Here is a 72089-nt window from a genome sequence, read left to right on the forward strand (position 1 = left end):
CTTATCTGAAAGGTGGTCTGAAATTAACTTCTGATAGAGGCTTGTGCAGCTCTTGCACTGTTTTCAAGGTCTACAACAGCAGAATTCTACAGGAGAGGAACTGAGAAAGCAATTGTTTATGGCAGCCTGAGCCTCAGAAGGAAGAGATCAGATTCTGCACAGACCCAGATAACTTGGAAATCTGTAAACCACCAAGCCAGTGTTCTTTATTAAAATCTGGACTGTCCATTAGGAAATGTGGAATGAGTTTCTATAGAAATACCTATCCTTCAGTTTATTGCTAGTAAGTGAATTGTGTATTTGAAAAGCTCTTGTAGGATAGATATGGCAGAGATGTGTGTGGTTATTTTATTGCAAAGAATATAATGAAACTGTAAAACAAGATATAAAGAAAGATAACACATGATCAAAGTTGCAGGAGCATGAAAGTCTTCAGTCTTCAACTGGAAGAGATAACTGACTATGAAAGGAATAAAGAAAATGCTGTGAGAGCAAGTGTTCCTCATAACAAACAGCATAAAGTGAGGTAAAAAAAAAAAAAAAAAAAAAAAAACACAAAAAAAACAAAAAAAAACAAACAAACAAAAAAAAAAACAAAACAAAACAAAAAAAAAAAAAAAAAAAAAAAAAAAACACAGAAAATAAGCACAAGAAAGATCTTTTTGTGACTTACATTGTAACATCCATTGTCCTTCAAAATTACAGGGACCAGGGGTAGTTTTTTTCTTGGGAATATAATTCTGGCAAAACCTTATTTCCCTCTTCAGCTAAGGACAGACTCCTCACAGATATTCCTATTTTCCTTGATATGAAAAAGCAATGCCTGTTTGAAGCAAGCAGGAGTCTGTGGTGAAACTTCTCATATTTTGTGTTTCAACAAGTGTTCAATTTATGCATAAGGTAAGGTTAAGTACTTCTGAGGAAATCTATGTGAACACTGTAAGTTTCTGTTAAAGGTAAGATGTTTATACCCTCCAGCATTGTTATGAAGACACCAAGACACATTTTTTTAAAAATTTTCCCAAAATACCACAGTTTTGTTGAGATGGAATGTAATTTGATTGTTTGTTTGTTTGCCTGCTACGAATTATTTTCAGTGCCAGAACTAGCACAACTGAAAAGGTAAAATCTTTAATCTGTAATTCAGATGATCTGCCTGTTAAAGATTATGATCTCTTTGATTATAAGCATCACAAACTCCAGGGTTCATTTAACTACCCATGGATTTCTTCAATGTAGAGACATCTGACTATATTACTCTGAGTTTCTCTTTCGACTTGCTGAGGGGTTAGTCAATAAACTCAACAGAATTGAGGTCTGAGAAGTTTATCTCACCCTAAAGTAAAAACATTTGTCCAAATTAATCACATTAAACTCTACTGACTATTGATTAGACTACATTGACCACAGTGGACGCCTAAACAGATGGCTCAGTTGTATATATATATTTTAAAAACAACAAACATGAATCCCACCCTCAAACTCCCTGTTCCAGTCAACCGTCACAGAGCGAAATTTCCAATAGTTTTGTTTAATAGCAGAAATGGATTGTTTATTGATATGTATTTCAAGTACTTTGCATAGCTCAGCCTCAAGACAAGTTAGAGCTTAGCATCATATAAATTATATTATCAAATTCTGACCAAGAATAGCCAAACCTTGCATAAAGCTAGTTCTCATTCTTCATTATATACTTGCATACTCTTTCTTTTATGACCTATTGAAATAGAAAACATGACATGATTTAGCAATGAAACTCTAAATGACCAGTAGAAGAAAACCCCAACAAACAAACAAAACCCCCTTAGGAATATATATATATATATATAGACACACTTTGGTAGAAAACAACAAAACAAAACAAAACAAAACAAAAAATATTTTTATATATATATATATACGTATATATATATACATTTATATATATATACGTATATATATATATATATATATAAAGGGATAGTTCTGATGTCTTTCTGAAAAAAAAATAAAAAGTGAAAAAAAATGGGAACCAATACCTGCACCTGTGTGAACTACTACTACTGAGTGAAAAGTGCCCATTGTATTTTCACTCACAGGTATCGTACTGCCTTTACATAACATACGGCTTAGCAAAGTCTTGTGTGAAACATGGAATGTGGAAAGTAATAAAGGTTAAAAAAAAGCCACTACTTTTATTAGTATTCATGACCAATCTCTCTTTCTGTGCAGTATGTTCTCTACTCAAAGACATTCCACTTCCTCTGTCTCTAATTTTCACAGATTTTCACAGTCTTTATCTGTCCATCTGTAATGCATTTCTGCTCCATTAAGTTATTATAATATACAACCATAAAGATAATGCAACTGTAAATCATTGCATTAACATTCTAGTCATCAACACATAAACTCAGACTGAACAAAAGATAGAAGCTATTTTACCTGGGAATGTGTCATTTCAGAAGCAGAATATCCTCTTTCAAAATGGTTGAAAAACACATGGAATGGCAATTAATACTGCTCAGAAATACTATCCCAACAGGTTTTGCTTTTATATTTTTTCACATTTATCTCAACACTCAATCTGGAAGAAAAAAAATACAGTAGGATAGGGTAGGGTAGGGTAAGGTAGGGTAGGGTAGACTAGACTAGACTAGAATAGACTAGACTAGACTAGACCATAATAGACTAGACTCGAATAGACTAGACTAGACTAGACTAGACTAGACTAGACTAGACTAGAATAGAATAGGTGTAGTGGGAAGAAACCTAACACAGTTGTCTAGTCTAAGTACCTGACCAGTTCAGGTTGCCCAAAAGTTAAAGCATGTTATCAAGGGCATTGTCCAAATGCTGCTTAAACACTGATGGGCATGAGTCATCAACCACCTCTTTAGTAAGCCAGTCCCAGTGTTTGACCTGACCGCTCAGTAAAGAATTGTTTCCTACTATCAATCTGAACCTTTCCTGATACAGCTTTGAGAAATTCTAACGCACGATTAGGATAAACATTTTTGAAAGTCTATTTAAAACCTAGCTCCAGCAATTATCAGCTTAGAAATGTCTTGAAAAAGAAATCACCTCTAAATTACTTTTTTCAAAAAAACATTTTGCATGGTCCTAATCGAACAAGTCATGCATGCTTTGTTATTTTATCTAAATATATGGAAGCATTGTTATCTTAGAAGAATTTGGGTGTGAGTTCTATAGGAAATTTTGAGCAGAAGTTCATAGAGGTATTTTCAAATGACAAAAATCAACTCCAAATGTTAACAGCAGAAATGCTACACATGCTGAAACAAGAACCAAAACATCTTGCTTTTTTTGAGAGTACACCTTGCAAATGCAAAAATTAAAGTTTTGGATTTTTTGGCTCATTAAGGCTTGGACCATATGATCCCTGAGGTTTCTTGAAAAAGTTTCTTGTAAAAGACATGGTCTGAACCGTAGTCAAGTGATGAATATATAGCATGGTACCTCCAAACACCAAACAGGGTTGGTCAGTGTCCACCTTTTTGCAAAGGAAGCATGCAAAAACCAAGCTAATGCTTTAATAACCCCCACTTCATTCTCTTTTTGACAGCTTTCAGGTCACTATAGTTACAAACCATTTATTTAATTTATTAGAGAGACCAGAAGGCTTAGCAAACAGAACATTCTTTCTTTTCCACGGAACATTAGGATAAGAACAATCAAGGCAGCATTTATATCATCTTCTCTTTATATGAGTGAATGATCAATCACATCATTGTCTCTTTGAGACAGAAAAGTGTTAATAACGTCTTTGCTACAGCAGGGGAAAAAGATGTACAAATAAGTGATGTAATTGGTCAGCAGAAAAGCCATACACTGCTTACAAAATTCTTGGATCCTATTTCCCATAGGGATCAGCAAGAGTGGTGCTCACTGCCTTTAATTCAAACCTTTGGGTGATGGCCAAAAAAACCCACCAATCTTCTTATGAAAAAGACAACTGGCACAGCATCAATGAAGACTTAATGCAGTATAAAACTGCAATGTAATGATAAATGAGAAATGTTAATTATATCAGTGCCTTAATTCTAAGCTGCTTTAATCATGTACTTTTATTTTATGTAGATAACACACTAATTTACATCATTAACCACCCGCCAGAGAGCTAAAAAACCAAATCCTTCCAACAGCACCAGGGTTCTTACCAGCTGGCAGGAGATGTGACTGAGAGTAAATCTTCCATTACACAAGAATAAAATATGTCGATAACACTTCAAAACAGGCAAGCAAACAAAAAAATCTGAGACCTTTCTAGCATCAAATTCACAACAAAGAAACTTCTCTTATATTTTTTTTTTTTCTTTTCCTTTTTCTCAGGTGAATAAAAAGTCACCTTATTCACAAATCGATATACACCCAAATATATGTGGAAGACTGGAGTGACTTATATCCAGAAGTTCTAAGGCAGGTTGGACACTTTCATGTGACAAAACCTAATAAGAGGTCTAATATTGAAACATCTACACACAATGCTGCAGGTTTCATTTAATCTGCTTATTCTCACATAAAATCCTGTAATGAAATCACAGGTGGGTGGTGAGAACATGTTTCCCTCAAGGAGTGATCATTCAGTGACTGTCCATCTCAACAGGCATAGTAGAAAAGCAAGGACATTTGTTTCTAAGCTGATTCATTTTAAACAAGAGCAAAACTGTGTTGTTGTTACAGCTTTATTTATAAACAATTCAGTTTCAACATGTTATACTGAGCATTGTGCAGGGAAATCAGAAATATCTAATGTGCTTGTATGTATGTCAAGAGACCTTAAATTGAAGTCAGTGCAACCAGCATCGTTCATCCCATGAACTCGATCTGCTTACTCATAGTCTTTTTCTTAAATCAGCAGTTTTGAGTCATAGCAGATAACAGTCATCCTTATTGAACCTTAAAGCTATCTGTTAAATATCTGCCTCCTCCAATTAATATTTCTCCCTATTCTTATGTCAGTTCCTTTAAAACATCTGGCACAATCTGTGGTGTTGGCTGACCAGATATTGACATCTTTAGGAGGATCTTATTAACACTAGAAGTCTCTGAACTACTTTGATTCTGGAAAGAGGCAAAGAATTTTTAAACAAAAATATTTTAACCTTTTTTTCTAAGACTTTAGTCCAGAAAAAAAGGAAAAAAGACTACTCAAGGAAACATTGAGGCAGTGTTGGTAACTGCCACAGGTAGTGTTCTCTGGCACCTCAGGCACCTCAACATGAAGTTATTAGTTTATTTTTGTAAGTGTCAGAGTACAACTGTGTTTGAAGGGGCAGTTTAAAGAGGATGAGGATGTCTTGTTTCCAGAATTCTGACTATACTACTGATGAATCCGCATGAACCTCTGTATTTCTCTGCTCAAGCTGAAATTGCACAGAGTTTTCACTGCAGGTTTGCATTGCAGAATTAATATGCAGTGTCAATAATAAGAAGAATAGGTTTGTTGTAACAGGAAGGTCAAGAAAGTAACGTCAAAATGTCGTGTCCCGTCTTTTGCTATCACACAGTAGCTGCTCTTAAACCAAAGTTTAGCTTTGAGCTAAAACAGGAATTTCATTTTTCCTTTTTTCTTTATCTACTTTTATTTTCCAACGTTTCTTTCTTTTACATTTCATTATTCAGCTACAGATACATACAGTCAGTACTTCATTATTTCGGGACAACAGTCACTCTCTAATTGTTTCATGTCTGATGAGCATTTCAGTGATGGATGACCTGCTTCACTCTACAGAATTTTGCAGCTGCAGAATATATTCAGGTTTAAGAAAAAGTACTCCACAGTCTAATACACACCATCTATTAGGAACCCAAGGCTTTTGCTTTATCTTTCTGTTCTTGTTTATTTTTTATATACTTTACAAAGGCGGTGATCAGAGATGAATTCTTCTGTCATCTACTTTTCAGCAAAAGTGTAACTCCTCAGCCATTTTTTGATATATGATGGTTTATGGAAAAAACAATGTCAACAGTATTCACCTACTTGATTCTAGAAAAGACCAGATTCAAATCTTGTAAAGGTCTGAATTAGTGCTTTTCTTCTCCAGAGCTAGATTTTCCAGGTGAATAAAATGTAGAGTTAAAAAATCCTGGGATTAAAAATAATAATAATAAAAAATAATAATAATAATAAAAAAGAAAATTTCTTAATATTTTTACTAGATTTGTTGATTTGAAAATGTAGATAAATACTTGGATGGTCCAGCAAAAACTGATAGAGTAACATTGTTCCAACAAAAAGCTACCAATGGCTGTTAGCCAAATGTCAGTCCTTGTGGGTTCATGAAAATCTATATTATTTTTAGAGGACTTAACACATTTTCCTGTCCATGTTTTGTTTTCATCTTACTCTAGAATCTTGTCTGATTTTTCTTTACTCTGCACTTTTGTTTGTATCTAAGCTATACCATTTTGGGAGCTTAAATGCAGAAGTGGCTGATTACTGCCAAATTTGTATAAATTATGAAGATTCATCATCTTCTAAAATAAATATGTTTTCAGAATAAATACCACTTTGGTACGCACACTGAAGTTACATTCCTTTTTCTTTTACCCTTGATGTTTCCTGTTAATTTTGAGGCAGTATGCAAACAATAGACCAAAGCCTATTTTTTACCTTCACTTTCAAGGTCTTTTATGGAAAAAACAATGTCAACAGTATTCACCTACTTGATTCTAGGAAAGACCAGATTCAAATCTTGTAAAGGTCTGACTTAGTGCTTTTCTTCTCCAGAGCTTTGTTAATCTTTACTTCATAAAGTTTACTCTTGTGTTTAAGAACCTGTTTCAAACATATCCCCAGAAAAAAAAGAAATAAACACTGATTTCTAAAATTCCTGATTTATTTTCTTTCAGGTCTTTCCAAACAATCACTCCAGCTACAGTTCCAAGTAGTAGCATTGGATAGAAAGTCATTAAGGACAAATAATATGTGTTTTACAAAAGAACTCGTGTTATGGATTTTTTTTTCCTACAACCCTGACACAACCCAGACTGAGCTTTCAGACTGTGTGTTATTGTTTGTCATGACAATTATTATTGTTTTGCTGGTGTTATCACAGTAGGATAAAATAATAGTAATTTTCTGAACATGGTTATGACAGGGAAATATATTGCTTTATACAGCGCTGAAAACAGGCTTGATGGTCCTTTCAGAGGCCAATGCTTATTAATATAAGAACTGGTATCTATTAAGTTACAATTTGTGATTGATCACAACCATTTAATCAGCCTGTTTAGAGGCTAAAATAAAGACAGATGATCAGACATCCCCTTAAGGACCTAAAGCCCTGGTAACCAGTTGTGGTATCCAGTTTCACTTCCTTACTCTCCTAAATTACTCAAACTAGTGCATTTTCCAGCATCCTACCACCACACTTTCCCACCTGGGCATCTGCCAGACTTTAGGAAATACTATCTCTCCTACCTTCAAGTAAGTAAGTGGTTTTATTTCAGTAGAAATTAGGGAGCAGGAAGAGATGATTCACATCCAGCGTTTGTGTCTGCTGGCTGCATAGAGGAAACTGGAGGCACCCTTGTACCCAGATACACAGAAGGAGACCCATTGATCTGGTTTATAGCCTTTTAAATCTCATTTCAACTGCTATTTATTTATTTATTTATTTATTTTACTCTTACTCTGGTCGCTTCCACCATTTGCACTGTAGCACAAAGATTAAAGCTACCACGAAGCACAATATGACGTTAATTTTAGTACAGGCCGGTACAACTATCCTTCAAAGAGCAAAATCCTATAAAAACTTTGACACACACTGGAAGTTAGCGAAATACACACTAATTCTAATTTACATTCATTAATCAACATGGTTTTACAGAAGTTACACAAAATGCATCAGATTCCCTAAAAAAGAGAAAAAATAATATGATGGAGTTTTTAGTGAAAGAAAACTATGAAAGAATAATTATGAGGAAGAGAAGAAAAAAGCTATTTTAAAGCATCTTGAACACTCTCACCCTGCTTTTTTTTTTTTTAATATACAAAATAACTTGTCCAAAAAAAGCAAGGCATCATGGTTTTCTGACTGCATGAAGTTTAAGAAGGGAACAGGGCTAGAAATGAATTGTTTACTTTACACAGTTTACTGCATAATAACAAAAAATTACCTATCTCATTAGCTATAGTTGCTGGACAACTTATAATTGACAAATAATTCAAGTATAGAAGAAGAAATTTTTAAAAAATCAAAATGGGTTAACAAAAAACAGTTCTAAAAACAAGGTCTTTCCTATATACAACAATCAAGCTTATTTTGTGCTAAAGTGATTAAAATAATAAACAAGAAATGATCCTGCAGTGGGCTAGTACAATCAGAAATGTGTCAGCAATCTGAGATTCCAAGATAGTCCTGACGGAATAAATATATAATCAATATAAGAGAAGCTTTTTAATTTTTGACATGTTTTTTAAATGTCACATTGGTGAGTGCATGACAGTTTTATCTTGGCAGCCTAGTCTCCATCCTATTTATTATTCACATGTAGTTTACAAGACAGTATTTTTTTTTTAATTTCTAGAAACTCAGACACCAATTAATGACTCACTAGTATGTTTCTAAAGCACTCATTCAAAACAATTAGTTCTCATATTTATCGCAATTTTATAATATAATGTGAAAAGCTGATTGTGTTGGAATTAGGAGGTTCAGAGATTAGGAGTGTAAACTGTAAAATATTTACTAGCAATAAGAAAGCTGATTGCTTTGGTAAATAGAAGTGAAGTTGCAAAAAATAGTCAAATTTGCTTAACCTCAAACCTTCAAGCCTTATTTTCCTGTATTTTCCATATGTCTGTGACAAACGAACGAAGGACATCTGAAAATTATGGAAATGAAAGTTCATATAATTAACTTTATCTTCAGTAGTATTCCTAAACAATGGTACCAGGCAGTACAATTATTTGAAAGATAAAATAAAACTGTTATTATTACAATTATACCTTACACATTGTTGCATAATAGACTCTAAATCTGTGAAGAACTCAGCATGTGGCTTAGTTTACAAACCTGGGAGTCTAATACACTTCAGGATATTTTTCATTGTCATAGTAACATAAAAGGAGGTTGAAATTGGCAAGAATAGCTCTGAGCATTGCTGCAGGTGAAAATGCAAACGTCAAGTTAACATTTAGGTCAAAGAACAGAGTCCAGGGCTAAGCAACTTCCCAGAAGCGAATGCCATTTAGTTTTAAATGCCTAATATCTCCTAAATCCTGTTGTAGAGTCTGAAATTATTTTTTTTCAGTTCCAATTACTGAGTTCTGTTGGCAATTTTGCAAGCAAAAGTATTCAATGAAAAGAGCTTCAATTTGCAGGTATTTCTGTTACACAGAAGAATTCATTTGATTTACATAAGCCATTTTTTAAGTCGAGGTACCTAAATATACACTTTAAATTGCAGATGTGGACTCAGATACCTCCTACCAAGTACTAGACATTGACCTATGTAGAATATGCTCTCATGGTAGGAACTCTCTGCAAGGGTGCAGAAGAACAAGGATTTCCAGAGACAGACTTTATGCTACAATGTGATTTTATCTCTGCAGTTTCTGCTTTTATACATTGATAATATTGACTACAGTCCAAAAATGGGTGTTCAGGACAACATTTACACTAAGGTGTGATGAATTTGGTCCTTTATGTGTAAAACGAAACAAATAGAATATGGAGTCTCATAACTACATACTATTTAAAGCCTGAGTATCAACCACTTAATATGACAGCACCAATATCACTTTCACGCTCCTACCAGGATCAGAAGGAACAGAGTTTCAAACAACCTACAAAAAATCTATTTTTCTCTGATTTAATATTTTTTAAATTACTCTTCATCAAAATAGGTCCTTTCACCAGCTTCATAACACTTCAATAAAAAATAAGTGATCTAGGCTGCTTCATCCATGATCAGAATTTCTTAAGAATGTAGCTGGGAGGAAGGATTTTAAAATAGATTTTTATCTGTTGCCAGACATAGTTACAAGATAAATCCATCTCTTACCAATATACTGTTGGAAGAGATAGAAAAACTGTTCTCCCTTGGCTTCAAAATATGAGACTTTACCCCTCCAGTTGAGACAAAACTGGCTCAATGACAGGGTCAAAAAACCCTTTCTTTTCTACATCTGCACCAAACCAGCACCTGAGTCCTAAATTCTGAATCCTAAAACTTCCTTCAGGTAGTTAGTCCAGGTATTACAGCATTCTCACATTCATTACCTCACACATAAAAAATAACAAAAAGTTCCCTCTTTTCTACATATGGTAAAAAGGCGTCTTCTGTTTTCCTAGGAAACTCAGATCTCAGTGTTTTCTTGCTTTAGGATTAAAGGATGATTAAGCTGCCACAAGTGGAGATACCAAGATTTCTTTATCATAAATATAATAAGTTTAACAAAATATTCATGTGGACAAAGCTTTATTCATGCGTTTATTTAGAGAAAGAGTACAAGGAGGTGATGAAACATGCATAAAACCACACCGTTTAGAAGCCAAATAAATATCTATGAAGAATCTTGCTCTGTATTTTAAACGAAAGAAACAAAACAACAAGAAAACTTAGGTAGGTGTAATTTAATTACCTGAACTAGAATTTAGCCATGACAGCAGGGCTAACACCCCTACTGATTCCTTATTTCTACAATCAGTTACTTTAATAACCTTGTATTTGCATATTTCTTAAATGAAATCTGAGGCAGAACAGTTAGAGGTGAATGTTGTTGCTGCCAACATAATACACTGTACCAATATTATGTTTGCTGCTTGTGTGTGCTTTTGATTGCTGTGCAGTCTTACAGTGGAGTTTGGAAATTAATTTCTAAGACACAGAAACAGTGGTTGGTATTTATCAAGTTTAGATTTATATCTTCTAGTTAACCCAGGTGGAAAATTGGGTGAAACGCGAGACTTTATTGAGCAACCAGATGCTGCATCTCTGCTGAGCTGTCCTAGGTTAATAAATTACACAAAAAAACCCTATTTTGTTAGCAAATGGCATAATCTTTTAACAAATCACAAAGTAAGCAATTGATCATTTTTTTTTTTTTTTTTTAATTTTAGTAAGAATAGGAATAATTTGGGACCTGTATATTTTAACAGTTTATTCTAGCCAGACAAAAATACCAAACTTTGAAATATGTGTTGCTCTACATCAATTGCAAAGTAGAAATAAGTTTAATTCCTAAATTGTTGCCTTCTTAAGTCATGTCTTCTGTTGGTCAGAGGTAGTCAAGATGAAAGTTACATTGATCCTGGGTCTCCTGTAGATTGTTCTGTCAGGTTAACTTTAATACTGAAACATGACGTCAGAGGAATAATAATCTTTTGGACCTAATGCTATTATGGTATTTTTTTTCTCCATCAAAAATGGTGTTGTAGTAAAAGATGATCTTCTAAAAGACATGTAGAAAACATAAGACTTCATTTTTTTACAAAAAAAAAATGAGAGTAGAAGAGTTTCAACGATTTTAAACAGTCTGAGATAATTTTATTGGGAAGTTGTGGGTTTTTTTTTTCAGTTTAGAGTGTGATTGTCTCCAGCATTCTATTCACTAAAGTGTCTGTCTGTATACAAAATCAAGCAGAAGTTAAATGAAAAGTTAATTTAAACTTCAAATGGTATAGTTTAAGTAGCACTGATGCTCCTGGGTGCAGGGGAATGCCCTATTATTACCTTGCAAATGACTACATGAATACTCAGTATTTCTTCCAGGCTTGTTTTCCATGATAACTATTTTAAAAGCAATCAAATCGATTTTCTTTTTTGTTGTTATTTTTCATTGATGGTTGTTGGTTTTTTTCATCAATGTCAAATATCATGACTTTTCGGAAAAATATTTGCTTCAGATTTTTGACTACTTCCATGGACATCCCATCAGGTAATGAATTTCAGTTTGTTCCCCAGTTAGTCGTTGTTGTCACTAATAACCTGTATTAAAATGAATAGTTGAGGAATGTATTAGCAGCTTGAAGCAAATAGGTAACATCTATTTAAAGACTATGATGATGATGTTGGGTCTCTATCACAATGATACGTAGTTACAGATGAGATGAAATCTAAAATGAATTCCTATTGAAAATTTTTTAAAAAAATTACTTTGGGAATAAACAGGAGGAAGATTAATAGTGAAGAACTTAAGATTTTCTTCTCCATGATTTTGAAAGGAGAGGCTACAGTGCACAGACTAACTGCCTGATTTGCGAATCATTAAAAATGAAATTGGATCTTTGCAATTTCATAAATCTATTATTAGTATTAATAAAGCCAATCAATTAAAATACAGTTTCCTCACCAGGATCTGATTGCAGTGGTATCAGACAAGCCAAAATTAGAGCTCAGGCGGCTCTTTAAATCCTAGGCCCAGAACAAAGCTGGGTTTTATTAAGCCTGAACAATAATTACCTATAGAGTACATTGGTAGGAAGAATACTGTCATAAGAAAACTCTGTGGTAAAGAGCACTAATATATATCACAGTTATGTGAACAGGAGGATGAAGGATTGATCACGTATGAACATTTTAAAATCTCCATCCTATGAGTCTCAGACAGCTGTATTGTATAAAAACAGAGGGTTGACAACATCGAAGTGCAATATCACTGAATAGTATCATAATCTGTAGACAACAAAAGGCTGTCACATTTCCAAAGGAGAAGAATTCAGTAATACAGATCTTTTATCCTTCTTGAATAACAATTTATTCTACAAGCATTTCAACTGGCAGGGTTGGATATACACCAAAAAGTGATAATCAAAGTGTGGAAAATGATCAGCATGTTACTCACAAGGAATCCTATCAAATTATATTTATGAAGAACATTTCTTCCAGAAGAATTAATGGAAATGCATTACTGTCAATCTGAGCAAGCACTGCATGATCTAAAATAGGAAGAATTTATGTTAATTTTTTCATAGTTAAACCACTGAGTAACCAAAATAAATGTCCACCTCACTAAAAATCTGCCTTTAATCTTTGTTGTTGCCCCAGTGACTAATTCTTCAATGGTTGGTAGCTATATATCTTCACTTAGAGTATATCCTCTTGTGTTTAATTCAAAGAGGGTATTACACAAATGCATCATGCTAGTATTTGAAAATTACAGCACTGTCCATCAGGAAACAAATAAGATTTCCTCACTCTCTGAGCAAGCACAAATAAAAGACAATCTCAGAACTGCATGGCAGTGCATGAGGACTGCACCCTACACAGCGAGGATTCTGCTGAAATTACATTTTAAATTATTTTAACTCTTTAAGAGATACTGTGTCTCAATCCTCACACCAAAAGATCTCTTTTGTGTATAAATTCATATTTTGATTTCTGCTTAAGTAATGTACCCATGTGGTAACTACTGTACATAATGAAGAGGATTATGTGATAGCCAGTTTTAAAGAAAGTGAAAATCTTTTCTCATTGTCCAGAGTATGGTGACATTAACTATTAATGCTGTTCAACTCATCCATATTTAGCCACCTTCCTTCAAATTGTACCTAAGCCCAGTTTTACCATGAGTGACCACACTTTTACATTTCCATTCACCATCAGTAGTGGTATATAATATTGCCATTAGAAGATATCTACAAAGGTATTAGTTTAAGAACCATCTAACTAACTTTGAAGGCTCTCAACCCCCATTCAAAGATTCATGGAAATTATAGAGAAAACTTGGATACGAATGAATGTCTCTCATTCTAAATCCCAGTATAAATTCCCCAACGATCTCAGTTTGGTTACTCATAATGGTCAGGGATGTTATAATCAACTGAATACCACAGTGATATAATTTCCAGGCATTTGAAACTGGGGAAACATCATAAACTAAATGCTGAGAAAGCCATTTGAGAAGCCCTTTACAGAGAGTGGAAAATTTGGGATTGAGTAAACTGGGTAAATAAGGTATCTATGCTGTTCTTCCAAGAATCCCAACTTTGATACCCTCAGCAGGCTACATAATGAGAAATAGGACCTACAGCACACATGTGCCTTTTTAGCCAAAAAATGGGTCCCATGTGTGATAATCTGGAATATTTTAAGGGATAAAAACGTAACAGTCAATTAACTGTGCCCCCTTTTAATATGGGCAATGAATGCTGGGGAGTAATTTATAATACGTTGAAATAATTGTTAGTGGGTGGTCAAAATAGTATCAGTCTAAACTTGGCTTTACCAAGTAGCTTGACAGCTCAGCAGTAGAACTATATTGCAAGTGCTTGAAATAAGACTATATGAAACCTTTTTTACAGGTAGTAACTCAACAATCTACCCCCTTGGTATTAACCTTAAAAAGGGAAAATAATTTAAACCAGGAAAGACCTCTGCTAAGTCTTTTCTTAGTTAAAGATACTCAGTCAGGTTTTATTTGTTTCTTTCAAACAGACAATGATGCAGTGAGTGGACAGTGAGTTTGATTGAGAACTGGCTGGATGGAAGAGCTCAGAGGGTTGTGATCAATGGTGCAGAATCTAGGTGGAGGCCTGTAGTTAGTTATTGTTATTAGTAAGTATTACTTGCATATATACAGTTGTAGCAGATGCTTTTTTATTTGATGATGTAGAATTTGAGGAAACATAAGTAATTTTAGAATTGAATCTTAAAATATGTTAATTAAGGAAAGAAGCTACTGGAGAATGGAACAGCCTGAAGTCTGTAACAGATACTTTTCTTATAGTGATAAAAGCAATTAACACACAGATGAAGAGTCATTGCCGTGAAAAACTCACAAGCCAAGGTCCTAGGAACAGAAAAGAGGGGACTGCAAGGAGTCCCTTGCTCAGCTTTCACAATGATCAATGTCAGGAATGAGAACACAACTTTTACCTCTTCACTCAGTCCGTTCTGCAAGTTGGGATGGGATTCAACATATGGAGCCTTAGTTATGGAGGCTTCTTCTACAGTCAGTGGAGAGAGATGGGCCCTGGAACAGAGTAATTTATCCAACCTGAATTTGACAGCTTCCCTGATGGAATAAATCTCTCTTTGCAAATGCTTCCATAGCTTCCCACAACTTATATAAGCCACTTACAAGTCTAGTGTTAAAACAAAATATTTCAGTGCAATAATATTATTCTAAAATGGGGTGCTTATATGTCTTTTCATTTTTGTGAGTTACATAACAAATCTCCAAATACACAAGAGGAATATTGGAAAACATAGGATCCATGCTAGCTAGGAATTTTGCCTTGTCTTGCTGTCATTAAAAAGAAACCCAGCATGCTGAGTATTTCAACAATCACATGAAAAAGACACTCAAGGACCAAAGGGTGATTATGCCTAAGATAATGATGTGGAGGATGAGGGCATTAGCTAAATTCACATTCATGCTTTAATAATTGCTTAGATTATCCAGTTCACAAGTGACTTGGAGTTAATAACAGCCAGGTCAGCTGATTAATAGTAGTGCTTTGAATTTTACCATTGTTGTTCATTGCCAATCCATTTTTATTCAAAGCAGCATCACCCAAGTGACATTGCTCCTCTATTCTTTACAGTCATTTCTAAAATTTTATGCTGATTACTAAATATTACAAAAGAAAGAAACTATTTACAAAGGCATTAATAAAAAAAAAGAGTTTCTTCAAAAACTCAAAACTTAAAAAATGAGAAGTCAAGATATCTATAGAGAGGAGAGACAGACACTGAAAAATCTAGGAGGATTTTGTAGTTTGGGGCTTTTTTTGTTTTTCAAATACATATGTTTGCAATATGCAATGTCCCAAATGCTGTATGTATTTTTATTCATTCAATTCCGTCTCTTTTCCCTGTTCCTTCCTAGCTGCACAGAAAGACAATGGGTTTTCCAGCAACATTTACTTTCCAGCTAATTTCTTAAAGAAATGCTGTGCCCATGGACAAAGAAAGAACCTGTGATCCCCACATGCACCAGAGCTTCAGGTCCTTCAGTGCATGTGGGTGGAATTGAATGCCAAAATACACAGGACAGGGAGTTATACCAGTTCCCCGGGCTCTACCAGTAGACCTTTAAAACTGACTAAAAGATTTCAGTTCTCCATTCCAGGTGGAATGGTCATTGGATTGTATTCTATATAATAAAAATAAAATCAGTATTAATAAAAATTAACAAAAAAAATCCTACCCTTTTTTAATACTTCTTTTAGAGAAAAGTGGGAAATGAAAGAGAAATATAGGGATTTTTGCACTGGAAACATGTCATTGAACTGCTTCATTAATTTCTAGAAAAGATCCCAGTGCTATAGTGATGATGTGATGTGAAGTATAGAAGGTAATCAGAACAAGAATATAGGGTTTTGCTAGTCCTGTGAGCTGGAGTACATTGGGTATTCTCTGTGTGTGGACTATCCAGCATAATAACAAGAAAATATTTTATACATTATAAAGGTGGAAACAATATATTTTTAAAAATATGAAATAATTTGCATAACTTTTCCTACTCCTGACTTTCTGATTATAGAGGCTTTTTAATAGAATAATTTACTTTGAAACAGTTATTCAAATGCTACAAATTGATGTATAAATTGACTTTTGTCAGGAAGGTATAATTACATGGCAGCAAATCTTGTATAATTATATTATTCAATCCAGTTCAGCACATAGTTTTACAACAAATGTAATGTGAGCACAATCAGAACTACATCTTCCATTCTCTGTTCTAAACTAATTATAACATTTTTTTTAGATTTTATTAACAGCATAATATAGTAATGCTGCTAGATGACAATTCATACAAGCAAAAGACTAATACAGCAGGAAAGTAAGAATTATGGGAAGGGACAAATCTATGAATGAATAAAACTTTGCAAAATAATAAATTAAAAAAGAAAAAAAAGATAATGGAACAAATGGTAGTTACATCTGTATTTCATAACTGTATGCTGGATTTTTCATGAGGATTAATAAGGCTGTCATTTCCTCCTGGGACTGGGCACAGAATGAGTGTGTGTGGGGGGGGTGAACTCTACTTGTGTGCCAGGTTACGAGGTTGGAGTACCATCCTGCATTCTGTCTTTCCTGGTTGGTGTAAAGATCCTTTTCTTCTGTTCTTCCTGTGCAATGCGAATTCAAAGAGAAAACATGCCAGTGATCCATGGATATGTATAGCAATGGACCAAGTGAAAATAGTGGCGGGAAGGAGAGTAGGGGAGAAGAGAAAAAAAAAGAAGTGGAGAAAAGTAAAACCTTTTCACCTTGTCTGATGTGGCCCATGTTCTCCTTCCTCTTGAGAACCACCTGCCTCCCTAGGAAAAGTGGTAAAGAAGAACCTGTGCCTTTTAGAGGTCTCTGTCACCATCATCACAGTGCCTACATCTATTTTCTCCATCTGCCCACTGTTACTAGAAAAGTAAAGGTGTGACACTCAAAGTCCTTGCCCAGCACAGGGATTGTTGGACTGACCCCTCACCAGGAATGGAGACATTTCCACATCTCTGGTAGGGATCTTATCCGGTGGGATATGCGAGATGGCTGGATGGTGCCACTGAGTGTCTCCTGAGCACTTAAGAACACACGGAGTGCTATGAACTGTAGAAGTAAAGATTTGTGTAGTCTAGTCAGATGCGCAAGGTATTTTGTGTGTAATCTTTCAAATTTCCAGGAATTCTGAATTGAATTTACTTACAATTGAAACTTTAAAATATTATGGCTTGGTGATTTCCATAATACACTAGGTATATAAAAAGATTCTTTTCCATTCTTTTGGAAGTAACTCATATGTCTGAGTATCTAATAACAACAAATACCAAAGAAAAAGTTGTTTTCTTCAGAATTACAGCCAATATAGAAAATGACAGAAGTCCAAGAAAACAACAGCTGAATTTCTTCATGATCCTTTCCTGTCTCTACATTTCTCATGAAAGGAGAGGGGCCTTATTGTACAAACCCTCATTCCAAATTAGCTGCTTGTAATGGATCTGTTTGTTATGGTTTGGTTATTAAGAACGGAAGAGTCACACAAAAGCATACACGCAATATTGTGTCTTTCTGTGTAAGATGAAACTGTAGTATACTGAAAACAAGGAGCCTAAAGAGTGATTTCCCATTCAGCTTTCCCCACAGTGCCAGTGCTTCTTTCTTCCTTGCAATTCTTTAAGACGGATATGACTATAATTCACAATTTTTAATTGGATGAACAATTAGAAGTTTGAGCATTCATCTTTATTTATCTGAACTTTGCAAAACTGTCCTGGGATTTGCTAGAGAACTGGATGTCTTGGGAAATCTCCTATCATCACTTGGGCATGCATATTAGCAATTCATGGATGTCTCCTGAGGGCTTTTTTTTGAGGGTCTGATGCTTGGATTTATTCATATTTGGAAAAGGAATCATTTTAAAGCTAGTCTAAAATTAATGGGAATTAGAAACAAAATGGAAAAAAGAGGATAATAGGCCAGCATGAGGCTTTAATTAATCTTTGTCTTACCCTGGGATGTGGAAAATGTCAATTTGTGCTAGTTCCATGAAAGATTAAGACCAGTAATATGTACAGCCCATTTAGCTTTGAAATAAACCATAAAGAAAATAAAAATGAGAACTTTTGATTCAATGTGACACTGAGGGAAAGAGAATTAAATGACTATTAAATGGAGCTGCCTCAATTACCACCACTGGAGGTGACCCTAACAAAATACAGCTGGTTTTACTAGACACCATTTATATCCTCAAGCCACAGTCATAGCAACATGTGCCAAAACAAGAATTCAAACAAATGTCTGGAAATCTTCTGTGGACTGCTGTGCAGTCCAGAACATCCCATTTGTTCCACTGAAGCATCAAAAGGAGAGGAGAAGAAGTCAAATTAATTAACTGAGAAGATTCTGGCTTTGTGTTGTTCATACTCCATACTTTGTACCCCTGAGTATAGGTCCAGCTGTAAACAGGATGAGAAGGAAACTGGGAATTGATGTATGAGTCTATAGCTTGTGAGGACCTACCCTGTTTCACTGAAAATAAGACAGGGTCTTACATTAATTTTTGATCCAAACCTTATTACTTTTTTACATGGTTATCCTCCTGGACACTATTTAAACTGACTTTTTAAATGAACTGTAACTTGCACTTATTTTTGGAAAAGGGCTTATGTTTCAAGCATCCTCAAAAATCCTGAAAAATCATGCTAGGGCTTATTTTTGGGGTAGGTCTTATTTTCAAGGATATAGGGTAGCAGTAATTTGAGTTCCGAGAGTGAGCATGGTGTTGTAGGGAAATAGGAAATTAGGATTTTAGGCCTATATCAGTGTTATAAGCTGTGCTGCTAAGGCTGAAAGTCTCAGCTTGTCCCCTGTATAGCCCTTACCCAGAACCATGAGTGTGGTTACCTTATGCTTGCTTTGTACCCTTAGTTGAGACATTGATAAATGCTATTCTTAGGGTTGCTGATTTCTGTGCTAGACTGATGAACTATGGATAACAAATGAGACAGGTGGAACTTCAAAAGAAGCTAGCCCTGCGACCCGATGACCTTTCGTTCGGTACTTGCCAAGAAGGAAGAAGTGGAACCCGCAGACCACTGGGACGGAAGGAACCTGAGGATATCGACAGTGATAGATATCGACGATGATAGACAGTGATAAATTTTGCTTAGTTGCATAATACCTGTTAGAACCCTATATAATGACTAGTTATACTGCTGTATGATTGTCACTCTCTGAGGAGGTGACCCAACGCTGCTGTTCCTGCGAATCTTCTACAATAAATACTGCTCAGAGTAATCCACAAGATTTCGAGTCTCTATCCAGTGCCTACCTACTACCTTTTTCACATGGAGCTACCTTTGTAGCACTATATGTGACGTTAGTCCAGAAAAATATTTGTGTTCCTCTCAGCCAAATTTTCCCTGTTCCTTTGTTTAGAAAAAAAATAGAAAAAAGTGGTTTAGAGAAAATTGATAATCTCTAAAGAATTAGAAGATTTGTTGAAGGTATTAAGACATTACACAGAAACTTTACCACTATTAATAAATTAAAAAAAAAATGATATGGGGAAAAGAAACCTGAAAGAGGGTTTCAGTCATCAGCACGTGGATTTAATCTATCCATGGTCCTTCAGTCTCTAGCCTAAGCATTCTTTTTGAATCCTCTACCAATTCTAAGTACTGTAACCTTTCAGTTTTTCATTAAGTTACTTCCATTCCTTTCTTCAGGAACTTGGGCCTTAAATGTTCCCCTTTCTTCATGAAACAGGCAACAGAGGGAAAACTCTTTCTAAAGCTACGTGACAACTCCATCTCTCAGCTGCTAGCCTTCCAAACGAATTATATAGAAGTGGGTCTCATGCATGTCAGACCATCCCATACCAGATCTCAACTGCCAGCAGACTCACTATTTCACCCAAAAGACATCAGACTACAAGACAATGCAGGAGAAACATTTTGGAAAGAAATAACAGAAAACTTTAGAGGGTTGTTTTAGGTATCATGACATATTCTGCTTTGGAAGAATGAAATTTGAAAAGTTCCTTCCTCTCTCCCTTCTGTCTGTTTGCTCAGCATCTTCCACCCTTCCAAGATTATTTTAGATTAACTCTAAGGTAAAGTTCTGGCTGCAGAAATGACAGTGACAAAAGCTATAGAAAACTCAATAGTATTTTATTGTTAGTTTCTTTAGACATTTTACTATACCTTCTTTTTTTTTTTTTCCTTAGATGTGGAAGGTGAAATCCACTCTTTATGGATTATTCAAATAGTCAGAAGGTCTTAGGCAGCTTTTGTATACATTTTCCCTTTAACACCTTCAGTAATGACAACTTTTTTTCTCAAAATATCATCTTAATTCATTAATGAAGTAATCAGAAATGCCAAATAACAAAGAGAGTGAAAGGGAAATTTAGTCAAAAGTATAGAAGTACAGTATAGAAGACTGATTAGAAATATGAAAAATATCAGAAGAAAACGGAATGTGGGCTATTAGAAGAACAAATATATTAGAAATTCAGTAAGAAGGGGAAAAATTGAGCAATGGCATGGAATTATCACTAAATAAGGATGACAAAAACATTACAGGGATGTGCAGAAAGCAGTAGATCATTTCACACTTATCTGATAGGCTTGCTCTGTGGAAACTCAGGAGTAATTAGAGCTAATTAGAATAAGAACTGTATTCTTTCTGATTTCTTGCAGAATCTGAAAGAACCTGTTTGACTACAGAGTACAAACTTCTGGTCAAGGTGACAGAGTAGAAATCCATCAGAATGATAAAGCAGCAAGGTACCAACTCTTCCTCAGAATGTTCCTCAGCAGCAAACCAGAGGAGTCTGGGAGAGTGCTCAGAGAAAGTATCATATGGGGGTGGCTTTACACTATATAATGTACTAAGTCCAACTCACCTGCACCTATATGTTGTTATTTATTTTGGCACTAAAAAAAAATACTGTAGTGCCCTAGTAAAAGCAAAATAAGTGGAGTTTTCCTATAGGTCCAGTAACTGGCGCTTTCTTCTTTATAATCTCTTGTATATAGTATAAAATTGTTTATTATGTATCTGATAAATTTTTACGGTATTTTAATAAAGGATTAATCTGATTTTGTTAAGTTGTTCCTCTGTGCACGTACATTTTGAAATTATATAGTCATGTATAATTTGTGTTTTCTTTTTTCCTTTTTTCTTTTTTTTTCAGTCTACCCATCAATTCAATAAATATTTAGGAACAATAATGCCTCCACATCTGTTTAGCTCCGTTGGGCTGTGCCACTTTAACAGAAACATTGCAAATTGGTAATAGGCTCTTATAAATCATGACTGCACTTGAGAAGATGGAACACTGAAGACATTTAAGGTCAGAAAAAAAAAATGTCTGTTCTTCCTCATTCTTAATAAATATGTCTCCACAGAAGAGAGAAGATAAAAAAACAAAATAAAATAAAAAAGATTCTACTTTTTGTCCTAAAAGGCCTTGGAATCATAATAATTTGAACTTTATTTTTAAATATACATACTTAGGTCATAGTGTGATACCTGTAAGAATTCAGCTGATATTTTAATCTCATATAAAGTTGTTGACATCAGTAGAGACATTTAAATAGTTACTACTTAGCATGAGCAAGAAAAATCTGGTACAAAGATGTGACTTATATAATGCAAAACAAAGCATTTCATTTGAAATTTGGGATATACAGGTGGGTAGGAATTCAGGAAAGGGTTTTATTGTTCTTAGTGAGGCTTTAGGGCAAAAATTTCCATCTCATTTCTGCCTGTGACTCCACTTTCAGTAAAATAAAAAACATCCTAATTTATTTCAAGCTTGGGAGCCATTTCCTAAATGGTCCAACATTTAATAATCTCTAATGCATTAACATAAGTGTCTTGATCCCATACTACACTTTGACTCCACACAAAAGCCACTCCACAAACATAGCACTGCATCTTCAATTCCATTTTTGAAGATGAAAGCTTAACTGAAGATTTTTAAATACTTGTCCTGCTGTTGTCTAAGGAGCTGAGACTGTTCAGCCTGGAGAAGAGAAGGCTCAGGTGGATCTTATCCCTGTATACAAATACGTGATGAGAAGGAATGAAAAAGGAGCCAGACTCTTCCCAGTAGTGCCCACTGAGAGGACAAGAAGAAATGGGCACAAACTGAAACACATTAAATTCCATCTGAACACAAAATAACCACTTCTGAACTGTAAACATGCTCAAACACTTGAAGAGGTTGTACAGAAAGATGATACAGTCTCTGCACTTGGACGTTTTCAAAACCTGACCTTACATGGTCCTGAACAACCTGTTGTAACTCATCTGCTAGATGAGGTCACCTTCTAGATGAGGTAGACCAGATCATCTCAAGAGGTCCTGTCCAAACTTTTGTGGTTTCACTCCAGCCAGCAGCTCAGCACCACAGAGCCATCCACTCACTACCCTACAGTAGGGTGGGGAAGAGAACTGGCAGAGTAAAAACTCATGGCTTGAAGTAAAGGCAGTTTAGTAGGTAAAGTAAAAGCTGTGTGCACAGCCAAAGCAAAATAAGGAATCCACCCACTATTTCTTATTGGCACGTAGGTGTTTAACCATTTTCAGGGCAGCAGAGCTTTATCATATCTAACAGTTACTTAGGAAGACAAATGCTGTAACTCCAGACAGGTCTCCCTCCTCTCAGTTTTAATTGCTGAGCACCAAGTCATGGGATACACGATGTTCCTTTCATCAGTTGGGTCAGCTGTCACAGCTGTGTCCTCACCCAACCTCCTGCACATCCCCAATCTATTCACTGGGAGGGCAGAGTGAGATACAGAGCTATGCAAACACTGCTCAGCAAAAGCTAGATCATTTCTGTGTTTTTAGTATTGTTTTGTTCACAAATCCAAAATATAACACCACATAAGCTGCTATTAAAAATATTAACTCTGTCTCAGTCAAAACCAGTACACAACCTCGATGATTCTGTGATTACCATAATGTATAGCCTCCCCTCTCTACTTACAGTGAGGTTTTCTTTGTACTGTACATTACAAAAGCATGTAAGGCAGTCTTTACTGGGTGAATTCTTACTCTGTATTAACACTGGCAAAAGACTGCTGTCAGTTAAGCTAAGCAGATGAACGTGTCTGACAACAAACTTCACAACAATTTTCCTAGGCACAGTCACATTTTAAAAATCAGGAAAATTTTCTAGGGTAAAAATAAACAACATAAATAAGAGTATGTACATTCATCATTTTTTAATTTCTGTGACTGCAGAGCTCAGTTTTCACATAGGTATGCCTAAATTTGCACACATATTCAACCATCTACATAATCTGAAAGAGATTTCATTACAGAAAATGCGCTGCAGGAGAGGCAGATTTGAGAAAAGGATAACCCAGTTTTTCTCCATACTTTCTCCAATTATTAATACTCCTTCACTAAAGGAAAGATACCAAAAGCCACCACGTTGAACAATGTGTGAACTCCTTTTCAACAGCTGAAGAGGGGGAACAGGTCAGCTGTGTGAGTGAATAAGACCCTTATTGATTTTAATTGAATCCTATTGGTTTGTATAGAAGGTAATTAGTTTGAATTGACTTTTATTGATTTGTACTTAATTGGACTCAATTAAAATCCAGTGATTTGCATTGAACAAACTAAATTGCACTGACTAATTGAACTGAACTGAAACTCATTGAAGTAAAGAGCGTTCAGTGAAATGAGCAAAATGTTAGCTATTGCTTTTAGTAAGACTCCCATGCTGCTGATGAGCGCCTACTGAAATGTGAGTAAATCCAGAAAAATATTATTAAAGATCATCCCTGAAAAAGAAAGAGTTGTTTGCATGACTTGTGATTATCTTCAGCTGTTGATTTATTTCATTTATTTTTTTTTCTCCTGCCTTTGAACAGTGTTGTAACAGAGCCTGAGGACAGTAAGTGATTCAATCTCTGATAAATCCATCTTGCAGATGTAACCCACTTCACACGAGTCATTAGGAAGGAGTCTAAACCAAAGAGGGATATTATTAAAGCATCCAGAGAAGACCTGCAGACCCCTGTCTTGCTTTCTCCGTTTTACGGATGGTTCACTATACAATACACATTGTACCATCAGTGCCTTGCAGCGCAGAACATGGAAGCTTAATGGAGCCTTGGAAGCCCTGTCTAGAAGACAGGTTATCAGATGCCACTGGAGCATGATGAATCCTATAAGCAATTTGATGGGGTTGTTAAATTCACAGAATATATCTTTAATTAGGATCACCAACACAGAGTGAGAGTAGGATCCTCCACCAGAAATCAGTGATTTCTTTCCTTAGTGATATTTCAGATTATATAATGGTGTCAGTCAAAGGTATTCAGGCTGTGGTTGCAGGTCTGGATTTAGCCCATGTCACGCAGGCACCAAGAGGTTCGTTTAAGGGACAACAGGGTTCAAAACAACTTTTATTAAACCGGTGAGAAACAGGATTTTAGCACTCCAAAAGTGACTTAAATACAGGTTCGGATATCAGTTGAAGAAAATTATTAAGGGGCAGAAACTAATACAACAGGCGGTCCACAGAGTGCATGCACATGGCTTCACCCAAAACAATGCCGGAACCGTCTGTGAGTCCAGGAGGAGTACACACTTGCCTGAACACGGTGCAGGATTATTTTAAAGAGATACACATACTCGTAGTGAGTACAGAAAGGTAGTACACTTGCGATTGTGTGAGGGTAAATTTATAGTACACTCGCAATCCTGCAAGGGTCAATTTGCTTACATGTGCAAAAGTGCACGGAATATTACACGTGCTTATGTGGAAGCACGGGAGGAAAATACACCTGCGATTATGCGAGGATTAATTTTACACATGCTCATATTGAGCATGTAAAGTTACACGTGCATATGTACACTGAAAGTATAAATACACTCGCAATCCTGCGAGAAGTTTTACTCACACCCGTGGCGGCAAGGCAAGCGCAGTCTCCATCCCGGGCGGGGCTCTTGGCGGCAGCATCTTGCTCGTGCTCCGAGAGACCCGTGACAATGGACGAAGTCTCGACAAGAGTCCCGTTTTTATACTGGCTGATCAGCTCTGACTGTAGGCATTCCAGAAGCTTCTCTGCACCCCCACACTGGCTGTGGGTGTCCCTGAAGCCTCCAAACATCCCCCACACTGGCCGCAGGTGCCCAGCGGCTCAGTGGCACCTCGGCACTCCCTTCTCCTAATGGCTCTGGCCAGGGTGCTCTGGGGCCAAACAAAAGAAGCTGTTAGCCTCAAGTAGCAGAGAAAGGGAGATGTGTCTACTCCTTCCATACTGAAGGAGGGAGGGGGAGAGAGGGGGGTTTGCATCCTGCCACAGCCCAAAATATGGTCGTCTTCAGCTTTCAAAGGATTCTGAATGCATACTATGCTGCTCAGTACACAAATGCAGGAGCCATTGCTGTTTTAGAGAGCTGGCTGTCTCAGGAAGGAGCCTCAAAACAGATATTCAGATTGTGAAAACCCAGTAATACTGTGTTTTAGGCTGGAAATCACAAGCTACAGTAGCAGTGGTAGTCTTCACTACACTCCTCAACCTGTTAGGGGAACAGAAAATCCAGCAGCTAAAAGGCCATTGTTCTCTAATATATTAAAAGAGAAACATGGAATATTGGAACAAAAGGAACTTTCTGGGCCACTAAGTCCAGTGCTCTGCTGTCACAGACATGTACCGTATGATCCCTTTCATAAATCTAATCACTTCAGTATAAAAATCTAGCTTTTTCACCCATATTACGTTTATAAGAACATTTTTTAATTCTAATTTCTTCCATGGGAATCAACTTCTAACTTTCAGTATCTGTCTATTCATAGACACTTTACAACAGCTTCGTAAAGACATTGTCCTTTAACAGTACTTGTCTCTCACTAATGTTTACTCCCCTGACATATTTATAGATCACACAATTGTACTCCTTGACAGTCTTTGTTTCATTATTCTAAATAACCCAAGCTCTTTCAATACCCTCTCATGAGGTATATTTTTCATTCCCTGTGTACAATCACTTGTCTCAACACCTATTTTAGCCTGATTTGATTTTTTTGTTTTATTTTGTTTTCTCTTACACATGAATAATCAGACCTGTGTAACACAGGTACACAGGCTGTTAAAAGAAACAAACAAATTTGTTGTGATTCTGGCAGACAGTAATGATACATAAGAAGTTAATTGGCCCAAAGGGAGCTAGAAGTTGTTGTCTGATGATGATGGGAATCTCTGTTGCAAGAGTCCTTGCATCACCTGTATCTAGAAAGGTATCCCAAACAATTGCTTTGTTTAGTTCCTACAATCCAGATGGCCAGACCACCATGATCACCCCAACTTAACTGTTGATACACCTTAAATACTTGCAAAACATGTATTGAATATCTTAACTACATACAAAACACTGTATACATGACCTGTTCAGCAAGAAAACATTTTTTTGTCTGTTTTTTTGTTTATTTAGAACCGTATTATGTATGCACAACACTCCTGCAGCAGGAATGACCTATGCAAGTCTTTAGTATTCTTCAGGAAGTTTACTCAGCCCACCTAGGTGTACAAACTGAACCTGATGAAGCACGAGTTGACTCAGGTGGAATTTGTAGAACTGTTTGAAATTCCCACCTGAAAACTTCCTGTAACAATTGCTCCAGTACTTAATTGTGAAGGCTTTTATATATTTTATATATATTTTTATGTATATTTTTATATTGTCTCAAGGCAGTCTGTTATCCCATCTGTGCAGATGCCTGGACAGGAACCTGTTGCACCACATTGACGATTAAGGCTATAAGTGCACTGGGTGTGCGCACAGGCACAGCTCTGATACACAACTAGTCCAATGCTATAACTAAAGAAGAAACCGGATTTTCATACTTACCATTCAGTTATTACTTAAGTCCCATAATTTCTGCCAGAGCTGTACAAAATATTCCAATACACGGTTTACTGGAAAATGACTTAGACTTTGGTTTTTCTACAGGAATCTTATCCTCTGATAAAAACAAACCAAACCAAACAAACAAACAAATCACAATTATTCACATTAACCTGTTCAAATTCATCCTTTGATGAGCTAAAAATTATTTTTTTTTCTCAATTTCAATCATATATAAATAATGAATTATATAGAATGAATGTTAGTATTGGAATCTGTGTTTTGTCATAAAACATACAGTTACAAAACTTATTTCTGTCCCTTGTATTCTTACATTTCTTAAAAAGATACTGATTTTTTCATAATAGATCATTTTTTAAAAGTGAAAGTATGAAAAGTCTTGTTCCAAGTGACTTATTTGAAAATGTAGAGTAATACAGAGCATATATTTATAGAGCCTGTGACATTGGATCAAAGCAATGACTGTCTGTGCTGAACTTTGTAAGGCCACCAAACTCTGAGACTATTTCAGGAATGGAAAAAATGCACAATAATTTCATAGCCAATAATCTAAAGATTTTTTGACCTAAGAATCATAAACATCTATTGATACCATAACATCAATAAGAAAAAAATAGACTTAAAGGTATTTTTTGTTGTTTTCCAAAGTGTTTTCCTCACAGTTCTTGAGTGTCTCTTAACTCTGTATGCTTATCTATCACTGAATGGATTTCTAAATGTATTTGGGTTTTCACTTTATCCCAACGCACCTTACCCCATAAAGCAGACTTAAGTACCTAATATATAAAGGATTCATAATCGTAATTTCTTTAGTATGTGTTAATAATGCATGTGCTGATCCAGGGGTCTATTAATTAGAGACTACATGTATGAGAGTAAATAAGAGTTATCACAAAGTTACAGACCTCTTGAACAGTCTCCTGGAATTGAAGAACCACTTACTAGGTATTCACAAACTATTTATGAGCATATACTTGATATAACACAAACATATTTCTAGCACATTTTTTTTTAGATTTGCTTTAGTGACCATTACTTTGTCAATGATGAATCATTTCAAACATCATCTATTTCTGCTATATTATGGTAATGATTCTTTCTCCAGCTTTTAGGATCATCTTGTGCATCACTACCATTTATCTTCAGTATTAGAATCTATGTGGTTACCAGTGTCTTTTATTGCATTGATGCAATTGCACAGAGATTTAATCATCACTAGAAAAGTGCTTTTCTTGAGTCAATTTTTCATTTAAATTAAACATTGTGAGTTTCCTTCTAATTTATTAATTTAATGGTTAGCTTTTAGCTATGGTTTAAAATTACATATTATTATTATAATTGTTATTATTATTATTAATAATTTGGCATGCAGCTTCCTCTGCTACCCTGATTTTCTTTTATTTGCTTGAAAGGGAGTGTGAGTGGGAAAAGAAATCTTTACATTAAGGCAGTTTTAGTTCACAAATGCAACAGAGGACTCATTTTCATCCAGAGTTATTCCTGTGTCTGGGAGTCACATCTAAATTTCTGGAGTGCTGATTCTCTGTGTTGAAAGACAGCAATTGCAGGCACCTGACCACACACATTAGAGACTGCTGTGCCTTAGAATGCCAGATGAAAGCTTGTGATTTCAAACACACAAAAGCTTTTGATGTAGGCACACTTGAGAAAAGCACAGAAGTTTTGGCAGCAGAGTATTGTTTATGCTGTTTAGGCTTGTATATAAGAGCGTAATTCCAAAACAAACTAAAACCACAAGAACCCAACCCATCTCCTGAAACTTCATTGCCTGGCTATTTGATGATAGGATAGGAAAGTAAAGTCTTTCTAAACCACACAAAAAAGAACTGGGAGGAAAGAGTTTGCCTTCTGGAAGGTGATGTCTTGTTGTTCACGTTCCAGAAAATCCAAACAAGGTAGGAAAAGATGGTGCTGCAAAATCACTTTTGTGCTTAGCAAGCACTATGGAAAACAATCAGGAGCATTTTTGTCAGTGTTGACCCTTTTCAGCCCATCACCAAAGCCCACTGCAGTGAGCTGTTGTGGGTAGAAGGAATATTCCAGATTAACTATGGAGTCTTCAGTGCAGCCAGAGTGTTGTGAACATACCTTTTTTCTGTCTCAGTCACAAGAACTTCGTAAGACTGGAGTACACTTCAGCTGTTGAACCAAAACTCTACACAATAATAAATGCCCACCATTCCTTTAGAAAAAAGTTATCAGGCATCTCAACAGATAGAGCCCATTGAACCCTAATGCAAAGTCCTTTGAAAACAATACTGTTCTACATTTGGGTGGATTTCTGTTCAGGCCTAACGTTATTCTCTGCAAACACAGATGCCTGTTGCTAAAGATATTGCTACCTGTTCTGTTGTGCACTTAGACTTTCTGGAAATCTAGCAAAAAAGTTTGGTTTCAATGTATCCCACAGCTCTTCTCGTCTTCCATCCCTCTTCCAGACTTTTCCTACCTTTCTGACCTATGACTTTAATTTCTTTTTCTATAAATATATAAAGATTCTGACATGTTTTTTTCCATGATTATAGAGTTGTGAAAAAAACAGACTAAAAATGCTTATCTTGCTCATCCACCATATTTCAGCATAAATTTCTGTCTCTTCTTTCTGATGCACTCTGACCTCTCTGTTTCCTAGAAGATTCCCCCGACAAGCAACTTTCACCTCACCTCCTTTGCTGTCTCTTCATAGCTTCCTTTATCTAAAAGTTTTTAGGATCTTACATCCTCCTAAGACATCCCTTATATGCCTTATGCCCTTTGCCCCTCTCCGTCCTTGAAAAATCCTTCCTCTTCCACCAAAGAGTATTGAAGTAGAAAACAGGAGAAACCTGAAGCAGTTGTTCTGCCTCTTCTTCACTCCCCTGAGGTGCAGGAGACTGAAAGAAAGGAGATAAAAAGAGAGGTATGCACCTTAGAAGGAGCAGCCTGGAAGGCCAGAGGTCCTGTTTTGAGCTTTCAGATGGGGAGAAAAGAATGGAAGAATGAAGGTGGGCAACAGCTTTTACTGCCTCCTTACGGGGAAGAGAATAGAAAGCACCTGTCATCATGGCTCATCAGTCCTGCTTTAGCTCTTTGAATGCCACTACAATGCAAATAAATAGAAGCTGTTATACATTCTAACTTACACAGATCAAGAGGAATGATCTTTCATAGCACGTACATGCTAGTCCCTGGAGCACTTAATACATTTAATTTCAGAATATACTCAGGCACAATTATCTTTTATGTGAAAGAAAAATTTCTAAGCTATGTCTATATTATCAATTATTAAACTCAGACAATTAGAAACACATTTAGAAGATCCTGCGTGCGTCCATTTCAGAGTCCCTGTATACCTGCTTCTACCTGGGGAGAAAAAAAAGATTTGAATTGGAAAATCCATTAAAAGGACAACATGCCTTTAGCATTTTCTTAACCTCTAATTGCAATGTCATCCACTATAACCTCTCAATATAAATTTTTAAAGGGTATTTCCTTCCCTTTCTTATGACATTCCAGGATGCTTGGGAGAGGAAAGATTTCTGTATGTCTCTTCAAAAGAAAACCATAATAGTTTGAAATTGAATAATGGGAAATTTGAGCTACATAAAAAAAAAGTCTAAAAGATTAGATTTAGCGTATTTGTTATGTTCTTGTGTGGGCGGGTGTTCCTTACTTTGGCTAATAGATTAAAAAAATAGTAAGAAACTACCTCTGATTATGAAACCTATTGGCCCATGGAAAAGTCTATGGCTTCTCAAAGGAAGGAACAGAAACCTGGGACATCTTTAACTAGCAAAGGAAAAAAAGAGAAGAGAAAATATATTGCACAGAGAAGCTTTTCAGGTTAGACAGACTGCTGAGATTCTAAGAATAGTTCCCTGTTGTTGTGTTTGAATGGTGAGGAATCAGAGAAGGCCAAAAATGAGTGAAGCTAAAGAAAATGAAATAGTGACAAGGACAAGAAATTCTACACAATCTTACATCTAAATCACCTAGGATAACAGGCTAACCACCGCTTTCTAGATGCTTTTTGTCTTGAAAACTTTTATTTTCCTAAGATCCTCAGTGCAACCAAAGGAAACCTAAAATCACTAAGAACCTAGAAAAATAAGAGTTCTCCTATATTAATGCAACAGGTAAGAACAGTTGTAGTAACCATAGGAAAGACAAGGAGATGCCAATGCTAAGAGGAGATGGCAATCCTTTCTTCTAGAGAACTTTCCAGGTTCTTTGAAGGGAAGTTCCAACAAGGTGTAAATAGTACCCCGATTTTCAGCCCTTTTGTTACTTTTATACTTTGCTCCAAATGCTTTGTTCCTGTAAACAGGTAATAGATAATACTTTATTTGGAAGGTAATACTTCGTTTCTGCACCAATGCAAGCACGCTATCACAATTTTCTAAAAGGAAACTGCTGTAGGGTCCAATTACCCCTGCTGCACCTGCTGAAGTGGCCGTCTCTTACACAGCATCAGAACAACTAAAGAAAACCAGTCATAAAAGGTAAAAGCTGAGGACTGGATGCACATCACGGTACCTCCACTAAGACCTTGAGAAAGGCAGAAAGGGCAACTAGTTAGTAAGTGAGACTATAGGCATGCATGTTTAATTTTTTTTTATATACACATAGTATGAAAGTTAAAGTGATGGAAAAAGAAGAAATGGATTCAGAAAATATAGTAGCAAGTTTCTAGTGCCCCCTTCTGCTATTGATGCTCCTATTTTATAAAGCATAATTAACCCCATTGTGTATCTGAATTTGTTTTCATGGCAGATCTGAATGCAATTTGGCTGGATTGTAATACAGTACATTTTGTCTGTTTGAAGATGAATGAGAATTAAATTGCTGAAACCTACACCTCAGTTTTTAGTCTGCTTATTTTTTGCTTGTTTTCCTGTTTTTTTTTTTTAATTTCAATTTTATTTTTCAGATGATACACACATGCAAAATGTTACCAAATCTTAATGATGAGTGGCTTGTATTTAAACAGGTGCTTTATGATGTTTAAAGCAATAACTTCACTTTTGCAGGTCTGATGTAAAACTAATGTTTAACATAAAAGTGGATTCAAGTACTTTGGGAAAGCAGCAAATGTTTACCAAACAAGCTCATACTTCATACATTCTTTTTGGAAAGTATTGGCCCAAAGCCAAACAACACATATCTCTGAGCTGAGCCGAACCTTTCAATTTCACTGTTCACTTCTATAGTTATGTATGAAGAATATTTGGTGGGTGTCAGCTCTAGATAATCTAGATATGCGAACCCTTAAAATCATGTAAGTTAATCCTACTGGCTTCAACATACCTCTATTTTCAGATAACCTGGTAATAAATTTCCCTTTCACTCAGCTGCTCCACTGTAATAGGCATGTAAAAATCCTTCCCAACTTCTTGGGAAAATTCATGTACAGTTGTAAAGTATTTGCACATTACTGTTACGTTGTTATGTGACAAAACTCCTCTTCTTTCAAGGAAACACAGAACCTGATTCCACCTAAATTCAAGTTGCAGCTTTATTTTGTTGCTTTTACTGTAGAGCAAAGATGGAGTTCATCTCCAGTTAAAGACCCTTAAATGCAGATGTCTACCTGTAGGTGTCTGAACAGTACACAGAAATTCCTCTGGCCCTGTATTGAATAGCACAACTTGGTTAAGGTTTGTAACAATAAGGTATCGCTCCTGGTTACAAGACTCCCACCAGACCTAGAATCATAGAATGTCCTGAGTTGGAAAGGACCCACAAGGATGATTGAGTCCAAGTCCTGTCCCTGCATATGACAACCCCACAGTTCACATCATGTGTCTAAGGGCATTGTCCAGTCTCTTCTTGAATACCGATTCATGTCTGACAGCTAAGTAGACGTCTTGGGTGCAGTGTGATATCTCAAATAGTACCAAATGCCTGTGTTTAGGGGGGGAAAAAGGAGATAAAAATCAACTTCATCCTGATTAATCAACGAACTAGATCTTTACACACTGTAACAGGACTCATATGTAGACCTTTATTTGACGAATCCCACATGGAGGAATCCTACATTTTGAGCTGAATCTCATAGTGACTGCTGAATGGATTATTTCTGCAAGAGGGAGCCTCAGAAGGAACTATCATACAAAAATCACCAGTTATGTTACAATAATTAAACAAAACAAAGCAACAATAACATATATAATATATATATACAGGAAAATTCAATAAGCTACTTATAGGGAGTCTAAATAAAATTAAATTATCAACAACTGTCAGTATTACATTGTTAGTACAGATACAGGCCATGACTCAGGCGTTTGAAGTTTAATGCAGTAAAGACATCTGGGCTGTTTACATAGTCCAGGAGTGTTGACTAAAACAAACAAGAGGGCTGACATACAGTGCTACCTGGGTATGTAACCCGCAGTAACTGCACCACTACTTTCACTGTCACAGACAACCCCTGAAGCTATGACTATGGAAGGGGCTTATCAATGAAAGAACTAGTTCATGTGTTAAAAAAGACATTTCTAATCCTTTACAAAAAAAAAACAAAAAAAAACCAAAACAAAACAAAAAAAAAACACTTCTGGAAATAATATTTTTCTAAGCTGGAAGGACATGGCACAGATGATCTGACACAGTAACTGCAACTTAAATTTAGAATGCCCATTTATCTGGACCAGTGTTTTATTTATTCATGGAGAACTTGAATCCAAAAGCTCCTGTGTTCATCACTGAAACCCATTCACACTTCATTAACTCAGCAGACCCATTGGAGGATATACAGTTAGGTAAATGACCAGCCCTAGACAGAAGTCTGGGGTTTCTAAATGAATTCTCAGACATTTACTAAAGGTACCAGTAACTGTAGAAGTCATTTATTCATTTGAGATTTCTCTCTTTAGGATCATCTCCTGCGGCGCAAGAAATCTGGATATAAATTATCTTGGTTATGATAGATCATGATGCAGGTACCCCCAGGCTGTGCCTTTGTTGTCCATTCATGCTTAATAAACTGCAGAAGATTCAATTTTGTTTGTTTGCTTGGTTTTTATTTTTTTTCCTATTTTTTTCCCCCTGACAAAAAGCATTCTTACAAACTATTGCTGACCAGTTATAAATGATTTATTGTCTCAAGACCCTCTCCTTCCAAAATCAGAGGAATGTGAAGGGGAGATTTATACCCAGGGAACCTGAAGCAAACATAAAACTACAGCGTTAAAAGCTGCTGACAAGGAGGAATTGCTTCCATATTTTTATTAAGTTATCAGGAAGTCCTTTAAATTTTCAACAGGATATGCTCTTTGATTGAGCGGGTTAGCAAAAAAAAGATAGACTCTGATGAATCAATCTCAGTGTTTCTTCCTTGCATGGCAATCGGTATAGATTTCTCTGTTGTGTTCACTTAGCTGGCTGAGCTGATTGCATTTTGGGTTGATGAACTGAATCTTTCAAAACATTTAAATTGGAGGGGTAATGAGGGAGTAAGAGCTAAGATTTCCATACAAATCATAGCATGGCAAGAGCATAGGTAGATGAAATAAAAGCTTCAGCAAATTTGCTGGCAAATTCCTCACTCTTTTCTTTGTTTTTGGGATTTTAGTTGATAATCAACAAGACTGATGGTATTCAGGGGCAAATTCCTCCTTGGGAGACCTCTCTGATTAAAGCTAGAGCTCCTTTCATGTTAGTGGGGATGGAAGATCCTTTCCCCTCAACATCAAAAATACTTGTATGTTTTTGACCGGGAGCATCTTGGAACTGAGACTCCTGGATATGAAATCAGCGATCTAAGTAATTACTTGGACAGAGAGAAAAACAGTTTTAATAGGCTCTTTGACCAAAGCTTCTGATCTACCGGTGTGATCAATTCCAAGGGGACTTTCTAGGGCGAATGTAAAGATGAAAAGGATAGGTTAAATGTTGCAGGCCTGTAACTTTTGTACATGGAGCTACATACTCTGATTTAACTTAAAGGAACCTGGGAACCATTTAGACTCTGCTAAGAACATTTTGATCCACCTAGCAGTCTTTAAGTTTCAGAGTTATGATGAGGGTAACTGCCTTTTGTTCACTCTTCTTCTCATGTGTCATTTTAAAATGCAATTCACAGCCTGTATTCTGAATAGCAGAATAAAACAGTTAATAACTAGCTGAACACAGGACTGCTGTATGGTTCAGGGTCATTGGCAACCATATGCTAGATGCTTGATAGGAAATCCCCACAAAAATATTAATTCCCCATGTAGCAAGAATAGCTTCCTCATACCATTAGGGAAAAGACCAGAAGTCTATTAAAATCAGACTATACCGTTAAAAGAGGCAAAAAAAACCCAAACAAAAGTACAGGGAACTACCAGTGTTTCAAGTCCCTTAAAAATTTAAAGGAAAAATTCTACCCCATCTGAAACTTAAGTAAATCTTAAGTGTATGAGAAAGACGTACAAAGTATGTGCCCAAGAATGACTAGGAGACAGAATTTTTCCAGTCCAAATCTATCTATATCATGGGCCAACACCTAAATGCTAAAATTGAAGGGTCCTTACAATTTTTCAGCTAGATTAAAAAAAAGGGTCAGAAGTGCAGGATAAATAATAGATAAATACAGTGCCTCAGGTATAATAATCCAGTAGTTCATTCAACTTTTCTTGAAGATGGTAACAAACCGAATACCCCAAAGCAGGAAAGGAACAGCTTGAGGAACACTAAAAATTAAAACTATTCAGATAAAATGTAAAAGGGACAGTGAAGGTCACTGTGAATTTATAGAAAGATAACAGTAGAAAAGAGAAACAGCAAGGTACAAAGATGGCTAGGTGGATGAGAGGGCAGAAGTCTGTTATGTTAGTGTTTGAAAGAAGGAACTAAACTGTTATGTACTGAATTAACACTGTAGAATAGAAAGAAAAATGTTGCTTAGACTGAAATGTGACCACTATAATTGTTAGACAGGGTATTTATAAAATAACTTAAATAGGTATCTATCACTCCAGTTCTTATTGTTTCTTTTTTTTTTTTTTCTTTATGTCCAGTGAAGCATTTTGCATTTTTACACTTTCTTTTCTCTCATCACTGAGTTACACTGTAGGTTTTGACTTTTATTTGGATAAATAACCACAGGTGATTCTCCCAAAGCATTTCAGTAGAAAGAAGATGAAACAAACTCCAAATATTTCAGACCAATATAGAAGCTAGTGGGGAAGAAGAGACTAGAGTAAAAAATTGGCACTTTTTTTTAAGCACACAGTGCTTTGTTTGTTTCTTTTATAACACAGAGAGATAAAAAGCTATAGGTGATAGTGATCATACTTCCAGGTGCATCAGGACAGAATTTGCAGAGCAAAGAAACAGATAATACATTTCTGAAGGTCTTCCTGCTATGGTGAGATGTGCAAACCACAGGGGTTGTTATCAACTTTGAGTTTCAAAAGGCTTTTCATAAGGTTACACATCTAGGATAATTGGTTATGGGAAACACAAACATTCTGCTAGTTAAAGAAGTTTTTAAAACTCAAAGGGAGTCCACAGATGAAACTCTCTTCAGTTTTTGACTGACAGGAAAAGGCGAAGATCAGCTCAAACAGGTAGAGCCAGCTTCCACTTTATGCGACTAAATGCAACTCTCATTAAATACAACAGGACTTTGGTGTACTTTATGTATTTGAAATCTCCAGCAGTAAAATTTGAAAAATATGAATTTAAAATGCTACTTTTGACCACTTTCAGCTCAATTTGTTTTTTACTTAGCTGGATGTGGGACTATTCCATTACAGAGCATATTGCAGGTAAAAACTGGGAAAACAAAACAAAAAACAAACAAACAAACAAACAAACAAAAACCAAACCAAACCAGTATCATTGTAACATTTAAAATGGCTTTAATAGAAAAATCACATCCATATTCAGGAAACAGGTGGAAAATAGGAAGGCGTACAACCAAAGACTGTGAAGTCTCCACACCCTGTGATAGTCACAAGTGTGTTATTTTCCCTTTTCAAAAGATTTAGCATGTTTTTTTTTTGGCAAGCCCAGCCTACGTAGAGCTGGTCTTGTGCTTAAGGCTTTAGAATAGCAATTAAGAGATCAGGAATCAAGTTTTCACAGAATCACAGAATGTCAGGGATGGGAAGTGACTTCAAAAGATCATCCAGTCCAATCCCCCCATGGAGCAGGAACACCCAGATGAGGTTACACAGGAAGGTGTCCAGGCGGGTTGGAATGTCTGCAGAGAAGGAGACTCCACAACCTCCCTGGGCAGCCTGGGCCAGGCTCTGCCACCCTCACTGAGAAGAAGTTTCTTCTCAAATGTAAGTGGAACCTCTTGTGTTCCTGTTTGTACACATTGACCCTTGTCTTACCATTGGTTGTCACTGAGAAGAGTCTGGCTCCATCCTTGTGGCGCACACCCTTTATATATTTGTACATATTAAGGAGGTCACCCCTCAGTCTCCTCCAAACTAAAGAGCCCCAGCTCCCTCAGCCTTTCCTCACACAGGAGATGCTCCACTCCCTTGATCATCTTCATTGCCTTAAGTTTGAACTCCATAAAGGGTTCAATGTATGACTGAATAAACTAGGACACAACTTTAGTGTATACTCCATGACAAATTGTATCCAGGAATCACTTAAATATGTTAGCATGACATGAATGTGCTAAACTTCAGCCAATAAACCTTACAGCACAAACAACTTTGAATACAGGAAGGGACATTTGTCTCTCAGATAATTTGCTTTTCTTTGCCATGGCTACATGGCTATGTGGGTTTTGGTTGACCCAGTATTGCAGAGTGAAATTAAATATTGTTGATGAAATTAACATCAGAATACACATTGTGTAATATATGCCACTGGAAATGGGTATTTGCAAAGTTTGTAAAATAAATGTTATTAATTTCCAGGAGATACTTCATTGAGAAAAAAAACTCTTATTTTTGACAATATATTCTTGGAAAGCATATTCCACCCCCTGATAAAAAGGAATCAAATCAAGCCCTAGACTCACAGAAGTGAATGGAAACTTGGTATTCCCTGAAGTATTTTTTTCATTTTGATTAAAAGAAAAACAAACAAAATACCAACAAGCATATTAAGGAAATTATTCTGACCAGCTGTAGTATTTTGTCTGGTCTGAAACACCATATATGTAGTTTTGTTGGTCTGTATGTAACAGTTACCATTCCTAAAAAAAAAAAAAAAGAAGAAATGCAAGCCCTGCAGATTCATTTCAATGCACATGTTAATTGTTTTGAAAACTGAGTAAAATTCTGTTGTATCATCAGTAAAGACTTGTGAAAAAAATACTCTTCTTCTGATCCTAAATATTAGATAAAGTTCTAACATGAATAACAAAAAAAAAATTTCCTCAGAAGTGCTCCATTTTCTTTGTAAGTCTGTATTAGTGCTCGGGAAGACAAGAAATGATACACCCATCATAACAGTAAAGTGCATCACACCCAAATTCTGCCTCTTCTCCTTGACCTTCCAAGCCAACGGAATACAAGTACCTCATTCAATCTGACTTATCTCTCAGGTGCAAGTGCTGCCTCTGCTGTAGTCAGCTACATTTTTATCACAGGCTTATCAAGTAGGTCATTCTAATTTTGCACATGAAATGATTTCACCTTCATGAATAGTGATTAGTCAAACAGGCTTAAAAAGACTCTGAACAGTTTGATTAAGAATGCTTCAACTGATGGATTAAAGATAAATTTGACCAGCAGCTAAAATGCCATTCTCAAGTCTGCTTGATCCTGGAACTTACTCAGTTGTAACTCTTGCTATTGTCATAGTGGGTTTGTTGTTCGTTTTTGTTTTTGTTTTTTTTTTGGGGGGGAGGGAGGTGGTTGTTGTTGTTGTTAAAACCAAAGAAAAAAATATATTAAAAAAATATTTCAATGTACCTATTTTTATTACTAAGACTATATTTGATGACCTCCCTGAAAACCATAGAGAGATCTTGCATTATAGAATAATTGATTAAAGTCTTGAAATGCAACTGTAGTATGAATAATCATGATATTCAATGTATAATTCTTTCATTCTACTGTTAACAATATAATGCTTGATAATAGAAACTGCAGCAGCAAACGAGTGGATTGCATCAGTAATAACTATTTTAGAAAATATAACACATATTAAAAAACCAAACCAAACAAACAGACAAAACAACAAAAACAAACTAAAACCAACATAAACATTAAAGGTGGAAAATTTGTGACCTGGAGAAATGAAATAACACTTCCAAAGTCAAGATGAGACTATGGTTTATCCCCAAAAGTGAATGAGAGTATGGAGCATAGTGTGGCATATCTACACGGCCTCTTCATTGCAGCACTGCAGTGCTCTGTCAAAGGCATCCCTGCAGCAACACACCCCAAAGCAAGGTGTAGGCATGTCACCTGTGTGGGTTTACCAGCTCAGAAACTCTCCATCCTTGAGTGAACAACAGAGATGGTTCCTCTGCTTCCTGAGTCCCAGACTTACACAGTGAATTAGTGATCATTCTTTAAGAAACATTTAATCACGGGAATCAGAGATAGCTGCTTTTCATTCCCTATCAACTCTTGAATTTCCCCTTCTAAGGTCTTCTTGGAAAGTAGATTTTGGGAAGGATTTGGTTAAGCTTTTTGTTCTCCTGTTATTCTATGATACAAACCACATAAACAGAAGGAATGGTAACTAATTTCCATTTTTCATATAGGGTCTGATTTTTAAAGATGCATATAAATAGTTGTTAGCTTTAGACAGTTTGAAATGTAACTGGAAAATTAAAAATGCCTTTGACAATATCCCCCACCTCAAACCCATGAACGTGAATTTAATTCAAGGTTCAAGACTAATTATACCTTGTGCTTCATTCTTTAACTTGTGAATAACCCCTCTGTGAATAACAACTTTTTCTGCTTTACGCCACTGGAAATAGGACTCCAGCTTGGTTTTCAAGCCACATCTTTACTGTTGAAATAAATAGTGCTGAAAGATGGCCCTGAAAACAGTGATGCTCCGTGGCATAGCTGGTGCATGGTCCATCTTGTACATTCCCATGCAATTTCCATGCATAGTTCAAGATGTAGCTCATGTCCAACTTGTTTTGTGTGTGATCACCTTACCACAGGGGAAGGGAAAATAATGCTGTGGGTGTAGGTCATTCTCTACCATTAGTCATATGCTTCTATTGAAACCATCGCATATGTCAGCCTGAAGAAATGCTAGTCCTGTGTGATGCAAAATGAGCCTTACTCTGTTACAGACAAACCAAGTCAGTGTTAATAAAAAGGAACATTCAAAGATGCAGTCCCTGTCTCCTTTGCATCTAAAATAACTCTCTCTTTGCATGGTGCCTGCTTGCTATGAAGTATGCCCATTAGTTTTCAGTATAATGAGCTAAGGCGAGGGAACCCTGCAGAAACCAGACCTAGCAGTGCCTGCTCTTCTCTGCACGTGCTTCTCTGTTAGCGTCAAACTCTTTGTCCTGCCAACATCTTATTCACAGGACAATCCCAGCAGCACAGGGAGACATCTGCTTGTTTCTTTTTACGGGGACCATGATCCAGTCGTGCCTTACTGCTGTGAGGCCCTTCTGTCCTGTTAGCTTGATGCTTTCTTTACAACCAACATCACCTGTCAGTAACACCTTCTGTCATGGTTAATATGAACACAGACTCCTTTCGTTTCAGATCCCACTGCAAGGAGACAACAATCTGCTGAAGGCCTGACAATTTCTCTTTTGTTGGCAGCTGGTCCTCAGATAACATGCAGGTTTGTTTAATAAGTGACTGGTGATTTATGAGGGTAGCCAGAATATCCAGAATTGTCACAGGGACAGTAACAAAGAAATAATTAAAAGAGATCTCAGCTAGGACTGAGTGAATAATGAGCAAATACATCTTGCCCAGCAACTGAATGTATTATTTTGTTTTTTCTCCATCTGTTTGTACCTGTATTCCCCATCTTCTGAGGAAAGCCCTAACAGTCTTGGTATAGCTCATTGCACATAGGTCAGAAGCACCACTTCATCCATCCATTCATCCATCCATCAATCCATCCATCCATCCCTTAGCAGATCACTGTACAAAAAAACATTCAAGATTGTTACCATAGTCTGGTGCCTTGGGGGTCAAAGTCTAGTCCTGACTGCCCAGTCCTCTCATGTATGTTAGACAACTGTTTTCCCATCATAAGAGAGAATAAACTAAAGCATCAGCCATAACCAATCCAGTCCTCTACCGACAAAGTTCTATATGTATTGTCCTAACTTCTCTCTTCTTGCCCTTTGCCCAGGAATAAGTCATAATTTCCCTCTGGCAAGAATTCAAAGGAGGAAATATAGAGCAACCTCACTTTCCTTGCCACCCTGTCTGTTAATAAATAGTTCAACATGATTTTTACATTCCTTTGAGGAGACCGGTGCCCACAGGTATATCTCCTGCTTCTGGAACAACAGTGTGGTCACCAGCTTTACACACAATTTTAATTCCATCTGCAGTATATTCCTGAGGGTGGTCACCACAATATAAGACTGCCTGGCTTCTGCAATCTTATAAAGATTATTATGAACTTATTTCCATCAATTCAGGTGCCTTAAGTCCACATAAAATGATTTTATGAATTAACCCTTTTGGATTTAGGTGCCACAATTCTACTTAAGTGCCACCTTAAAAGCCCATGTCCCTTCTCAGAGCTGCATCCAAACAATTATCTGGAATAAGCAGGGTGAAGTCTTTGAATTCTGTTTTGCTGAGCCCATGTTCATTCCTCACTCCTGGGGCAAAGAAACATTTACTGAAGCGTTTTGTCTTTATGAAGTAAGTGATACATGCTCTGTGGCAACATATCCTTTCCAGACTGCAAAATACTAATTAACACTGATTCCCCCACAAAAAAAATATTTTGTCTCCTCTTATTTAACTATTAATTCAGATATAATATTAAAGGGAAATGAAAGGTGTTTTCTTTCTCCTATTTTTCTGCAATAGCATTCTAATTTATACAAATGAAAGCACAATTAAGCAACCTGACATTTAATTACAATCTACATTTCATGTAAGCAAACATATGAAAAGTGAGAATGCTAATCTTGAATGCAAAAATAGCCATAATTTAAAAGAAAAAACTCCAAATGCAAGCAGCATACGGTATGTTTTTTCCACTGTCTGTTTGTTTTTCACTTGATGTTTCTCATTATGCTTGTTAACAATAGGACATGAATACAACAACATGGGCCATATTCTCGGCTGGTTTAAATCATTACCACTCCATTGAATTCAGTAGGATTACCCACTTTACACAAACAACCCATGTCCTGAGGTCTGAGCAGTACTTTTCAATGAAGTTATGCTTATTTACATTGACTATGAATCAGATTTTATGCAATAAAATTCCAATGGAGTCTCTTTGACAAATTAAAATAATACGCAGTAGGTTTTTTTTTAAAGTTCTAGATTTCTTAGTAAAGTTTGCTACAACAGCTCCCAATTCTACTTTGCAATTAAGATCTGCACTGCAAATAACCTCCATACTGATCTGCAACTGATCAAGTGAAGAGATGGACAAGGGAGGCATTAGTTCTAATAATCTGTATTATCGTGCTCTTTATAAACTCTTATTTCACCATCCTTACTGTAATATTTGGCTACCTGCCAGCAATACATCAAATAATGTGACTAAAATTGGTCATGTACAATTAATTCTCTCTAATCTTCTCTCCAGAGAGAAAACTGATTTTGTTTCCTTGCATTTCATGTACACACATCTTTGTGTTACTATTACAGACAAAACTTTTAAAAATAATGGAAAAGCCTATATTGATGGTGAAGAATCAACCATAAAGGTTTGAAATTATCCTTTGCTCTATGAGATTCCATTCTGGAGATCTGATAAAGAAGAAAACCCTAAGGATTGACTATTTTTACTTAAAACAAAACAAAAACAAAAACAAAAACAACACTTCAGTTAAAGAATTTCACATTTCTGAGGAGAAAAATTGTCAACTATATTACTCAGGGCAGCAATGTTGTTGATCTTCTTAATATCTAGGCAGCACTAGTGTTGCATTGTCCTGGGAATGCACAACAGTTCTCACTTTAATTTTCTTATTCTTGAAGCTAAGAGTGTGGAGTACAAAGAGAGATCACATACCCAAGACAAACCTTCAGGTACATGGTCCATTGTTTTTTATATAAATATATTTGTATATATATATATAATATGTATATGTATATCTTTATCATCTTTATTATCTTTATCTTTATATATAAGGCACCTATTGCCATACCGATAAACATTCTTTGGAACCACTCTGATGGAAACTCCCTGGCTGCATCTTCATTGAAGTTATCTTCCAGGCCAAAATGTCCACTCTGTTTTCCTAGATTCTTAGACATTTTTGGAAAGATGTCAATGAGTTTTTCTGGAAAACGAACCTTTGGATAAACCCTTGGCTTAGAACTGCCTTCAGAGCACATTCAGCTGCCAGACAAACAGGTCATGGCACTGTGTGACAGCTCCAGCTGTGCCACCCAGGTGATTACATCCTGCGAAAATAACTGAAGAACTCACAAAGGATGGCATCACGAGTTGTGCAGGATCATCTCAGCCAATTTCAGCATATTTCAGCTGTAATAACAGTTCCCTAGCTGTCAGGTGACTATTGCTTAACTTTTTTTAGCTTAAATAATTTTAACTTAGCTCTATGAATGCCATGTATGGAAAGGTGTAGCAAATATGGGTAGTGATTGTGGAAAAAAATCAGGTCTTTGTGTAAACTGAAGAGGGGAAAGGTGATGTAGTAGATTCAAACTTCATCTGGTAACCCACGTGTTAATCAACCATATCAAAATATACCCAGGAAGCTCTTAAACTGTGGATTAAGAATTTCCTCACCATAAGCATCATTTGAAGATTGGTGAAGAACCTGAGTCATTGGTAACTCATCATAATCCCTTCCTTCTGGGGAAAAAAACAGATGACATTGACGTTAGCAGTCAGAAAGTCTGAAAGGCTGAGTGTAACAACAAAAAAAGGGTCAAATCAGTCTTAAGTGCACTATTAGTGATAATTGTATAGTGGTATGCCTGGCCTAATAAGAAGAACTGCAGCATTTTTGCTTAGAAAGTTATTACATTCATTACACTAAAAAGAAATTCTTAACTCTGCCAATCAGATACCTATAACAAGATTTTTTTTGTAAAAACAGATGGGATTGTAAACTGCTTGATCTCAGGCAGAATGAAGACCATGTACTGTGGACTTGTAGAGATCAAGGGAAGGATTCAGTTACCTAAACACAGACATATAATGCCTTTTGAGACATCCTGCCTGGCTTCCAGCTGCTGTGGTTTATGGATTTCCCATAAATTCTGTGTCATATCTGCCAGCTCATATCCAAATTATCCCCTGACTACACAGACCGCAGATTTGATTGCAGAATGACCTAAACATCCAAAGTGACCAAAGATTTGCACATCTCAGGACAGGGCCTTGCACTGTTCAATGTGATGACTGCTTAGGTGCAGGAGGAAATCCTTCATAACCACTTCTTTGTCAAATAATATTGCTTTGGTTGGCTTGATTCAAAATAATGTTTTTTATTTGTACATCTTGTGTCTCACAGTATTGGAAACATTCTGGGGACTTAATGTGCAGAAGGTGTCACTTTATCGAAAGGCTTTTATCTTTGTGTTTTGGAGGTGGTAATTACCTCTCATGAGTGAAACAAAAGCCTGGTCCCTGCTTTGGATGCCTTTCATTTCCCTTCAAACTAAACATGGCTCTAGACTGCTGTGTTTTCTTGCCAATGATTTTACTAATATAGCAGATTGTTACAAACCAATGCTATTCACATGATACAAAATTAATTAGGAAAGTCTGCTGTAATTTATAAATATGCAGTTTTGGTTAAACAAATAAGAAGTTGAGATTTTACAAGGTTCCCAATGGGTTGTTATTTGCATGATTCCAGTGCATCTAGAAGAAAGAGTCACTGATTTGTCCTCTGATGCAAAAATGCAATTTGCCTTATTCTATTGGGAATTGCAAATGTATTAAAACATATTTCTGGAGTTTGTTCAAATTAATTATTATGAAAACAAATTAATGTGTTGAATAGCTGTTTTGGAAAAACACAATCACCAAAATACCCTAATTATTTCCAAAGGCACAGTAAGCTTTTTCCAAAAAAAGCAAAAGGAGGGTGTTGCTTTATATGATACCCCAGATATTAAATTCAAAGAGATCAAAGCTCAGAGAAAGTAAATAGGGCATCTTGCTCTGTGTCCCAGTCTGTTCTTCATTGAAAGCTCATATTTCCCCTCCTCATTTCACAGGCTTTTCTAAGACTCTCTGATCTGTGAATGTGACTGAGTAATAAAGGTCACAGAATTTCCCTCCATGTCTCTGATATTGACCTTGATTTAGCCTGCCTACCTTCTCAAAGCTGCCTGTCCTTGACCCTGTATGTGTGACATATATTTATTTTTTTTAATAAATGAAAGGCCATTATCTCAAACTTATTAATATATCTGCTCTTATCCAGGTGCTCTTCTTCTTTATCCAATGACAACAAACTGTCATAGGGCTTAAAAGAAACAGGTTGTCTACAGTGTAGAAGTAATGCAGGTTATCACTTGACTATTGCCTGTAACTATGGGTCTGCATCCACACACAGCTTTCCTTTACACAACAATCATGCTGTTATCAAGTCTGTTAGATTGATTCGTAGTGGACAGAAACCTATGCAAGACAATTTAACAACTCCTACCATGCACGTTCTGTAGATTAAATACAGGAAAGACTCATCAGTCCTCAATTACCGCAGAGTTAGGAATACTCCTGCGTAAATGGAACAATAACAAGAACATTATTGTTGCCTTCCTCATTCATGTCTGACTAACTTGAATACAGCTATTTTGGCTTAATTCCTCATCAAATAAATACATGCTTACTGAAGTTATGAATGACAACTGCTGTACTCAGTGGGATGGTAATTTCCCATTGATTTCAATGGGACCAAAATTTCTGTTTGTAGGTTTAATTAGTCCCATGTACCTCAGCTCACTGGCATAAATCCGGAGTAGTTCCAGAGAACTGAAGAAGTATGAAACCATCAAATACTATTTGTTCTATTTGGAGAACTGGAGGAATGAATAGAAAGAAAAACAGATTTGTAACTGCAGGACCGATTGTAACCTTTTGTAAGCTTGCATTCTTCTTTGAGTTGTTTTCACGGAAATAGTCTCTAAGGATTCTAGATGCATGATAAGATGCAGAATACAGAAGCATAGTCATTCTAGCATCCCTGAATGAACACATCTGGACTGTACCTGTGGAAAACAGACAAACAATAAAACATAACAAAAATCTGAATTACTCTGGATGTTTGCCGGCTGAATGGAAATATACAGTGACTTCACTTTGATGGTTGCTTCTCATTTAGGCACCTGAAATAAGGTGAAATGAACCCGGGTCTTAAAATTATTTAATCTTATATGTTGCTTATTGGATTTGATTTTCTTGCCCCATTTTTTGGCTTAGCCTTAAGGGAAAGAAAGAAGAAACAGAAAAAGTCTGTGGATGAGTGAACCTCAACAGGACTAACAGTGAGCTCTGATTCTGAACACATCAAGGAGTGTTTGCTTCTCACTCCAGAGATGCAGTGGCCAATTCAGACCTCTAACAGACTCCAAATAATGTGTCTGATGTATGCAACTGTCCCTGGCAGCTGGGAGTGATCAGGCCCAGTGGCTCGATTCATATTCCTGTCACCCCTTCACACAAGGCTGTCTAAGGGAAAAAAAGAGAAGAAACAAACAAACCAACCAACCAACCAACCAAACTGAGTCATAGGAAGAAGGAAAAAATTATGAATCCTTTCAAACGCATGTTGCCAAGGGAACTTCTTGCTATCCTTTTCATCCTGTTAGTCTGTCTTTAGAAAGAAGTGATATTGGGATCTTTTATTTCATATGGGATTATTTGATCCTGTTATTTATATATACATTTTATTCAATTCCAAATGTCACTTTTTTCCTAGATTGTGGCAAGGTATATGGTCATCAGATCGGGGAAGAGTTTAAAAAGGAAATTAATACAACTATTGACAAGAGGAAAATATGAATTTGTTTGTTAGAAACACACCTTCAGTACTTCAAACAATTTCATATAATGACTTTTGTTAATCTTGTGCTGTTGTGCCACGTTCCACATAATAATGTATAATGCAAGGAATGATCATAAAAATGTATAATTTGATTCAAGTTTGTGTCTTAAACATACTATGAAGGACATTCCTTCCTACTGGTCAGTAACTATGCAGCAAAGACTGGTGAATTAAAAGCACCATAAGGTGGATTTTCATAAGGGAATTGCTGTGGAGAGATGGAGTAGATTCCAGATCATTCAGTAAAGAGAAGACATGGCATTGATGAACAACATAAAGTTAATAAAAATAAAGGAGAAAGAGTGAGAGAGGAAAGGAAAGGAAAGAAAGAGATATTACAAAATGAAGGGATTTGGTCATTACTTGTCTCTGGAAGCCGAAAGTAATTCTAAACAAGTTAAAAGCAGCACAAAGACGGCAAAATGCAATTTAGGTTAAAGTAATGTCGGAAAGAGAAGAATGAGTTATGTGCATTCCTACATTTCATACCAGGCCTATAGTCAATAAATCAACATATGGATTTAATTGCTGTGACAAATGAATATAGTAAGGGGAGTCAAATTCTTCTGGATAATGCGGTCATGCAGCAAAACCTTGGTCGGCAGAAATATGTAGGTCAGTCATTATGGACCAGTGAGCAGGGGGAGTCCCTGGTGTGAAAGTCTAGATGGGAATCTCACAGTGTAATCTCTGCCTAATAAAATACAGCTTGAAAGTGTGTCTGGCTTCAACATCCTTCTTAATAACCTTTAGCAGAAGAGGAAGGTATTAAATAAAGTGGCAATTAACAAGACTGACAGAGCAAGAGAGTGGGATTTATTGCTGGATTTTTCAGTTTGCTTGATTATTTGGTTGGTTTTTAGCTGTAAATCTGCTTCTATTTTTAAAGCCAGCTTCAAAAAGGAAAGCATTGAGCAACTGAGAATTTAAAGTTGGAGGAAAGGTGATAAGAGCTTGATAAAACTAGTATCCCAAATAAAGGAGGTAGGATGCATTTGCAGTTTGCATTCCCCACCACCTCTGCCATAGTCTGTCAGGTGTGGAGATGAGCACTCAAAGGGAGTGAGTGATAAGACAAAGATCTGGAGGATGCAGAAGTATTAAGAGATGGTGTCCACTCCTATGCAGATGTCTTAGCAGAGCTGAAATCCCTCTTCTACTGCTGAAGCCAGCTAAGCACATTAAAACTGATAAACTTTGTAAATAACTGCAATAATATCAGTTACAACAATTTGATAGGAATGTCACTGCCTCTAGGAGATCTTGGACTTCTTTTCTTTGTTTTTATCACAGTTTTAGGCATGGCATCACCAAAAACACACAAAAAAAACCCAAAATAAACAACCAAACAAAAAACAACAACAAAAAAAGAACATCATGAACTTGTGTAAAACATGTTTAAATAACACAAATGACAAGAAAGATTACTTGGCATCTTCCTAGCTGCATTGACAGGAGTTTCTACTGCTCACATACTGCAATCACATCACATTTCCCCAAAAAACCCAATATTTTTAATAGGAAATTCTATAAGTTCAAACATCAATAGGCAGTCATTGCTGGTTGAAATTAAGGCCTCTTGCTTTAAAATTCTGTAATATCTTTTCTCTGAAACTATACTCTACAAAGCAGGGATGATCATTAGAGCGGATAGGATTACAGAACAGCAGTGTAGTCGGGCCCATTCTCTGCACGTTCATCTATAGATGCCTCTGTGAGTAATTTAATGAATCCTTTATTAGTCTTCAGGGATCAGAATACTGAGAGAACATATTTTGCTTCATGAAACATATCTAGGTCAAATTCAACTCTTCAAGCAAATTATTATTTTTTTGGACTTGCTTATGGTGTTATCTGTGTTGTCTTGTTTTTATTTTGTGGTTGTTGTTGTTTTTATTTTTTCTTTAACCTTGTGACTTACATACTTAGCCACAAAGTGCTTTTTTTTCCCCTCCCTTCCCACTTCTTCTCTCCTCCAATAGGATGCTTTCAGTTACATGATAAATCTATACAGCAAAACCAAACAGATACGGATTTCACACTCTTATTTCAAATTCTCTTTCATTCCGGGATCCTGCTGTCAATAATTTGGCAGTTGTTATTTATGGAAGACATTACAGAGATAAAATTACTAAAAACATCAGGGGGGGCTTATGCTAATTGTAAATTGCAAAACAAAGAAGATACTCCTCTAGAATCTAAGAGGTGCAGTCTTAAGTATGTATTACAGCCACAGAAAAAGGGCAATTTGTTGCTTATCTTCATGAAGGCACCTAAATTACTTACAGTGGCAAAGTCTGAGCTTTCTATTATAGATGCATGTAGCTTATACCTGAGCTGGGTTTCTTTTGTCTTAAATACTAGGGAGTGTATCCAAGCAGTGCATGTGATGTGCTGCTAGCAGGAGGATATCCTCTTGCCACTTAAATGATCTCAACTACGTTTTATGACTATGTAACCATAGATGACAGTAGAAGACAGGCTACTCACTGTTGGATTTAGGGCAGTCTCCAAAAAGAGGGAAAATAATCTCTGTATTAAAGGGATCTTTCTTTACCAAATAGACCCAGCTGGTAGGCTGCTGTCATTTACTACCTTCCAGCAGTGATTCATTGCCAGAATCAGTCTCCTTTATTTATTTATTTATGTTACAAAACTTAGTTCCAATGATTCATTCAGTCTTTATGAGGTTTACATTTAGCTCTGTAATACGGGAACACACTGTAGGAAGGGAACACAAGAAGAGACAAAAATAAACCTGAGTCTGGGACACAAGAGGCAGATAAGTATTCCATCTCAATTTTTTTCAGATACAGACCCATCATCTTTTGCAAATGAGAACACTAATCAGTATTCTTGAGTCTGAATTGAATCTCCAAGCTACATTAGGTAAAATATCATTTGTATTCTGAAGATGTTCGAAGTCAGGTTGAAAGTGGTGCTGGGAAATCTTGTTTGAGACAAGTTTATTAAAATAAAATCTGCTCTGAATATATATTCTCTAGAGGACATAAATTATGTTGTATTGCCTGTTTAATTCATTTGTTTTCCTTTCTTCGTAACATATCCTCCTTGGGGCTAACATCTACATCTTTTGCTCATCTGGAAAGACCCCGGTCATGTTACCCAACACAACCATGTTGTGGGGAACAATGCGTGGTGTAGTAATTTGACTAGTCTGCAACAACACAGAATCAGAGTTAATATTGTAATGCTGCATTTTGATTTCATGTTCAGGATGAAAAAGAAGCTCCCTTTACAATACTGTTTTCACAAAAACAAGGCACGTGCCCAAAGTTAGTGAGTGACCTTGAAAGAACATTGAGATTAAGCTTTTCTTTTTCCATCCATGTAAATTCGAGCTTACTTAGAGGAAAACAGAACATAATTAGACCCATTTTTCAATGTAGTACCATAGAGAGGCACATATATAATAATCAGTGTTAGCATGAACAAATCACAGATTTATCTGTGTCTACACTTTCTAAACAGGTCGCTGGGGTTTTGTTTTGTTTTGTTTGTTTGTTTTTCTCAACAGTGGCTCCTGATCATCTCACAGTCCTTGGTGTGTTTACCCTGATAACTTCATCAAGAATCACTATTAGTTTGTTTTTACCGACAGAGTTCTGAGAAACAGAATTGATTTAGGTGACAACTAAGCAGCTACTGCTGTTTTCAGGTGGAAACAGGGCTTAACTCCAAGATCTTTCAGCAATGTAGTGGAGCTCTCCATATAATTTTACACAGCTATACGTCCCCTAGCCAGTCCTATGCCCTTCATCCTTCCTCTCTAATTTCTATGCTGATCGCCTCCAGTCCACAGAATATTTAATTGTCTCATGCAAAGCAGATCTTCTGTAGCAGCAGGGATGGAGGGAGCCTTACACAGAATATCCTAGCTTGGTGAATAGAAAATCCATACAAGAGGTATGCTTTCAAATCAACTCAGGAAAAGAAAGAGGGAAAGAAGGAAAGAAGGGAAGAAGGAAAGAAGGGAAGAAGGAAAGAAGGACAAAAACTCTGGCAAACATTGAAGTAGTAAAAATTATGAGGGACTATCTTGTATTTCCTTACATGCACGAGATAGAGAATCTATACCAGCAGATGCTTCCCATGATGCCTGACTATGGGCCCTGTTGATAAGTTGATTGGCCTGATATTTAGGTCCTCAAAATGCTCAGACCCTGCATGTCACTCTAACATTACAGGACTGTGGACAATTCTAACCATTCCTGATAGTGATATATTTTTAGGCTCTATTGGAGAAATCTGAAATGCCAGAAGACTTACAGAAATAACTAAGTAAGGGTCTTTGAGAATCTAAAGGCTGGATTTACAAGCATCCAGATGGATTTAAAAGCCTAAACTGATATTTTAAAAATCAAATCTTAGTTCCCTTTGAGGAACAGGATATTAGATAATAAAAGAAAAATTTCCTAAGCTCTAGTCCAGTCTCCTAACCAGGAAAATTTGCATATGCTAGCTGAGAAGTTCGTCAAGCATAATTAGCTGTTCAATTAGCTACTGTCTCTTTTTTCTTCCTGTTTGCTAGATTATGTAGGGTTCGATTTACAAAGGTGACACACTGTTATTGTGTGGGCTACATTATTTGCAAGTTATTTCAGATGTTAGTAGAAACACAGATGGGGAAAATCACCTGTGTCTGAAATGAATATCAGTGGTCTTTATTATATGTACAGGGATGCTGAGTTCCTATTAAATCTATGATAGAAGTCTTCCTACCACATAAATTGCAACAAGTTCCCTTTTTCTGTTCCCCAGTTTGGACTTTTTCACAAATTATTCTTTATCCACATGGTCCCCTGGGAAACCTGTGCACAGATGTACAACACTAAAAAACAAAACCAAACACACATACACAAAAACAAACAAACAAAAAACCACAAACAACAACAACAAATAAACACAACAACAACAAAACACCCTTTGTCTTTAACACACACACATGCACAGACATACATTTATTCACCTAATGGATGAGTGCTCTCTACTTCGTCTTATTGGTACAGGCATTAAGTGTTCAATACTGGAGAAGGAGTGGAAATATACTGTTGACACTAATTCCTGCAGGTGTGGAAACCGAGGTAGCTATAGATTTCCATTGAATTTGATACTTTATGGGATGGTATTTTTTCAATAATTCTTTTAAACTTGTCACAGAAATTTTGGAAAATGGTCCATATATTGTATTTCATGTCATACATACAGTAATTTATGGTGCATTGCTGTCTTGCTATCTAGAACACAATATTAAACTCAGGAACAGCACTATTTTTTGTCAGTTTGGAAGCATAATCAACAGTAACATATCTTGAAGATCCTTTTCCCTTCTTCCACTTCCCAAAATGACTAATATTTCTATTAAAGGAGAAAAAGGGCAAAATAGTAAGTCAGACCATGAAAAGAGAAAGATAAAGATGGATTTCCATCCTCCTTATTAACTCAATATTTGTAAGCATCTCATCAGAGGCACTCTACCCAGTCTGGGAATTCAAGACTGGCATAGCTCACTTAATGAAAGATAAACAAGAATAATGATACTCCATGAGTAGCTCAACAGGATCTGTCACCCAACCTAACTGCCTTGCCTCTTCCCTAAAAGAAAAAGACTCTTCATGAATTACATAAAAAGAAATGGTACAATAATGCATCAATTTTTGATATTTTCATTTTAACTAACAAGCTTATTGTCTATGTAGGAAATAATTCCTGCATGAAATAGCTTTTGAGGGTGAGGGTGGTTGTTTTTTTGTGTTTTTTGTTGTTGTTTTTATTTTTTTTTTTATTTTAAAAACAGAGATAAGGGAGGAAATTCTTCTCCTGACTATTAAATAATGAAAGTAGGCCAAGTCTCTGCTTGGATCCTAAGTTTCTCAAAATAATTCATCATTTTCTTTTCCTTCTTCCTTTACCCTACTTTCTGATTTTTGAGTGTTTTTGTTTATTTGTTTGGTTGGTTTTTTTTCTTTGTTTTTTTTTTTCCTTAAGAAAGTGAAATAAAAATCAAGCTTCTAAATAGCTCTTGGGATTCCTGTGAATACCACATCAGGGTCTCCCAGTTTGTTGCTCAGCAGTAAAAGGACCACAGAATATCAGTGTTCTCATGTTCAGATAAACAGTTGTAGGACTTTTATAACAAAGGGAGAGATTTAGTCTTATACTTGAGCAAGAGTAATAAAATATTCTTTTTCATTCCAGGCTGTAATGTAACTAGATTTTTCCCAAATGTTGTAAAAAGTCAATGGTGATATATTTATGGTCATTCCACAAAGATTCAGGTGACTGGACAAAGGCCAAACAAGTGAGAATATGACTTTCCGTTGTTGCTGACAATTTGCCTTTATTAAGGAACAAGGGTGGAATTCATCTTATCCAGCTTTAGAGATCTTCAGTGTAGATGCCTCCAGCTGTGCTGGTCACGGTAGGTTTCTTTGTAGTCAGCTGAGAGAACAGTCACGAATGAATAACTGTAATTCCCATGGCCTACTTTAGAAGTCTAAATTCAGACTCTGCAGGAATTTATAACTCTTCATAGACTAGAAAGAGGGCCCAGAGTGAATTTATTCAGATGAACTACACTGCAGATGACATGAGGAAGTGATATAGTACAACATAAAAACAGGTATTGTGAGATGTAGTGTGGTACCATTTGTAAGGTCTACTCAGGAAATCAATTTCTACTAAACTTACTGAGAGTTTGGTCCAAAGGAAAGTTGTCAAATCAGGGTAGGAGAAAGATATTGTTACAGGAAACTAAAAGGAAGAGTTAAAAAAACCCCATGTAAAACGTTTCAAATCATAATGCTAAGAATCTCTTCACATTGAAATAGTAAAATGTTAAGTGAATTTCAGCTAATGTATCCTTTAATTTCCTAGTCTTGAGTAACCTCTGCATAGGAAAAAAAAAAATAATCCATAAATTCAAAGTGAATCTCTTCCAAATGTAAAATGTTTTCTTTCTGCTTTCAGTAAGGCCCCATGCAAACAAATCAGTTTTCAAATATTTGCACAGGAAATTAAAAATACTAATTTTAATGCTTCTGATGGTGTCTTTGGGGTACAGTGACAATGCTGAGAGTCACCTTTGAAGAATCAGCTGAGATTAGTGTCTGAAGACTTGTACCAGATTCACTTATTGTGAGTTCAGTATCACTAATTTCAATGAGGTACAGGGCCCTTCCATGAATACTGTTATCTGCAAGGTTTAGGTCAAAATCATAGAATCATAGAATAGTTTGGGTTGGAAGGCACCTTCAGATGTCACCTAGTCCAAGCCACCTGCAATGAGCAGGGACATCTTCAACTATATCAGGTTGCTCAGAGCTAATGAAAACTGGGTTAAAAATTATAGTGTGGGTGGTCATGCATTGTTCCTTATCCTTATTACTAATGTTGAATAAAATCCTATCCTGGCTCAAATCCACAAGCTTCCCCTTCCAAACGGTGACCCTGCCTGAGCACTGAGTAGTGGTGCTCAGGGACTCCAAATTCTCACTCTTTGACACCTCTTTGGTTTCAAAGCACTATATTGCGCTTACTGACAGCACTTACCGGCGTTGCTCTGTTCACGTCTCAGTTGTCTCTGCTGACCCTCAGACAAAAGTGGAGGAAAGCACTAATTTCAGCCAACCTCTCTATGACTCTGCTGTAAAATGCCACAAAACAGTTCTTATTATAAAAATGGGGTCAAAGTCTGGTCTCATGACAGAATAGCTCTCTCTTTTCATGTGAGTGTGTTTTGCACTCATCCAATTTATTGCATGGAGACAGACATTTAGAGTTAAATAGAGCTAATGCTATGAAAACTGTGGGGTTTCTAACCGTATAGTTGCAAGAAAGGAATCGAAGCCTGAAAATCCAGCTTTCAGTAGCTATCTGTGAAGGGTGCAGTCTTGTCTCAGAGTTAAATTAATAAGTTATATTGTCCACCTAATTAATAAAGATCTGTATTGTTTTCCATTTTCATTATTTACCAGTGCACTGCATGGATCTTTGATGCCACAAACAAATGGATTATGGAACACAAATGGTCTTCAGATTCTGTTTGTGTCTAAAAGTATATAATTATGGCTCCTGAAACTGTCACTGATCCATAACACCATATTTATGTTATTGTCAGAATGAAATTACAAATTATACTAATGTTTGATCAAGTTTTGAAATAAGTAAGACAATTGTTCTGAGAGCTGCTGGAATAGGGAGGTAGGGAAGGACTTGGTCTTGCCATGTGGTCATTAATGAGTGGGACCTGAGTAGAGAGATTGACAAAGCTTTAATGGATATCAGTTTAACTTTCCCACCACAGCCTGAAAGTAGGAGAATATCAACAGTTTGCTAGAGCCACTTTTCACAGATTTCCTATATGTCGCCACTTTCAAGAACAGCAGTAATGACCTGACAAGCAAGAGATGACAAATGGCTGTTTAACAGTATGCATTGTTTTAGCAGCTGATCTCCATCTCTCAAGGGACGAAATATGTCTTTTGCTGTCCCCATGAGTTCATAGCACTATGTAACAGATTACTTGTTCTGTGTCAAAGCCAACCCTATCTTGACACTTGGTACAAAACAGGAAACTAGCTGCGTGCTCTGAGTGATTTTCATGTCTGTGTCAAAGTATAGGACAGAAGGAAGAGAATAATTATAGATCTAAGTTCTATCCTTTCAGATGTATTTGGGAAAGAGTAGTTTGAAAACCTCACTCTAGCAGCTCTATCTTGACGTAAGCCCACCAGAGAAAGATGAGCTGGAGCTGTGGCAGCCTGTAAGCATACAGGAAACCAGTTCCTGTCTAAAACATGCATACCAACATAGACCCTGCAGAAATGAGGCTAAAAATCTCACAGAAACCCTTGCACTCAGATTTATATCTCCTGCTTCTGAGGAATACCCTCCCCCCCCCCCCTTTTTTTTTTTGTAGCAATGTCTCTGAAGTTTGATGTTTTTTACTTCAGTATCAGGGCTAATCTGGGTACAAGAACCACCCAATCTCATCTAATAAGAGGTTCTATGAAACTAGAAGAAAAATAGCTTTTGTTTCTATCTAAAGTGAAGGAAAGAGTCAAGTTACTTTTCCCAAATCTCTGAAACAAATCTATTCTATTTTCTTATTAGATGACTGTATTCACAAAACAATAGCCCTTCACTTTGTAATTCTGAGCAGTAACCAGTGCATTATTGTAGCTGAAGAAAAAAATCTACCAAACAGCTGTAACTATTTTAAAGAATAAAATCTCCGAGGAGTGTTATTATACAAGCAAATTTGATATAGACATACAAGCTAGCACAAACTCTCTCCTAGCATAAATCATCCTAGTGTCATTATGAATCTGGAGCAGGTTTTAGATCCACTGAGGATAGACCTCTTGCTCTTGCAGCAGACACAGCTAGGAAAACCAGTTACAGTAATTGCATCCTCAACCATGCATGTGTTGGGCTAAAGCACGTTTCCTTGATCAGCTCATGGGAGCCGAGACACACAGTTCATATAAAGGTGGAAACACAGCATAACTTATATACCCTGTGAAGGAGCTGCCAAGGTCACTGAACCAGTGCTTTTTGTGTCATTACAGAAAATGAAATTTTGTGGGAGAGACAAATTTCCACAAGGAAGGAGACAGACAGAGCAAGTGTTTTGCAAATGACTCTGGGAAAAAGCAGTGCAGAAATATTGTTCCCATTATGAGTACTAGCACATGAGATAATTGTGTTTGAGGTTGGTAATTACCATATTTGCATGTTTAGGTTGTGTCTGTTCCTTCCATGTTATTAAGTGACTGCAGCATTATTTCATCAGAATGGCACACTGTCATCACAGGGGCTGAAATATCTTCTGAGTACAAAAGCGTACAGCTGTAAAAAAAAAACAAAACCAAAAAACAAACAACAACAAAAAAACACCCACCACCACCATACATTGTATAGAACCTCATTTTTATTTTTCATCAAATTTACAAAAAGCAAATTCATTCCAGGAAAAGAGCAGCAAAACTAATGGAGCTAAGGCAGGGGGAGGTGACTTTGGAAGTTTAGAGCTCTGTAATTTATAGTACCTGTGCTAAGCGGCTCTGCCAATACTCCCACACATAGTGAAATACAGGATTCATAATTATTGTATTTTGTTCTGTGCACTTACAGACCTTTAGTCTGAGTAGTGCAAAATGCTTTATGGACATTATTAATCAAACTTTAAAAGCCACAGTCAGGGCACTTAATTCACTGCTACTTATGCCAGGTTTCAATTTATTTGTAAACCTCATAAAAGTCTTGAAAAGTAGATAGCTCTGTACAAACCTGACGATATACCCTGATCATTTGCTTAAGCCATTTATAAGTTTCCTACTGAGACATTTCTGAAAGTTTCTGGGCAATCAACATCAAATATATAAAAATGTATCTTCCCTGAAGAGAGATCTAAGAAGAAATGAGGGAAACAACTGAAGACTAATGGAAAAAAATGCTACAAATGGGACAAACCTTTCACAAAGAAACTGCCTATCTCTCTCTTCACATCTTTTATAACACCTTCAATCCATTTAGAAATGGAGAATCATTGCCAAATATGAGTAATTAAATACTGAATATAATGAAAATTACCACTGGAAAAAAAAAAAAAGATACACTATTTGGAACCAAATTTTCAAAACTTGCCTTCAGTTCTTGGGTACTATCTTTGGTTAAAAATAAATAAAATAAACAGAATTACGTGTTTACAGTTAGACATGAATACCCAAATGAGAAATATAATGCCAAAATCAGATCTGATCATTTTCTGAGGTCCTGACATTTTCAGTCTTTCTCTCCAATCAATTCAATTACTGAATATTGCAATGAAGAAAATGACCAGCTGCTTGACTTAAAAAAATTATTTGGTCTCAGATGTTTTTCCTTCCTTTTCAACTGCATTTACAGAAGTCTAAAACTGATTACTTAATGCAGAGGTAATGAAAACTATAAACCATTTTGGGAAATCAGAATTATTATTCTGTTTGTCTTGGGAACAGTGATACATTCAAATGATTATTTCACTGAAAGTCAAGCTCCTATGCATATCTGCTAAGAGTCTTTGACAAAATGACCTTGTATTTTTTTTTTCTCTTTTCATTGAGAAATGATAAGTGAAACACATGGTGGAAAATGAAGAAGACCATTATTAAAGTAGAAGACAAGATAAAGAAATGGAGACCTGAAAATGAAAGCTATAGAAAGACCCAGTGGAACAATAAAGATTAAAGTTCAGGTTAGAAGGATAAAAATAGTTCAAAGTGACTAGAAAGTGGCCATAACACTTTATCCTTGTTATAGCCTAATCAGTTGTTGATTTCATATTCTCTATTGGATATAGAAATAGCTAGTGGGAAAACTAAAACCAGAAGATGCCTCTGGAGGCAGATCAAATCACTTCTCATACATCATTTTGTAGTGTTAGATGATGTGTTTTAAATAGACGGAAAACCACTATAAGAGAGTATATTTAACAACAGAGTGGAAAGAGGCAGTTATTGATTCATTGATGTTCTTTTTTGACTGTCACACAGAACTTAAGAGTCTGTGAAGACCACCTGATTTACCTATTTTTTCTAAAGCTTTTCAATATACCTTGGAGCTGCCCCTGCTTTGTCTATGGGCCTGCAGAGGCCTTCATCATACATTCCAGGCTATTCTAGCAGAGATCTAGTCACTAAATTCCAGGTGAACTGAAAACTAATCTACTCTGAAGGCATATTTTGTCTACAGATCTTAAACATTTTATCTCATTTGAAAGCAGCTCACTTTGCTACATATAATAAAAAATCTACAGCGAAATAATGGTATTATCAGCAGTTATCACTGGTATCACAACTGTTCCTCTTTGTTTGAGCAAATTTATGATTTTTTTTTTGAGTTGTTTATTTTTACAAGGTTGCCTGTCTTATCCTCCAATCAGCTCAATTATTGAATTGTATGACTGCAACCTAAACACAGCAATTGAGTACTTAGGGTTCCTTAAAAACTCTTGTCCAAGCTGAACTCTCTAAGTCTTGAGAGTTCCTATTTGATATTGCTTATGTAATCTCTCATGAAACACCTGTCTATAAGGCTCTGAATGTCGGTAACTGCTGTATGAGGAACCATGCTTGCATGAGAAGAATGTTAACTTCACAAGATCAAATAACAATAACAGGAGTTTAGAACAGCTCTCAAAAAGATAAATTTGAGGTTTCTCTTTAGTCCACTATTCAAGCCTGGAATGTTATAGTGGAGTCCTCTGGTGTAAAAACCAAGAGAATGTGGTGGGTCCTAGGACTTTCCAGGGCGTACCTGCCTTCCTGAAACACATTTGTCATTATATGATTTTCAGTCCACTGAGAGCTGTGTTACTTCTTCCTTAAACTTCTGTTCATAATCCCAATTTGCAGGACCAAGATAAAAGGCTGAAGCTTTCAATATAGTGGAAGATGTGAGAATACAACTTTTAACTACAGATTTTTACAGATTTTAACAAAAGAGAAGGTAACCTATTTCATCTTAATATTGCTCAGCAATCGAGAAGGAGAGGAACCCCTCCCTGGCTGTTAGGTTTAGTATGTCACCTATCATCCCTAAGAGATTTTGTCTGACAGTCTGCTTTTGCCTCCAGGTTGCCAGATTTTCACCTCAGCAGCTGTTCTTCATCCATTGACTTCTGCCTGTTAGGCACAATGGCATCCATCACAAGACACAAAGGCAGTTCAAGGCAGATGTTTACAAGACCCATGATTCTGAGTGTCAGTAGTAGCCTAATGACAGTGATTCCTAAAATATCTTACAATCTCCCTGAGAGATTGTCTGTTCTCCTTAAAGTAGCAGAGAGTCATTTGTGAGACCCTACATTTAGGCATAAAAGGACATAGCAACAGTCACCTTCATGACTTCTTGGGGTCCATGGGCCAGGAAAACTATTGCTGTTTGAATTCACCTCTCTGTTCTCCCTGTATTTTGGAGGTGTGACAGAAATACCTCGGCCTGACAGACTTAGGATATAACTGGCCCAACAAAGAGTGTATGTAGAAATGGTTGTCAGTAGTTTAAATCTCCACACCATGTTTGTCTTTCAAACATTAATGAATCTGAACTGTTTGCCAAAGGCATTTCTTTTGTAGCTAATGCTGCATTTTTCAGACTATTTTTTTGTTTGTTTGTTTAATTTTCCATGGCTCTGACAAAATAGTCTACTGAATAGTTTCAGTAAAAAACATTCCCTTGAGAATCATCTGGTGATCTTCTCTGCTGGGAAGTCAGTAAGCTGTTTGTCTCTGAAGGAGACGTGAAGAGTTCAGTCAGTGATGGGTCACTTTTTCTTTGCTGCTTTGTGCCTTCTTTGAGATAAAGAAATATGACTTGTGCACATTGCTCCTTACGTCATGTTTGACCTGCAAGTTTTTGTGAGAGGGAAGACTTCTGTGCAGTGAGGGCTTCTACGGATTTGCCAAACATGGCCCCTATATTTTTGTAGAGAAGATAGTGTGACATCTCCTCATTAAGTGATTCTTTAGAGCATTTCCAAATTGTTAACACTGGTCTATCTAATTGCATTGACAAGGAAAAATGCATTTATATTTAATCACTCAAGACTCATGTTTAGTCGGGAATTTTTGAACAAATGCATATCTAATTTATTTTAACACTTACTGACTTTTCAACTTTTTGATTTTCAAAAAATGAATTCAGTAAACTTATCTCTTATTAAAGAAATAGAAAACACGATATGCTTATTTCTTGAAAAGAATCAAACAAATATTCTCTGAAATTCCTGGCACTTCCCTAATCTTTAATTAGACACTTGCTATTTCAAATACATAAGGTAACTTTGGTAAGACCTGTGAAGGCTTTCCAGAAATTGCGGAGACTTATGTGTTTCATTCTTGTCTTCAGTATTTGCCTGGATCAGTAACCTTCCAACACTTTAATTGTATTCTCCAGGCTCTGTTGGTGCAACTTATAAATACTTAAAAATATAGTAACATACTGTAACTAATCTGTAGCAGTACAAGTCAAGATGATTCATACTTCCATTAACTTTTCCTAGCCTGGTAAATTTTCCAATTTTCAAATTTCTGTTGAAATAGAACATGAGAGTATGAAAGGGGCTGTTCAAGGCCACCTTCAGTGGAAGACATCAAGATTTTTCATAATCACTGATTATACTAGATTATACTAGAAGACTCATTTTGGTGCAAAACCTGACACTCTTTCCTGAATCCTACCTTCTAGGACACCCCGAGTGTGAATACGATGAACAAGCAGGTCTGAAGCAGCCAAAATCATTGACTACCTTTGAAAATTCTTGCCAGGGTCTTCCTGAGGGGTCAGGATGTAGTTCACACTCCATTGATGTAGAGCACATTGATGAAACACAAACCTCCTATTAGAGGATGTACACACGGAAACTCCAGATACCAGGTCACCAGACAAACTGTGGAATACCCTGTTGCTCACGCATGCTCAGTATCAACTAACAAGACCACATTAAAACTGTGGGCATGTGTGTCTCATTGAATTCACACAGGCATCCCTCCATGTGCTTTCTCATTTTATTATCATTTTGTGCTACCTAATTAACTTGTCAGCTCAACTTTACCTATGCCTTAAGAAGCTTGCTTTTACCCCTTTATTTTAACCTGTTTTCCTTTTTGTAGTACATTTTTCATAATTTATCATTCATTTACATTTCAATTAAGAACGCTGGCTGTTTGTGAACACTACCCTGTTGGGAAGTATGAAATAAATTATTGAAGTTAGTATAATCTGAACTTCCCATTACCACCTCATTTACCTTAATGGCAATAAAAATACTGTCACCCTCAATACAGTTCATGTTTGTAATAAGAATTCCCTCAGGAGCCAATCTCATGTGAATTATATATTTGCATATGGTATAGGTTGTTTTAGGTGATTATAGGCTGAGCTATAAAGTACTATTCTTTAAAGGATGACAGCTATACAGAAAGCTACCTTTCCAGAGTCAAAACATGACACTACTTGATTCAAATAGCTGGTGTCTCTAAGAAGAGTCCCCATAAGTATTGTTTTTTTTCTTTTCCCAGGAATAAATGAGAAAAAAAAATCTCTCAGAACTAAATTCCTTCTGAATAAAAGAATCCTTTTGTTTGGGTAAACCAAAATTTGTTTTTATTTATTTATTTATTTTTAAAATTTCTGTAGCTTCCTGTTTTGACCTGAAAGGTTTCAAAACTTTCAAGAGTTATAATTTAAGAGAGTGGAGAGGCACTGGAACAGGCTGCCCAGGGAAGCTGTGGGTGCCCCATCCCTGGAAGTGTTCAACGCCAAATTGCATGAGTGTCTGAACAACCTGGTCTAGTGGAAGGCATCCCTGCCCATGTCAAGGGTCAGAACAAGGTGATCTTTAAGGTCCCTTCCAACCCAAACCATTCTTTGAGTCTATGACTATATAGTTCAATATTATTTTTTTTTTAGTTTAAATGGGCACAATCCAGCTAATGCCACTACTCTTGAATCAGTGTTTAGTCATTAAGATTTCAATGAGGAGGCTCCTTTTGTTTGTATTTTCAGTCTGACAATACTCAGGCACTATGAAATAGATGCAATAGAGCTATGTAGTAAGAAACAGTCCCAAAGATTTTTTACAATATCAGCAGGTAAGATGGTAAAAACAATAATATGGGAGGGAGGGAAAAGTGACATGCATGGTGGCTTGTTCACTAGACATACAAATTTATCAGGATAATCTGATTACTAAACTACCCACCTTTCCTTGATTTGAGTTTCAAGAAAAGGTATGTAATTGCCTAGTACCCTAGAACGTGCAATGTCTGTTTCAAGAAACTCAAAAAACAGGATGTGTAAAATCATTCAAAATAAATAGGTACAAAACTGAGGAAACTGTATCCTGGGGAACAGGTTTTGCTTGTTCGCTGCTCAGATATCAGGAAAGGAGTGGTCTGAATTTCTTGATGCCTGCCAGGAATCCATCTGCATGGCTACATCTATGCTTTGAAACAGAATAAGATCCAGCATCCAGTTTCCATGAACTAAGAGTTGGTGCTATGTAAAAGCTGGCCCTGGGTTACCTATAATTTCCATGAAGCACCTTTTGGCCTTGAGAAATTCTTATTGCTATTTGTGTCTGTGCCTTCCCTCCCAAACCCAGATGAAACTGTGTTGACCAGCACACTGGTGTTTTTATAACAAAAAGCTAAAATTGCACACTGCAGGGTACCATGTCACTACATAATAAACTGAGGCTGGAAGCCTGCTGAGCTAGTTTGGAGGGCTACACAGAATGAAAGGAGATTAACATGGAGATTAATGGATTAACATATTACCTGTGAGAGTGCTTGGTGACTTAGGCCACAACCAACCTCTGGAACACACTGGTAATAGCCACTTAAGGAGATCATGGTTGAGAGATTGAGCTTAATCCTTGGCTTTGTGTTATTTGACATGCTGGATCTACTATGTGCAAAGACACTGAAGGAGGACAGCAAACACTCCAACAGGGTATGGAAATGGTCACACAGTGCCTTTGTTTTTTCTTGCCCAAGAAGACTTTTCATACTAAAATGGCTCTTGCATCGTTCAACTGTGACTGCATTGAGTTTCAGTTCATTTTGTGGCATTGATTCAAGCAAGAGACTTCCATCCAACACGACAATGGAACCCAGTCCTTAAACAGTTTGCTGGTTTTTAAAGTTGCTTCAGCCACTCACCAACCACATATAACACATTGGATCACATTCCCACATTCTTTGAAATCATTGTTCCCGTTTCCCCAGTTTCAGCTCAGAAATTTAAGCTTCAGTGTTAGGATGTTGTTTTTCTAAATCCAAGCTGAGATAGAAGTATATATCTAAAAAATGAGTGTCATAAATAAGCTAAAAAAAGGCAGAAAATATTCACTGTCATAATGAAAAAATTAAGGGCCATTGAGGGAATTCATTAGACAACAGGATTAAAACAGAGAAGATGATATTTCACATAGAATATAATTACATTGGACAGCTCAATGCTGCAAAATGTTACTAAGGCAAGACATAGCAACAAGTTATAAAATAATTAACAAAACCATGGAGGACAGTCTACTTGCAGCGTTTAGAAAAGATTAGCTAGATGTAACCATCTTCTCAGGGGTAACTGATCTGGTTATGACTCAGAGGGTGTATTGAGGATCACATTACATTTGCTCTGTCTTTGTTCCATAAGCATTCATGAGCAATCAGTTGATGACAGGAGGTTGGATGTCCAAGACTTTTTTTCTAACCAGTCACGTTAAATGAAAAACTGTAGTAGTAAGAAACTTCCCAATAAACTTCATCTGCACAATTTCACATCTGTTTACTTTGCCTTTAATTAAGATTTCTTCCTCTTCAGATTTTATGATAGTCTATTTCTTTCACACAGGATTTATTTTGACCTAGGAAAGGATGTGTCTCCCTTTGTTTAGATGACTAGAGAGGAAAGTAGTGTGGAAGACATCTCTAGATATTTTCTCCCATGTATTTGCTTTGTGTGGCCAGGTTTTTGTAGTGGGAGGGACTACAGTGGTGGCTTCTGTGACAAGCTTCCCCTGTGTCTAATAGAGACAATACCACTGGATCCAAGATGGACCCACTGCTGGCCAAGGCTGAGCCCATCAGCAGTGCTGATAGTGCTTGTGTGATAAAATATTTAAGAAGTTGTAAAAACTAATGCATAACAGCAGCTGAAAGAGAGGAGTGAGAAAATGTGAGAAACAGCTATGCAGACACCAAGGCCAGTGAAGAAGGAGGGCAGGAGGTACTCCAAGAAACAAAGCAGAGTTTCTCCTGCAGCCCATGGTGCAGCCCATGGAGAGGCCATCTGTCCCCCTGCAGCCCATGGAGGTTCACAGTAGAGCAGATATCCACTTGCAGCATGTGGGGGATCTCATGTCAGAGTAGGTGGATGCACCCAAAGGAGGCTGTGAACATATGGAGATCCCATGCTGGAGAAGGCTCCTGGCAGGACCTGTGACACCATGGAAAGAGGAGCCCATGCTGGAGCAGGGCCTTGGCAGGATTTATGACCCCATGGGGAACTCACACTGGAGCGATCTGTTCCTAAAGGACTGACCCGTGTGGAAGGGATCCACACTGAAGCAGTTTGTGAAGAAATGTAGCCTGTGGGAAGTACTCATGTTACAGAAGTGCATGGAGACTGTCTCACATGGCAGGGACCACATGGTGGAGCAGAGGAAGAGTGTGAGGGGTCTTCCCCATGAAGAGGAAGAAGTAGCAGAGATAACGTGTGATGAACTGACCACAGTCCCCATTCCCTGTCCTCCTGCAATGCTTTGAGGGGATGAGGTAGAGAATCCGGGAGCAAAGATAAGCCTGGGAAGAAGGGAGGGGTGCAGGCAAGGTGTTTTTAAAGTTTGGTTTTATTTCTCATTATCTTCCTCTGATTAATTGACAATAAATTGAACTATTTTCCCCATTTTGAGTGTGTTTTGCCTGTAACAGTAATTGTTGAGTGATCTCCATGTCTTGACCTACATGCCTTTTATTATATTTCCCCTTCCCTGTCCAATTTAGGATGGGGAATGATTGAGTGGCTTTGGTAGGCACCTGACATCCCACCTGTGTCAATCCACGATATCTACTTAGGAATTAAAATGATTTTATAAATAACTCAGTCCTTATGGGGCAGGTACCTGCTCTGCACCATCCAAGTCGATCACATAGAGTCAGAACAGTTCTAGGTTTACTTCAGGGTGAAAACTTTACAGTTAGAATTTGGTCATTTACCATAATATGGATCTCCCTGTGTAAGATCGATCTCCATGAAAAGTAATTTCACTTCCTAGCATCACAAGTTTGTAAGTGAGAGGAGAAATACAAACCCTCTTTGTAAGGAAAAAAAAAAAAAAAAAGAAAGAAATTACAAACTAGGGCCCTCAAGTCTGCACAAAGTACAGGAAGCCAAACATTCGTGATCTAGCAGAGCTGACAACCTAGGTGTCTAGTCAACCTGATCTCCCTTTTTCAAATTAAAGATGTGACAGTATAGTCAATGGCAATTTCTCCTTCATTCAAATGCTTTCAACTCAAGCCAGTTTTGTACTGCAAGTTTTTCTTAGCGGTTGCAAATGTCACCCCATACAATGACCCTTCCTGATTCTTCACAGTCAGAGCCAGGTGGAAGGAGAAAACCACTTATTGTTCAGTTTCTTACTGCTTCTGAAACAGATTGTGGCATCTCAGTGCCAAGAGCTTTCTGGAACCGGGAGTTTGCTTCTACTTTTCTGAGTCTTCCTTCCACAATACATGTGAGCAATCTCCATTGAAGCTGAAACCAGCACACCAGTCAAAACAATTCAGTGATTAATTTTAAACAAAAAGCTTGTTTACATGAATAATCATTACTCAATATGCCTAAATATGAAAAGACTGCTCACAATAGCCACCTATTGTTAGGAGTCAATGCATTATGCATTGTCTGAATTAAATCAGAATCTATATTGCAGTGGATTAATCTAGCTGGTATCTTGTGGACTTTTTTTTTTCCTTCATTTTTTTTTGCAACCCATCTGCCAACTACAATAGGTTGTAATTTTGTTGAGCTTTTTATGCTGAAAAGTTATTAATGCCAGATGTTCATATCTTGGAGTACCCAAAGCACAAAACATTCCATAATGAAAAACAAAATGTTAACAATTACATGTCCAAACTTCGTGGATTAAAGATCCTATTAAAATTCTGGGATATGTCCTATGTTTAATGCATTACCTCTTTTTTTTTTCCATCAAGGGAAGCCTAAGGCAGTCTAGGTTTTGTTTAGCTCAAGGAAGAAAGGAAATGTATTCACATGTCTACCATTGTTCTTTCACTGTGTTTTGTCAAAAATATCATTAATATAATAGAGTTCTGGGGAGGACAATGAAAATGCACAGGTCAGGGCTTTTTACCTGGGATTCTGGTGATAAGCACTGCTGTGTAGGACCTATACTAAATGAATTTTCAGCTGAGGTAAGCTCTGCATTCCAATGAACAAATAACCCATTGAGGGAAAAATAGAAATGATAATAAAAATAATAAAATTCTCGGTTCTTAAAAACAGAGACAGCTTTATCAGGGAAGAAGACAGGTGAACGACTGGATCTTCAGCTGCTATAAATTAGTGCAGCTGCATTATTAATTCTGGAGAGATCTCTCTTTTCATAGCTTATCTCTCTCTACTAGTTCTGTTGGAAACCATTGTTAAGTTTCTGTGGCCTGGCTTTTGGGGAAGTACGGCCTGGTTTGTTCACTTGCAGTGAACTGCTCCTATCCACACTATTTAAGATGCTGTAGATATTCCCAAAGAATTTCTGAGGCCGTGAACAGGCAGAGTAGTAATCACTTGGGCAGGCCAGAAATGCCCTGCAATTTGCGACTTATGCCAATAAGCCGTTTTTCTTTTTTTTGTGTGTGCGTGTGGTCCCTCTTCTACATTATATAAGCCTCTGCATTACCGCTTTCCATCTTGAACTTCTTTCAATGTCCAGCTCTGCTCTACAAGTCAAGAAGTGAGAAAACAGAACAAAAAGTAGTAGAGATTTGAGGGAGTCAAGAGGAAGGGCTATGTTTTTTTTACTTGGTGCCTTGCAGGGTTCCAAGGCAGAGCGGCAGAGCATCCAGCCAATTTTCCTAGCAGGGGTGTTTCTAACATACCAGTTTTCATGTTATTTTCCAAACATGTGCTGGTAAGTAATTCATTTTTATTTTGTATAAACAAGAAATGGCGCAGTTAAACGCTATGAAGTCTGGACTACACTGCTGAGATAGACACTATTATTTTGGCTTGCTAAGAGTGAAATGAAATCAGGAGGGAAAATAGTTTTAACTTCTGCACTTTAAAGAAGTCAAATCTGCCAGATCAATTTGTATAAACCACACAAACTTTTTTTGGTGACTAAAAAATTCTGTCTTTTATATCTTGCAAGCACATTTACACAGAAGCTCCCTGGAAGCTGAATACTCTGCTGAATGCAAAAGGTTACTTTCAGTTCTTAATTTAATCAATTTAGTTTCATATGGTAATATTGTTATTTTAAGAAGCAAACTTCCTGACATAGCACAAGAACAAATTTTCTGGCACTGTTGTAACTTCCGATTCATACGCTGTTAACTTTTCTTTCGTGGATATCTGTTGGATAATCTCTTCTCATCCAGTGCACAGATCTCCCATTAACATCAGTGAATTTTTTCCGCTTGGAACAAGTGCAGAATTAGTGATACCTGCACTTCAATAACTTCCCTTCACTTTGAACAAACCTTGTAAAGGTCAGATGTTTATCTGAAGCTTATCTGACTCAGCCAAGCCTCTGGAGGTTACTAAATATCATAAACTGAACTTTCTTTAAAAAACGATGGAACTTCTTAATCTGAACCTGACCAGAAATACCACACATAAAGGTGTTCCAGTAGGATTTTTTTTCTCTAGGTTCAAAAACACATGATAATGAATCAGCCAGTTATTTCATACCCACAGAAAATCCTTTATGAAATTTGTTTTTAAGTATGGGTAAGGAAATTGGAGGAGTGAAGAGAGATACATTTTTTTTTTTTCTACGTGAACTAAGTTAATTGTCCTTATACTGGGTCTGAACAGAAATATTTAATAAGACCAGACAGCTTTTCTTACTGTGATATCAGTTAGGTCTCTGTCTTTCTAATTCATATAAGTTCTCTTCCTTAAATAATGTATTAATCTTTACTCTCTACTTCCTAACATCTATGCATGTGTAGCTATACACACACACACATATATATATTTACACCACACATAGATATATATATATATATATATATATTTACACATATATAGGTATACTCATTGTTCTGGATACAACATTTTTTCCAGCATAAGATATATTGGCAGCAGTTTACTATGTCTTCTAAACTGGCAGGCAGGCTGTGGGAAAATGATATTTGCCTCAAGCATGTTTATTTCTCATAGTTCACAATTCTCTTTCCCAATGAAATAGAATCCTTTCTTCTCCAACTAGTGAAAAAGAATGAAGATTCAGATTTATTATTTCTTCTCCAACAAGTCAAAAATAATAAAATAAAATTAAGATTGAAATGATGCAACTAGCAAAATTAAATAAACAGATGTGGTAATTCAGTGTGTACTTGCAGAGATGCTTTTCCAAGGTAGAAGGGAAAAAGAAATCAGAAAAATCCATTCTCTAGATTTCTTTTTCACCTGCAATTCTATCAAACTGCAGTTTTCTCTGTGTCTAATCTGTTATCTGTCTCACTGTAAACACACCTACTTAGGCATACCTTCCATCCCTTATTCTTTTCTTCCAATTAATTCATCAGTCTTGTATCAGAGTACTATGCGATGCAGAAGCCTAATCAGGTTCCTATCAGTCGACACTGTAATTGGTTTTAAAGGGTCCAGCATTTCTAATGTTAAGACTATTTGTTACTTTCCAGGCTAAGATCCTTACCCTACACGGCTGTGCCAAATGTATATTTACCATGCAGGACTGGCAATTTAGGATTAGTTAAATATGTTTTGCTTCAGTTAAGTATCTTTATATTGAACAGTCTCTGCTTCTTAGCACAATTAGCATTGTAGAAGACATGTAATGATATTCATGATGCACTCAGTACACGAGTGAGGCAGGCACTTTAAACTGAATTAGACCTTGTATTAGACCAAAGTATATTTAGTTGACTAAACTCAAACATAAAAAGGCAGTGTCAAACAGGTGGATGTTAGGCCAGGTGATCCAGAGGAATACAGAGAGACTATCCAAATCTCTCTGTGAACGTAAGAAAAAATACATCCTTATTCTAAGAGGTTTCCCAGGGAGGCTGTGGAGTCCAATCTTAGACATACTAAAATCCAACTGGACATGAACCTGAGCAACCTGCTTTATCCAACCCTGCTTTGAGTTGGGGATTGGACAAGACAATCCACACAGGTGCTTGCTCAACTTTGTGATTTTGTATCATTAACAAAACAAATATCTGGCTTCAGACATTTGGAAGGACTGAAAAAGATATCGAGTGCCTGAAAATCTGGCCTTTTTCTCCAAGTAGGTAACATAATAAAAAGCTATTATTTGTCACAGTATCACAGTATCACAGTATGTTTGGGATTGGAAAGGACCTCAAAAGATCATCTAGTCCAATCCCCCCTAGGAACGCCTAGGTGAGGTTGCACAGGAACATGTCCAGGCGGGTTTTGAATGCCTTCAGAGAAGGAGACTTCACAACCTTCCTGGGCAGCCTGTTCCAGTGCTCTGTCACCCTCACTGAGAAGAAGTTTCTTCTCAAATTTAAATGGAACCTCTTGTGTTCCAGCTTGGTCCCATTACCCCTTGTCCTATCATTGTTTGTCACCGAGAAGAGCCTGGCTCCATCCTCGTGGCACTCACCCTTAATATATTTATAAACATTAATAAGGTCCCCCCTTAGTCTCCTATCCTCCAAACTAAAGAGACCCAGCTCCCTCAGCCTTTCTTCATAAGAGAGGTGCTCCACTCCCTTAATCATCTTAGTTGCACTACGCTGGACCCTCTCCAGCAGTTCCCTGTCCTTCTGGAACTGAGGGGCCCAGAACTGGACACAATATTCCAGATGTGGTCTCACCAGGGCGGAGTAGAGGGGAAGGAGGACCTCTCTCGATCTGCTAACCACTCCCCTTGTAACACACCCCAGGATGCCATTGGCCTTCCTGGCCACAAGGGCGCAGTGCTGGCTCATGGTCATCCTGTTGTCCACCAGGACCCCCAGGTCCCTTTCCCCTACACTGCTCTCTAATATGTAATTTCCCAACCTATACCGGAACTTGGGGTTGTTCCTGCCCAGATGCAGGACTCTACACTTTCCCTTGTTAAATTTCATTAGGTTATTCCCCGCCCAACTCTCCAGCCTGTGCAGGTCTCTGGATGGCAGCACAGCCTTCTGGCATGTCAGCCACACCTCCCAGCTTAGTGTCATCAGCAAACTTGCTGATAGTACACTCTATTCCCTTGTCTAAATCGTTAATGAATATGTTGAATAATATTGGCCCCAGTACTGATCCTTGAGGCACTCCACTAGATACTGGCCTCCAACTAGACTCTGCACCATTGACTACCACTCTCTGGCTTCTCTCCTTAAGCCGGTTTGTCCAGAGATTCAACTCAGAGCTGAATAATTTGACTTCAGCAGGTCTCTCACTTATGGTGGTCATGGTCTCTCTTATTCAGAGTAATACAGTGAAAGCACCAGTCTCTAGCAGCTTTCTTTGAGCATGCCACCAAAAAGGCAGAATAGGAGCTATTTGAGTGTGATGGGGAGGATTGTCTCCAGCAGTTCCTTCCTTAGCATAGCTAGAAATGATGTAGAGAGCATGGTTTAGTCCCTGCAGTATACAAAGGACATCGATAAGCTATTAAAAAACTCAGTGAAGCACAACTGAAATGATAAAGGGATTACAGAAGATCATGTGTGAAGAGCTATAACGAAGTCTGAAAATGAAGAGTTTTAAGGAGAGAGGGAAAAAAAGAGGAGAGAGCACTTTGTGGTCTCTGCATCAATGCATAATAAATGGAAAATATGTATACAATGATATCACATAATAAGCATTTTTCATTCTCTCTGCGCTAGATGCCAGGCAGTGAAGAATCTGGCTTGTGTTAATT

Source organism: Columba livia, chromosome 2 (assembly GCF_036013475.1).
Source record: "Columba livia isolate bColLiv1 breed racing homer chromosome 2, bColLiv1.pat.W.v2, whole genome shotgun sequence".
NCBI lineage: Eukaryota > Metazoa > Chordata > Aves > Columbiformes > Columbidae > Columba > Columba livia.